Source organism: Arvicola amphibius, chromosome 7 (assembly GCF_903992535.2).
Source record: "Arvicola amphibius chromosome 7, mArvAmp1.2, whole genome shotgun sequence".
Taxonomy (NCBI): Eukaryota; Metazoa; Chordata; class Mammalia; order Rodentia; family Cricetidae; genus Arvicola; species Arvicola amphibius.
Window position 1 is genome coordinate 1,263,963 of NC_052053.1, and position 72,089 is coordinate 1,336,051.

The 72,089-nt window shown below is 39.6% G+C and overlaps 1 protein-coding gene across 1 annotated transcript; it reads left to right on the forward strand.

Moving 5' to 3' along the window:
- The first annotated feature begins 18,731 nt into the window (after window positions 1-18,731).
- LOC119819603 (fatty acid desaturase 2-like protein FADS2B) lies at window positions 18,732-52,734 on the forward strand. Its single transcript, XM_038337867.1, has 12 exons — window positions 18,732-19,052; window positions 29,834-29,944; window positions 35,003-35,200; window positions 35,485-35,586; window positions 41,513-41,638; window positions 44,532-44,592; window positions 47,081-47,157; window positions 47,334-47,431; window positions 48,477-48,573; window positions 50,306-50,385; window positions 51,770-51,895; window positions 52,686-52,734. Exons 1-12 carry the CDS (start codon window positions 18,732-18,734, stop codon window positions 52,732-52,734), a joined length of 1,446 nt encoding a protein of 481 aa, XP_038193795.1.
- Window positions 52,735-72,089: the final 19,355 nt, after the last annotated feature.

Here is a 72,089-nt window from a genome sequence, read left to right on the forward strand (position 1 = left end):
ACCCTATCATTGTAGACATGAGCACAGGTTAAAATTACTAGTGATGCTACTTTTTTTGAGACGTGGTCTCTTTATGTAGCCTTGGATGTCCTAGAACTGGCTATGTAGTCCAAGCCAGCTTTGATCTTACAGATATCCACCTGTCTCTGCCTCTCAAGAACTGGATTAAAAGTATATACCACCACACCCTGCAAAGCTTAAACATCTTCATTGGCTTTTATTCACTGTTCTGTAACTGAATAATAGTTCATTCTGTAAACTAGAGTGGGCGCTCTGATAAGTGAGCCAAGGAAACTAATTTAATAGTGGATTAAGGAGATCAGAAACTGTACAAAATTGGATTGTTCATCTCCAAGTTAAATTCTTTTAAAGTGTTACAGAGAGGTGACCACACAGACATAGTTTACAGCCTGTTGAAATCTTCATTACAGCAGGCTAGGACTTTACTCAAGTTTTTGGGTCCTACGTGTAACCCAAGCATTTAGACCAATGGACTTCAAAGGCACAAATCACATCCTAGTATCTAGCTCTGCGGCTGCAGGGGTACGGGGTACACAAGAATACAGTTTGACAGAAACTAAGATAAGCAGGTAGTTGACAAGGGTTTTACACAGTAAACTAAGATAAATTAGCTGGGGCATCTTGACCTTCAGTTGCTAGAATGGAGTTGGGCAATTTTCCATGATATTCTCCAAAGAGATCAAATTCTAGCTAAATCTGAAATGACCTCAGCAAGAATACAAGGCAGAAGGACCTCTGCACTGTCTTGCCTTGTCACAAAAGGGCAAAGTAGATGAGACAGCGTTTTCACACTGAGTAAAATAAGCCCTTTTTCGGGATTGACGAATATCCAGTCTCTCCCCTAACTTCTCAGAAAGACAGAGAAATAGTTCAGTTCTGGCTTGCTATCTGAAAATTTCAGCATGAATGCTTCCTCTTTGGTATGTTGGGCTTCTCACAGGATCATAATTATAAATCAATGGCCTCCTTTACGTTTTTCTGTAACACGTGTAAGGCATTGATTCTCAATTATGGATCTACGCACTTAAATGAACAACTGCAAATGCTCAGAAACAGTTTAAATGTTGTCATTTGGCTGTAGGTGAAGGCAGAAGTTTCTACTAAAGTCTATTGAGTAGGGACCATAGTATCTAGGAGCATATACTTGCTGTCCATGTCTAAGCAGAAAGGAATGATCTTATTCAAAAGATCAGTTGTGCTCAAGATGAGACACCCTGATGTAGGGAATAGCAATTACAACAAAGAAAATGGCAGTCACCTCACTAGGAGTAACTATTAAAACAAGCATGATAAGATTAGGCCCAAGACCACTTCAACAGAAATGAAAGTATTTAATCCCAGAATCTAATGTTGGGTGAATAGGAGGAGCTCAAAACTGAGTACAAGGTTGATTTCTAACATTGCCTTTTATTTAAAATAGCTTAAGACTTGAAAATAAGAAACCCATGTAATTGTCATCAAAACTCCCCTTACAATAATAAATATGAGAATAAACTTCTCATTACAATAACGCTATATAATCAGAGCAGAGGTTTCCAATTAAAACAAAGTCAGTATCAGTACTCATTAACTCAGGTGTTGACAACATTTGATTTCATCAGTATTGATACACACTGTCTTTCTCCATCATGAATCTGTTTTTGATGTACAGTTTTATGACGTTTTATCTTATCATAGAGTCAATTAATCACCATAATCACGAAACAGAATGGTTTCCAATCACAAAGTTTAAGTTTTTTTCCATGTTGACTTTATTCTCAGACATATTACTACTCCCCTGATAAATGTTAGGGGTTTGAACTTTAATTCGTACAAAGATATTCTCTCTTCCAGTGGTATAAACTCAGGACCTGGATTGTCTAGGTCAAGACCTGGATTGACTCTCATTAGTTAAAGACACTATCCAATATCTTGGTTGAAGAGATGGCTACATGAATATATTCCCATGCCAAAACTCTTTAAATTGGACTTGTTTTTCTATTATATTTATTAATCACAATTAATTATATTATATTTATTAACCACAAAGAAACTCTCATGTCTTCCTTACCAATTATGCCCTTCTCAGCCTCATAAGTGAGCGTTGATCTGTTTGTTCTGTTGTAATGCTGTCATTTCGGTAACGTTATATAATTGCATCACAGAGTAGAGAAACTTTTGATGATATTTTGTTTGTTTGTTTTCATTCAGCATAATGTACTTAAGAGTAATCCTAAACTTGACATAGTGTTGAGTGCCTGCAATCCAGAACTCAGAAAGTTGAGGCAGAAGGAAAGTGAGTTCCAGGTTGGGCTGGACATCAAAGTTGATATTTGTTACTTCCTAACAATAGACAGTATTCCTTATATGACTGTCCTCCCCTCCAATCACTTTCTTCATGGAAAATATCTGGGTGGTCTCCAGTTTAGGACTTTTATAAATAAGCTTCCTATAAGCTTTGGTGTAGAGATTTTTATAGGGACATAATTTTAATTTTTCCAGAACAAATATGTAGTATTGTATCTCTTGAGTCACTCTTGTGGTAAGTGCATACCTACACGTGTAAGAAATAGCCACATTCTTTTCCAGCGGGTCTATACCATTTTATGTGTGTAACAATAGTACTTGAGAGTGATCTTTAAAGTAGGAAGCACTAGTGAGCTAGAGAGAGGTCAGTGGTTAAGAATAAACCCTTTCTACCATGAGCTGCTTTTTGTTCAGCTACTTTATATAAACAACAAAATGAAACTAGGGTAAGGACTCTCTACTTTATTTTGAGAAAGTCTTTCACTAAACCTAGAACTCATCAGCTGGCTACACTGGCTAAGAACCGCTGTTTCTGACGCCCTCCATCCTGGGGCTGGAGTTACAGATGTGCACCCAAGCATCAGGATTTGGGGTTACTGCTGGGGAATCATTTTCAAGTCCTCCTGCTTACTCATGCACAAACACTTTGTGCACTGAACCGTCTGCTCAGGTCCCTGTTATTGGTTCCCTGAATCATCTTGACTAGTGTGCTATTGGAAATGCCACTCAGAAGTACCTTCCTGGATAACAAACATTGAAGCTTTCATGATTTATTTCATATAGCTAGTCTGGGCAACTTACAAGGTATCAACAGACATAAACCCACAAGTATCTCATGAGGACATACAATAAATGTGGAAGAGATATGGTAATAGAACAGAAAATTCTAGAAAGTATCATAGTGGCCATGAGTTAAGGCATCCTTTGTTTTGTTTTTTTAACTATTATACTTTATTAAAAGTATTAAAGATAGCATAATCTCTTGAATTTGCTAATAGGCATCAACAACTCCAACAGTCAGACCCACTGACTTAGCATTTCCTGTCCATGGCATTTTTCCTACAGAAAAAATATAAATATGTATTTACTTAAACTGATTCAATTGCTGACTTATGACTAATAGAAACAACATGTATATTTGTGAGAATATGAGTGTGTGGTATATGCATATGCATCGTGCACTCATCGAAGCCAGCGAATAGCAGGTGTCCAAATCTATCACTTTGCCTGATTACTTTTAGACAGTCTTTCACAGGAACCACACTGGCATCCAGCAAACACCATGAATCCCCCCGACTCTGACTCCCACACAGCATAAGGTGGTGCACATGTTCATCCCCCTGACAAATTAAAAAATATAATAGAAAAATAAGTCCAATTTAAAGACTTTTGGCATGGGAATATATTCATGTAGCCATCTCTTCAACCAAGATAATGGATAGTGTCTTTAACTAATGAGAATCAATCCAGGTCTTGACCTAGCCAATCCAGGTCCTGAGTTTATACCACTAGAAGAGAGAATATCTTTGTATGAATTAAAGTTCAAACCCCTAACATTCATCAGGGGAGTAGTAATATGTCTGAGAATAAAGTCAACATGGAAAAAACTTAAACTGAATGTTGAGAAAGACAATGACAGAGTCTGGCAGATACATTTTCATTCCTAAGATTATGATGACATGTGTAGTCCTAGACATTCCTATTTTATTAAAGCAATTAAAATATTTTTCTTCTTTAATTTTGCAAAAGTTTGAATTTCATTTCCCCCCAAAATTGCTATGTGGTTTATCTATCAACTCTTAGAGTCATTATTGTTGCATACAGCACTCAAAGGAGAAGCTGTTAAATAAGGAGGCAAAGAGGTCATTTTCAAACTCTTAAAGAAACAGAAACTTGAACTGAGTTTTGGAAGAATGAGAAAGTGAGATGACACACTAGAAAAAGGAGTTTCCCATGGGCATAGTATCAGAAGGTAGTACAGTGTGGACCAAATCATTTTATTCCCAGGCTAATAGGCTTAGAAATCTCACTTCAAACATTGAAAAGATCACTGAAATTTTTTTAAAATAAGTTTGTGTCCTGTTGAAATTTATTTTTATTTATTTATACTTTATTTTCTTACCCTTCAGATACAACAATTTCCAAACCCTCAACTGTTGCCTTGCTCTTTTATCTTAAATTTCCTCAGAATTTTCAGCCACTGTCCTAACTGAACACACTCTGTGAACACCAAATGTGGGCAAGAATGTCAGCTATCTCTAGGACTGTCCCCAGGAGTTGGTTCACAACCTCTGGCATCTGGGGAATTGAGAGCGTGGCATTTGCCTTGTCCTTCCCTCTGTGGCCGTCACTCTTGTTAGTGTTGATCATTCTTCAATAAGCAAGTGAAATGCAAAAGTCAAGTATGGCTAGATTTTAACCATTTTTAGCCCAGAGAATAAGTATATGCTACAGGTTGTGTGGCTTTTATTAGAAATATTTAGTGTAAAACTAGTTTGCGTTTTATGCACACCTTATAGGATTAGCCTTGTTGTAGATTCATGACTACCTCATATCATGTGAGGCCAAATATGGATTTTTTTACCATTTCTGGCACCATGCAAGAGCATAAAATGTTCCAGGTTTTGTGATGGGGGAGATATTATATTTTTAGATTAAGAATTATTGACCTGTAATCATTTCTCTGTTCTTGCGGCATTACTCTCCAGGTATGAAATTTCAAAGAATGAAATCTAGAGAAAAGTAAATCCTACTACTTATTTTTAATTGCCTGTGGATTGTGGCTTTCAGAAACTCTCTAGAAATGAAAACATTTCATCTCTTTTTAAAACGATGAGCTACAACAATTGCACACCACTGAAGCTTTAGGCTTGATATTTTATTGTTTTTTACCTAATCAACTCTTTGAAATGGACAACTTTTATGTCCCATTTTATCATTGTTAATTTTGTCATAAATAATTACTATATAAAATAAATTTCATTTATCTGATAATTATAAATTTTATAATACTTAGCTTTTCTTTACAGTTCTTGATTGGAATCCAAGGCCCTAGGCAAGGACTCTACCTCTCTACCACTAAATTAGATCTTACAAATTCTAAAAGTTAAAATAATTCAATAAATGCAAACCCTCTACTCTTAAACCATATGAATAATGACAGTGGATTTTTTTCTACACTCAAATATCCACCTAGAATCTACCAAAAGAGCCAGTTTACCCATGCAAATTAAATGTCCCTCACAAGCTACTACACATGAACACGCAAAGACAGAAACACTCATGCACATGAGTTCAGTGTGGCTTCTATATCCTGAAAAAAATGCATTTTCTCATTCATGTGAAGAAACCTGGGGGTAAAGGAGACTTTATTATTATTTTGAAGGCTCACAAAAAAATAAAATAAGGAGAAAGAAGAAATGAGAGAAAGGAAAAGATGAGACTGGGAAAAACACAGAGAGAAGGCAGATCAATACACCAGTTGTCGAGTGGACTCTGCCTCAACAAACCACGTTTTAATCATACTTACTTACAAATGATCTTATGTGGCCACAGAGGATGAGAGGAAACGCTTTATAAATACTTTCAAAGGTAACTTTCATTATGGAGGACGAATCACATCACACAAATCCCACCTAACTTGAGATTCTGAAACAGGGGCTTCTTATCATAAAGGAGAATAAGAGTGGGGGTGGAGGATAATGAGCACAGAGAGCTTGAATCATTCTCTGACTGGTTAAGCACAAGCATGGGTGTCCATAGGATTAAGCCTCCAACACTGCTCTCCTGTGTGAGATAAGGCAGTAGCTCTGATCACAACAGGAAAGGATGGTGTTTCCTCATTGGATTCCTGTCTCGGCAGTAGCAGGGCTCACCAATCCAATCACGGGATGAGAGGGGACTAGTTAAAGTGGTCCATCCTGAATGTCAGCCTCAAAACAATGAGGTTGTTTTAACCCTAGGCACTAGCAGATAATTGCAATGTTTTTTTTTTCACACAAATTTCGTTGGAATGATAAAGCAGGGCTTCAGAAAAATTGCCCAGGGAGAATGGGTGTGCCCTTTGTGCATTGGCTTATTCACAGACACAGGGTGTGCCCTGGTGAAAGGAAGCCATGTGGAAAGCAGATTGGCCAGTTATAATGATAGTTGCACTTACGTGGACAGGTCAGGCTTCAAAGTACTGAAAACACAGCTCTGAACAGGGAGGTGGGTAGATCGCGAGTCAACGGAGAGACTGAATCTTCTTATCCTGGGTCCAACTTTCTTTATGGTTCTGTGGTTAAGAAGAATGGTTACAATTTTCTCTGTTGGTGCATCCTATCGGAAAAAACTTTCACTGAGTCCAGGAAAATTGTGTACTTATTATAAAACTACCATAAGCACGTCACAGCCTTGCTTGTGCCCCCATTATCTCTTGTGGGCTTAAGTGATGGCATTATGGATGTCTTATGCTCTATAAGCGGGAGATGACCGAGCTTCAGAGACTGAACACGGCACCTATTCAAAGAGAAGTAGCGCGAAAAAAGCTGAGGACGATTTTACTAGTGCCAAGACCAGAGATTTTACAAGCTCAAAGATTGGCCTCTTGTGACATTCAATTTCGGTCTTATACTTAAAGGCAGCATTTGTTGGTAACTGGCTGTGCTATAGGATACTATGACTTCCATGTTCACCTCAAAGAATGATGATCTCATCTGCAGAGCACCACTGCAAGACTGTCTTGAGTTTCACCTCTTCGTTGCCTTAAGACATTTCGGAGCTACAGATAGTCGTATTGATGTGACATATGCCTAAAATACCAAAATAAAACAAAATAGATATATAAACAGGACTATCAGGGGAAACGACGAAGCCAGGAATAGGAAAATGAAACTGACAGGATAATGAAACCGTGATTATAGCCAAAATGCATTTTATACGTATGTCTGAAAATGCCACCATGAGGGGATGAGGGTGATGGATGGCTCAGCTGGTAAAGGACTTGCCATACAAGTACGTGGACCTGAGCTTAAGCCACAGAATCTACGAAAGAAAGTCGGGTGTGGCGGTACCCACACGTAATTACAGTTTTGAGCTGGGACAGGTAGCTACCCACTGCTTTCTTCCTGGCTATTCTAAAGTAGTGAGTGAGCTCAAAGTCAGTATGAGCATTGACTCAGAAAACAAGGTGAACTGGCCTGGGAATAATATCTGATTTTGTCCTTTGATCTATCTGGCCAACACACACACACACACACACACACACACGTGCACACACACACACACACACACACACACACACAAATAAGTGTTATATTATAATCTGTAATTTTTTTTGGTTTTTCGAGACAGGGTTTCTCTGTAGCTTTGGAGCCTGTCCTGGAGCTAGCTCTTGTAGACCAGGCTGGTCTCGAACTCACAGAGATCCGCCTGCCTCTGCCTCCCGAGTGCTAGGATTAAAGGCGTGCGCCACCACCGCCCGGCATAATCTGTAATTTTTTACAACTAATATGTGCTAGAGGAAAAAGAACAATGAGAGGGAGGCTGAAAAAGATTCATAGTGAAGCTGTTGAGGCTCAACACACCAACCCTGTCAGTGAGTAAAAGGAGACATCTGTCTGTCTTTGATTTATGATTTATACTTTATACTTTTCCCATCAATTTATTTACTAAACTCATGCATGTTTTTCTTTTGTCCTACCCATTTGACTGTCTGTCCTCCATTGGCTGTAAGAAATCAAATTACTATAAAGACCCAGTATCTGACAAGAGTGATTATTCTTTGAGTATATGCTGTCACAAGATACCGTGATAACTCAGAGGTAAATGCAGCCCACAGTTTGGGGGAAGAGGATGGCTCATACAGCCACTGTAGAAGGCAGCACTGGATGTTCCTCAAAGAGGAAAGACATCGAGCTACCCTATGATCGAGCAACTCTTTTTGCATCCAGGGGAAAAGGAATCAGTAGGTCAAAGAGACAGTTGCATTCTCATGTTCATTTGAACTCTACTTGAAGAGAGGGAGGAGCAATAATATGAGCAAAGGGGTCAAGACCATGATGGGGAAACCAACAGGAACTGACCTGAACTAGTGGGAGCTCACTGACTCTGGACTGACAGCTGGGGAACCTGCATAGGGCCAAACTCTGAATGTGGGTGACAGCTGTGTGTCTGTGGAGCCACTAACAGTGAGACCAGGATTTATTCCTCCTGCTTGTACTGGCTTTTTGGAACCCATTCTTTTGGGAGGGAAACCTTGTTCAGCCTTGGTTCTGCCTCAAAGTGAGGTGTTAGACTTTGGTGACTCCCCATGGGAAGCCTTATCCTCTTTTAGGAGTGGATGGGGTGTGGGGTGGGTAGAAGGTGGAAGGAGCAGGAGGAGGGAAAGGAGTGGGAACTGGGATATGTATGTAAAATGAGGAAAAATTGTTTTAAAAAATAAATTAATGAAGTTTTAAAAAAGAACTCTATTCACAATAGCACAGAAGTGGAGACAAACAAGATACACATTGAGATTAGTAGATAAGGAAAATGAGACTCATACTGTGTGTGCATCACAAACACACACACACACACACACACACACACACACAGAGAGAGAGAGAGAGAGAGAGAGAGAGAGAGAGAGAGAGAGAGAGAGAGAGAGAGAGAGAGAGAGAGAAACTGTTCTTTTGTTTCCTGGCTGCCCAGATCCGAATAATCACACAGAAACTATATTAATTACAACACTGTTTGGTCAATGTCCCAGGTTTATATCTAGCTAGCATTTACATCTTAAATTAACCCATTTCTAGTAAGCTGTATATCACCATGAGGCTGTGGTTCTGGCATTCTGGAGTCTTTCTCCTTTGGCAGCTACATGGAGTCCTTTGACTTAGCTTACTCTCTATATATATCACTTACAGCTTGACGTTATCTGCTAAACCATTGCCCCCAAACAGCCTTATTCATCAACCAATAAAAACAAAACATATACAGGAGGACATTCTACATCATCTCCCCTTTTCTATTTAAGTAAAGGAAGATTTTAACTTTAACATAGTGAAATTACTTATACAAAACAGGAAAAATTCAAGCAAGAATTAGATTTACAATAGTTAGTCTATTTGTATCTGGAAATTTTCACATCTAATTTATCTTTTATCATAACTAAGGAAAATGATAACTATAACTATTTGTCTTCAACTCTTTAAAGACCCCAAAAGAATATACTATTACCCAACATAACAGGAAGTGCATTGTAAGCAACTTCCAAAACTCTAGAATTGACAGAGACATTGCCTAGACAGTCACCCAAAGTTCTTCTGTAATGTTGGGGCATCAATCTTGATTTGGGCCTTGAGGCCCAAAGTATCCATCAGACTTTTCCATGAAGCAGGGAATTTGAAGATCTGTTCTGTCCTGTACTAGTAAAGTTCAGAAGTTGCTTTTCTCTGTGTCCTACAGAATATTTGGCAGTATCTTCTGTGAAGCAGGAACCCTGAAGAACTGTCCCATCTTTTGGAAAGTTTCTATCTCTATTTAAGACATTTTGTATATTGATACAATTTTAGGATATATTTATCATATTGTATTATATGTTTTCACCTCTGATCAAGATACTTGTACATTGTTTACATATTGAGGTCATTGTCCTCAATTGCTGCACTGTTGTTTAAAGATCATTTAATATTCTAACATGAAGTCTTAGTCTTTAAGTTACAAAGGTATTAAGTATTATAGGTCAATAGTCATTTGTGTTTGTCATACTTAGACTAATAAGATTCTTTAGATACATAAAGATTGTATTCTTCATAGATAGGTAATCTTCAACCACTTCAAAGAACTGTAGAACATGGCATCAAAATAACTTAGGTTTCTGTTGATGTGAGACATGATTGCTCGGGGCAGCACCATTCTATTCCTGAGAATGTTGAGCACCAAAGACACCCCACTTGTAGTTTTTTTTCTTCTTGGAAAAACTGGCCTTTGGGCAAGGAACTGCCCATACCTCATCCACTGACAAAATGCACGGTGTCTGGACTGGACAAGCAAGATTCAAGAAAAAGACTGCCAAACCTTGCCAAGATAGGGTTTATTTTTAAATATTGGGTATGAATTATGCCAATCCAAGACCAGTTGGCTGTTGGGGTCTGGTGCTAGCTCAGACCATAAATTACTTCTCTGGACTGGCCCCAACATAAAACTATCTCTCTCTAGACTGGCGTGGAGGCACAGGAATAAAAAAAATCAACTCACATGGCTTCATCAGGAGGGAGATTCTCAGAGATCCCTCATGAAACCCTGAATTCACATCCAGAAGAATTCCCCTCATTTATTCTCCAAACAACCAGATATATCAAAACATAAACTGAAGGGGAAATTCATTAGCATTCTGTTTTCTAGGTAACCAGGTAAATGGATTTTAGTCATGTCCACATGTACCTGTGTCTCCTCTGTCACATCTTCCTGGTCTGTATGCTGGCTCAGTAGCATAGGCTTGAATTAGCATCTCTATTCAGTCATCCTCCAAATTACAGAGAAGGAGCAAAACAACATCATGACACTTTGTTAGGTTAGCGAGAGCCTGTCTGGAAGGTTACAAAACTACTTCAGCTGTGGCCTATGGCTTTAGAGCCTGGCTGCCATACCATATAGAAATATGGGCCTACACTCCACTCTCTCTTATTAATTTTAATAAAACCTGTGCTTCTGCAACAGGACAGAAGATCACACCTGGCTGAGGCAAAGACCTCTTCATTTACCCAAATTTTTCCGTCTCTTGAGCAGGCATTCATATATGCAAGCTCCTATGTTAGGCATCTGGGGAGAAGAAGCTTCAAACCTGTCACTGGCTGCTGTTCTCTGTGAAGAAAAGAGATTAATGGACAGAGATAACTATGGGCTCTGTGTCTCAGAGCCATACTTTCTTATTAGGATAAATAATCATGTCTTATGAAGAATCATGCTCCTAAAGGCTATAGTCTCCTATTTAAAGGAGAGGAGGATCACCTGAGTTGAGAATGCTTCTTCAGCTAGTTTAGAGCACCTCTTAAATTTTTTACGTTGTATCAAAATCTAAAATTCTTAATATATGCCCAAACATATATAAGATAGGTCAAACCTTTCTCAATATCTATAAGCAGTTACAAACATTATCAGGTCAATACCATAATTCTCAGCATTATTGGTCAATATCAACTTTTATTGATATTAACAGGTCATAATCATAATTCTCAGCATTATTTGTCAATACCAACTTTTCTCAGTGTCTTTTATACAGTTAGAAATATCATCAGGTCAAGCCAGGCAGTGGTGGCACACGCCTTTGATCCCAGCACTCGGGAGGCAGGCGGATCTCTGAGTTCGAGGCCAGCCTGGTCTACAAGAGCTAGTTCCAGGACAGGCTCTAGAAACTACAGGGAAACCCTGTCTCGAAAAACAACAACAAAAAAAAAAAAAAAAAAAAAAAAACAAGAAATACCATCAGCTCAGTACCATGATTTTTACCAACTTTTCTGAACACCTTATATGCAGTTGCAAATATCAGGTCAATACAGTTAAGAAAACAATGACATTGCTGCTATCAAATTGCCAGTTCCAGTCTCTGAATAGCAGTTAAACCCTTAGTCTGCCCCCTTTTTCATTTTTTTCTCATTTTTTTATTCAAGATTTCCATCTCCTCCCCCTTCCCTCCCCTCCCTTCCACCCATACCCCCACTCCCTCCCTCTCCAAGACAAAGAGCCATCAGGGTTCCCTTCACTATGTTAAGTCCAAGGTCCTCCCAGCTCCCCCTAAGTCCAGGAAGGTGAGCAACCAAACTGACAAGGCTCACAGTGAGCCTGTCCATGCTGTAGAGTTCATGTTCATTGCCGTTGTCCTTGGTTTCTCAGTCCTCCTCCACCGTCAGCCACATTCAGAGAGTCTGGTTTGGTCGCCTGTTCCATCAGTCCCATTCCAACTGGACTTGGTGGTCTCCCGTTAGATCTGTCCCACCGTCTCAATGGGTAAACGCACTCCTCACGGTCCTGACTTCCTTGCTCATGATCTCCCTCCTTTTGCTCCTCATCAGGTCCTTATGAGCTCAGTCCGGTGCTCCTATGTGGAGCTCTGTCATTTTCTCCATCCAACGCCAGGTGGGAATGCAAACTTGTGCAACCGCTTTGGAAAGCAGTGTGGCGGTTTCTCAGGAAATTCGGGATCAACCTACCCCAGGACCCAGCAATCCCACTCTTGGGAATTTACCCAAGAGATGCCCAATCATATTACAAAAGCATTTGTTCAACTATGTTTATAGCAGCATTATTTGTAATAGCCAGAACCTGGAAACAACCTAGATGCCCTTCAGTGAAAGAATGGATGAAGAAAGTGTGGAATATATTAGAGTACTACTCGGCGGTAAAAAACAATGACATCTTGAATTTTGCATGCAAATGGATGGAAATAGAAAATACCATCCTGAGTCTGCCCCCTTTTTAAGTGAAGAGAGGTTTTAGTCATTCCTTATTTTGAGTCTTTCTTTCCCTAGGTGGAAAGCCTAGATCTTAGTTCTTAGGTTCAATATTTTAATCAAAATCAGTTCTGTGTCCCAAAGATTAAAACAGTCAGATGTTCAGTCTGCATTTTAGATACAAAGCAAACAGGATTCAAACTGCAGAAAATTGTAGTCATTGTAGTCACCCCAGGAGGGCCTCTGGGTCTGTGTGTGTCCCAAGTGTCTGGAAGCAGCTCAGCATCTGTCCCTCAGTGCAGCATGGCACTCTGCAGTGTAGAGTGGAGGCAGCAGGTCCTGTGATCAGGCACTCCTCTCTGTGGGGCAGGGAAGACTGGACCAAGGACTGCTCTCCAACTCCTTTCTCCAACTCCTCTATGGGGGCGTTTGCAGCTACGATGTCATCAGGTCTGCCACTTTTTTACTGTATAAACAGTCATCTCATCTAGCTTTATTTTCTTTTTGTGAAAAAAGCATTAACATATCCTCAACCCCAAATTAATATAGGTAGGGTCCTTTTATAATTCATTGTAAGGGCTTTTCCACCTTGCCTTAGCAAAGTAACATTGGTGTCACCATGCCAGATCTGTTTGCAGCAGATTTATTTGCAAATTTTATCCTCTTAAGTTGTTTTCAAAGAGTTATACCATGCTCCACAATTTCCTTTTATTATTAACCATATATGCAGTTCCTCCATTGGAGAGGGCTTAGCTGCACCAATTTTTAACTTTCTTTTAATTTTAACTTGTATCATAAAATTAAGAGAATTCTCTCCTTTACCAGCTGACTTTGGGCTCTGTGGGGTTAAATTTGCTCTCTAGACTTACTATGTCTCCTGCTTGCCTTTTCCCGCAGGTGGGTTAGATTTAGCTGGCTACTGCGAACATGTGGGGCCTCAATCTCAACGGTTACTTAGGTGATTTTTGGGCCAAAAGCCGTATTTCCTTTTTTTTTTTTTACCTGTTTAGCAAGCAATAAAAGTTGTAATTCTGCAAATATTACACTTATAGATTTTAAATATCTACCATTGTTTCTACTCCACTCTCTTTCCTTATCATATATATATATATATATATATATATCTTATATTTACAAATTTTTACTCCTGATTTAAATTTTGTCCTGCTTCTCTACATTTTTTAAAAATTTATTCTATATTTCTAAGCGTTAATTACTCAAATATCCACCTGTGGTAAATTTTTTCTCACGGGTTCCTCACATTCTCCTCCATACTTCTTCCATGTTTTTGGGGGTTCAAGGATCAGTCCCATGTTGGGCACCATTATGTTGGGTCCAGTGGCAGCCCAGACCATAAATTATCTCTCTGAACCAGACCCCAACATAAACTCTCTCTCTCTCCCTCTCTCTGGACCAGCGTGGAGGCACAGGAATAAAGACACAACTCACATGGCTTTATTGGGAGGGAGATTCTCTGTGATCCCTCATGAAACCCTGAGTTCACATCCTGAAGAATTCTTCTCATTTATTCTCCAAACAGCCAGATATATCAAAACATAAACTGAGAAGGAAAATCATCAGCAATCTGTTTCCTAGGTAACCAGGTGAATGGCTTTCAGTCACATCCACATCTACCTGTGTCTCCTCTGTCACGTCTTCCTGGTCTGTATGCTAGCTCAGTCACATAGGCTTGAATTAGCATCTCTATTTAGGCATCCTCCAAATTACAGAGAAGGAGCAAAAAAAACCTTTTGTTAGGGTAGCAGCAACCTGTCTGGAAGGTTATGTGACCACCTCAGATGTGGCCTATGACTTAAGAGCCTAGCTGTCACACCATGTATAAATATGGGCCTACACTAGCCAAATGGGTGAGACCTGAGTTCAGCAAGAGACCTGTTTCCCTAAATAAAGTGGAAGCAATTGAGAAAGACACCCAGAACCAGTCTTTGGCCTCCCCATGCACAGACAGACAGACAAGACAAACACACATGCATACACACATGACATGCATGTACATGCACTCACACACCTGTATATGTATGAACCTTCACACTCATTAACAGGTACATGTACACATACACATGCAAAAACCAACATTTCTAGCTTTGTCTTAACCACTGAATTTGAATTCACATGTTTAACTGTCACAAAGAAAAAGCTCTGAAACCTTATTACTAGTGTCTCATCTCGGTTTCTTTTCTAAAACTTTTTCTCTTGAATTATGTGTGTGTGCATGCATGAGTACTGTTGCCTACGGAGGATAGAGGCATTGGATCTCCTGAAGCTTGAACCATAAAATGTGGGTGCTAAGAGCTCAGATTGGGGTCCTCTGCCAGAATAGGGTGCTCTTAAGCACTGAGCAATGTCTGCATCCCCATCCTGTGAGGAAATTAAACTGGATGTGGTGAGACTCCTGTCATTCTACCACTTTGAAGTCTGATGCATTAAAATGTTGAGATCGTGACCAGCCAAGGCTTCATAAAGACTTCTACACCATCTTGAGGTACAGATTCAGAGCCCATCTCAAAATTGATTCATTAATTGACTAATTAAAATGAAGTATGGTGAAGTTAAAGAATTTTTTCAGATTTATTCCATTAGAAGTTCTTGATTTTGATCTGGGGTTGCCTATTTCTACAAAAAAAAAGTTGAAGTACAGGAAATGAAATTTTATTTCAATTTTTTTTTTCTTTTTTAAACAATTTTCAGTACAAAAAAATGAAGGTGTGGTTTACCTGTCAACTCTAGGATGGCAACAAGAAAATAAGTTCTTAGAGCATCTCCAATAAGTCATAGAATTTTCTTAAGGGCAGGGAACTTTTTATGATGTCTCTAAAGAGTTCTGAGCTCAGGGAGAGGATGTGCCTCATTTAGTAGAGTGATTATGTAAAACACTAAGGCCTTGGGCTCAATCCCCATCACGTGTGGCAGGAGACTGGCGCATGCGCAGTCCTGTAACTATAGCTCTCAGGAGGTAGCACTCTGATTACAAATTAAAGATTGTCCTTGGCTATTCAGGGAGTCTGAAGCCAGCCTGAGATACATGAGACCCTGTCTCCAAAAAAAAAAAAAAAAAAAAAAAATGTAAATAAAAGTAAAAAAAATGACTCCTGAGCTGGGAGGGGCACCGTTGTTCTGACGGTTGAACCCAAACGGCTCAGAGATACTGCCTGAGTCCTTTCATTACCTGGCATTGCTCAGTCTTGTCCTGTTGAGCGATGATGTCAGGGTCAGTTGATTTTCAAGATTAACACGACGCCACCCCACAGAAGCTGCTCAATATAGGCTTGATGAATGGATTTGTAAATAAACCGTGGACTCACCCTTCCCTGGCAACAGATGGCAGCTTTCTAAAAGCTCTTTGTAAGGTTAATGTCTTATGATCTTATCCTTGCGAGAAACTTTGGGTTATACCCATCTTTTTTGTAATCATAATCAGCCTGAGGATTACCTTTAAGATGAAGGTTATACTTAACTGTCCCCCTAAGGAAGAGTCAGAATATTGTGGAAAAAATCAAGAGCAGTAACTGAAAAGGGGCCAGCTCTCCACCCCTCTGGGTCAAGCCCCTCCAAGTTTCAAAAGGATTCAAGCACTCCAAATATCCCTATATACTGACAGACTTACATTCACTCTGAAAAAGAACAATTGTTCTAAGGATTCTTACTTGCAAAAAACCCAACATCAGTGTCTTCAGAAACTTTCAGTCAGTTGAGAAGGGTATGAAGGGTGGATATGAGGGTTGTGAATGTCTTTAGGTACCTTACTTTGTGGTTTGTCTGCATGGCATGATATGGTAAAAACAACGCTTTGTACAGCTCATGGAATGTGCCAACCTACTCCCCTGGAGAGCTGACCTGCCTCACCTAATGCCCTAAACTGACTGTTGTTCCACACTTCTCTAATACTAAACTTCTTGAGTTTTTCTGAATTTATACATATGATCTATGAAGGTCCACACAGGAACATTTGCTGTGTTTAGGATACCTCCACTCAGAAATCATGGAAACTATGAGAATTTATGGAAATGTTAGCTTAATGAAGTCATGAGAAATATGATTTTCCTTTCATTTATAGGTGGAAAACTAAAATGCAAAATGTAATTTAAGAAATGTCCCATAACTAGTAAATGGTGGAGATGAAATATGATTCTATTTAGTGTCCAAGCCTATGTGTTATTTTTTGGTTCCTTTAATTTTTTTAATTTCAAAATTATAAAAAAAAAGCCATCTGTTAATTTGTCAAAATTTGGAAAGTACCATAAAATTGTAAATCCTAATGGCACATAACTCTGCAACCCAAAAATAAAGGCCAATGCTTTGATCTACCTCCTTCCCATCACAAATTATCCAGTAAATACAACTTACTTAGTGTCTTTTTTTCTGTAGAAAATTTCTTTACTATGTTAAGTCCAAGGTCCTCCCAACTCCCCCTAAGTCCAGGAAGGTGAGCAACCAAGCTGACAAGGCTCACAGTGAGCCTGTCCATGCTGAAGAGTCCAAGCCCATCACCGTTGTCCTTGGTTTCTCAGTCCTTCTCCACCGTCAGCCACATTCAGAGAGTCTGGTTTGAGTGGGGGTATGGGTGGAAGGGAGGGGAGGGAAGAGGGAGGAGGAGAGGAGGAGGGGAGGAGATGGAAATCTTTAATAAAAAGATGAGAAAAAAAAAAGCCAACCGGCAGTACACAGACATTTTCCAAGTTCAAGAAGAAAAAAAAAAAGAAAAAAAAGAAAATTTCTTTAAAATACAATTTGTTGAATACCTTTCCTTTTGTATTAATAATACTACAGTCAGGAGTGCCTACCAACAAAAAATTCTGTGAAGTTTTATTTTAAAATATTAACATCTTATTCAACGTGTAAAACAGATGCATGCTTCTTCCTTAGAGCTAAGCATTGAGACCACTTCTAGCAGCTGCAAATATCAGTACAATAAACTCCTTTGGTAGCAATTTTGAATTGTGTTGAAGATTCAGTTCAGTTTCTCAAATGAGTGCCTTTGCTGTAGTTCTGTTCAGCCTGTTTTCTCAAGAGTCAGAAGCTTCCCACCGTGACATGGGAATCTCCTCTTCTGCTTTGTTTCCAAACCATTTCATTTTGCTGCTGCAAATCTAAAATTCATATGTGGGCAGAAGAGGAAAAGACAGGTGACATCTCACGGGGAGGCTATGACATAATGATGGGTTACCTGGACTGTCTGCCCTCTGTTTTCTAAGCTGGAAAATGGGGCACTAACAGGCCTCGCCGGACAAGCACAGATGAAAGGATTAAGCCATGGAACAGGTGACATGGACTCCATATCACCATGTGTCACTCATGCAGGCTTCAGAGGTGTTTGCAGATTCAGAAAAAAAAATTTAAAGAAGTGAAATCGAGTGGGGGAGTCATTTACATTGTTCACTTAGGTCCCCCACCTTTTGAAAAAGACACTTTATAAAAGGGGGGGGGAGTGGGTGGGATTTAAACATATTTGAAAGCCCTTGGGTGAGATGACAGCTGTCCAAAGATAATTCACCTAATCCAAGCAACAGCTATTCTAGCCATCCAGGAAATTCTGAAAGCTTTTGTTCACATGTTGAATTTACAAATCTAAAGGTCGTTGATTGGAGGTATTCCAGAGAACAGGTAAACCCAACCCACGATGATGTCACTAGAAAAATCAAAGACCAGATCTTAGCCCCTCCTCCTACTGTCTGTGGCCTCTAACCATCCAGACTGCGATTGGCTCGGGCTCTGTACTCTGGGATATTTAATGATGAAGAAGGATGCACTTACAGCCAGCAGGAGAGAGGTGACTAGGGAAATGTGAGCTAGCTGTCCTCGGTGCAGAAAAGATTCACTACAGACCGAAACAGAACCAGGCAGGGCAGGTGCTTGCTGTCAGACTCTGAAGAGACAATTTAGCCAGAAGGCTTTCTGTGTAGGCATCAGGATCGCAGAGGAATAAAAGGCGAGGCGAGGAGTCATTTTATGGCCCAATTATAGAACTAGGAAACTCTCAGGGATTCAGGGACGATGAAGTTGGAGGAGAAGCTTGAGCACACCGAGAGCCCTGTTAGACGGAGTCAGCCATGTCTACATGACACGCATCAGGCGAATGGGAAACCAAGAGCAAACGGGAAAGCGGAGGTCTATGAAAAGCAGGAAGCAAATGGCAAGGGCGACGGGCCCAGGAAATGTCTCAACCTGTACACCTGGCAGGAGATCCAGAGACACAATAAGGAGACCGACCAGTGGCTGGTGATTGATCGCAAGGTTTACAATGTGACTGACTGGGCAGGCAAGCATCCAGGTGGGCGTCGGGTCCTCAACCACTATGCTGGGGAAGATGCTACGGTAAGGACATCCTCATGACTCCTCTCTCTCTCTCTCTCTCTCTCTCTCTCTCTCTCTCTCTCTCTCTCTCTCTCTCTCTCTCTCTCTCTCCTTTCTTCCCTCTTTCTGTCTCTCTCCTGCTGCTAAATAGCTGAGATCTTGGCTCTCATCCCCAAATCACTGAAGTACGTGCCTGGGCTCCACAGTCACTATCTCCTCCCAAACCACTTTTTCAGGATTCCTACATATCTAACAAGAATCTAGAAGCAAAATGGAACTTCAGAGTCTAACTGTTGCTCAATATAGTATACATTCATATGTCGATGGTGGAGATTGTTATGTTTTTGCATTCTGAATTTTGCCCCCCCCCTCTCTCTCTCTCTCTCTCTCTCTCTCTCTCTCTCTCTCTCTCTCTCTCTCTCTCTCTTTGTGTGTGTATGTGTGTTCTTTTGCTTCTTTTTATTGATGTAGAATAACTGTCTTATAAATAGCAGGTTATAAATAGGTGAGTAAAAACTAAGGTGAAGGAATGTTGTTGACCTAAACAGGAGTTGACAGAAAGCAATTCATCTCATGGGCATCAGACATTGTTAATAAAAGTGAAAACCAAGAACTGCCCGGACTTGGAGAGTTTACAGTTCTCCTTTGCATAGCGTAGCTCGAGCAGTTTTACAAGAGTGACGCAATTCCCACCGAACCACCTTAGGTTCTCTTGCCAGGGGCGTGCGTGTTATTCCGTGTCACAGATGGTGTGCTTGATACGCAGAGGTAAAGCCATTTATACAGCAGGTACTGATAGTGACAATGCTAAGCTTCAAGTTGTTCTGTTTTACCTCAGAAGCCCTGCACATCTTCTTCCTTAAAAAAAATAAATAAACAAAAATTAGAGCTAGCAAATAGCTCAACAGGTAAAGACACTTGCCATCAAACCTGACACTGAGTTCGGCCTCAAGGAACTACCTGGTAGAAGGTGAGAATCAACACCTGAAGTTGTTTCCTGACCTCCACATGCATGAGTTTACACACACACATGCACATACACACACACACATGCACACACAGACACACACACACACATGCACACACATAATACATAAGTAATACTAATAAGAAAATATTTTAAATTTCATTCAATATTTGATAAAGAAGTCTGCCAGATTCTCTCAGTTCATTCAATGATCTTTTTTATCTGGGTGTGGTAGTACACACAGTCAATGGGCAGAAGCAAGCATGTCTCTCTGTGAGTTCAGGGTCAATAAGGCCTAAACAAAGAAGTCCAGGCCAGCCAAAGCTACATAAGATCCTATTTAAAAAAAAAAAAAAAACTTTTTATATATTCTGTGCATGATATGCACTTCTCCTCACTCTGGAAGTGTTATTTTTATTACAGTACAGATAAACACAGAGTTTGAGGCCCTAATAAGCTTAAGGTCAGCCAATCAGTATAAGGCAGAACAGGAATTTAACCTGAGACTTGATATTTTTTGCATTCATTCATTTCATACACGAGCAAAGAAGTTCTCTGACTGGTTTCTAGACATAGGACTGGACACAGGACCTGTATGCAGATGGGATGTTCTAGAAACAAGACTTAGTAGATACCCGATGGATTTGTAAAGTCACATTGTGATGCCATCAACATCCTTCCCGTAAGTCTCAGTTTCCCTGAGCTTCCATTCCTCTTTGCTGTCGAGTGCACTGTTGTCTGCCATCTTACGGCTTCATGTTCAGCCAGATGAATGGATGTCCAATCAAGCCCCGTCACATCTATGCTCATTCAGTTCTGATATGGTTTTTAAACCATGTTCCATCTTTCCTTGGGAGCAAAGGAGAGAGGGGCATGCTAGGTATCAGAAAAGCACACTCAGGCAGAGAGTTCTAGAGACAGGAGAGGGAAAGAAGCAAAGCAGGGAGGTATGAAGGAGAATCAGAAAAGGACAGCTAATGATTTCAAATGACAAGAAAATAAGAATAAATAAAATAGCCACGGTTCCTTAGCTAGTCCATCCCCTCATTCCTACAGCTCAGAAAAAGTAGATAACCCAGTTTGTTTGAAACAAGACTTCATGTGTCTCAAGCTGGCCTTGAACTCTTGACCTCCACCTCCCAAATGCTGAAATTATAGGCATACATCATCACGCTTGACCTGGATCAGGGTTTCCTAGGTTAACTCACAGAACTGACTCAAAGATGTGTTGGCAAGGACTTGGGGTTTCACCTATGTTGAAAATTGCTAACAATCTCACTCAGTTTTAAGTAGTCCAGGTGGTAGATCTGGAGTTTGGTAATAACTTGCAATTCTCCAGAAGACAGAAAATGATTGCTTTTGCTTCCAGCCCTGGACAGTAAGAAGGAAAGACTATATAACAGAAACCACGAGCCATGCCCAGACCACTTTAGTATTGGGACAGATCAAGAGAGAAAATCATATGCTTGATCAACCACATACTTTAGGGAAATGGATCCAAAGGTATTAAAATAAAAGGTTCTCCAAAGGAATGTCGCTCAAGAATGGTAGGAGAGACAAGAGAAGCAGGGCAATTCGAGTCATCCTGGCTACTCGGAAGATAAACGCATACACTGGGGTAGCTTGTATGAACTAATGGGGACTAATGAAATGCCAGAGTTTCATCTCTATGACCTACAAAACAGGAATAGCATTGCCCACCTGTTTGGTCTCTGGTAAATGGAGTGAATACATTCAGCCTGTCTTGTGTAATTGGAGACATTAACGCTCAACAAATTCTGGCATCCATATCCTCACAAGTGTGATTGTTGCTTTCAGTTAGTTTACTATCAGCATAGAAATTCTGATGATAGTTTGTGACTTTTAAATGGAAACATAACGTGGAGCCCAGGGGCCCAAAGCCAAATGCTCGCTTTACAGCTTAGATGGTATTGGTACAATATTGCCTGACCTGCAGCTGGGGACCACAGCATAATCTCTGCATTATAGGTACCAGACCCCTGGCCACACTCGCACAGACAGGAAAACCTCCTCTTATTTACACAGAAACTCATTTCTAGGCCTCCTGAAAGGTGGATAAAAAGAACCCAAGTCGTGGGTACAGTACCGTGGGGTCGTTAAACCACCACTCGTTCATTTTTTTCCAAAGCTTTGGTAGGAATGTGACCTAATCTTTAGAACTATAGGTTTCAGAATGGAATAGGCTCAGTAGGCATTGGGGATCCACACTAGTTAGGGAGGTCCTGGGGAGACTGTTTAAGTTCTCCAGGTCTCAGTTTCCTACACAAGGAGGTAATAATACCTTAATCTTGGTTTTATTATAAAAATTAATGGAGTCAAATAAAATGCCCCTTATGGTGCTCAGCAGAGATTAAATATTCAACAAGTGATGGCTTTTGTAGTTAATCATCACTTCATTCTTCCGAGATGGATTTTAATGCTCTCCACGATAGTTAAATAAACCTATAAAGCAAAATCGGCACATAAGCCTCTACCATTGCATGCGTAAGTTATCTGCTTGTTCACAAGCTATATAATTTTAAGCTTATGTTACAGGGCCAGTTAGCAGAGTTTGGGGCTCGAGGGTTTTCATCTATGTGAGTTTACTGAGGAAAGGTCAGTGACAGTAATATCAGCAGGAAGAACTGGTTATACAGATTCTCATTTAATTTCACCATGATAGGTTATTTTTGCAGTCTCTAGAACAAAGATTGCTAAGTGTTTTGATGACAAGATATATGTATGAATAAATATTTGTTCGCATATTTTTATACTAGAAGCTGATAAGTTCCAAGGGAATGAAGTGAAATCGTGATGGTAGATATACAGAGGTTGCAACATTTGAAATAAAGAAAGCAAGCACAGGTCGATCTGCTCATCTCTCAACATCACACCTTAGAAGAGGCAACGTCGGAGCTGGAGAGATGGCTCTTGCCATCCAAACACAAGGGCTTCAGTTTGGATCACCAGCACTCACTTAAAACACTGGGCACTGAAACAGGCATCTGTAGTCCCAGAACTGGAGAGAGAGAAACAGGCAGATTTCTGAACTTAGCCTCTGAGTAAATGAGCTCCAGGCCAGGGAGAGGCGCTATCCAGAAAGAGGCGCCATCCAGGGAGAGGCGCCATCTCCAAGGATAAGGTGGAGAGTAACTGAAGAAGAAGTAACCTGACCTCAGTCTCCAGCCTCCATATACACTTGCATACACATTCAGAAGTACACTTACACACACACACACACACACACACACACACACACACAATACATACAGTCAAGTCATTTCTCATATAAGAAAGAGATGACAGAAGCTTACAGGAAATATGGTAGAGCACTCTTCTACTATTTGGAGGGCTCTTACAGAGGAAAGGAATTACGTACAACTACAAAAGGAAGAACCCATGTGGTTTGGGATAAGCTGAGCTGACAGAGGCAAAGCTCAGGCGAAGGGAAGAGAGGGTGTGAGCAGACAGGTTGCATACATGTGACTAGTCATGAGTAAGTTACCCAAGTAGCATAGGCATCCACTTCCTCTGTTTAGCATAAGGCCGGCCAAAAGTGCACACGTGATTGTTGTCTGAGAAAGACAGACGGAAGAGAGTCTAGGTTCTAGGCGATGAAAATGGACCATGACCGCTAAGAAGAAGGGGTACATGAGGTCTCACGCTTCCTGAGTATCTCTAGGCAGTTAATGGTCCCAGGGGTAGACAGGGATATTTTCTTAGGTTGTGCAGTTATGGATAAGGAATTTAAGGAATCCATGCTGCTATAAAAAATCCCTCACTGAGGATCCTGTAAGCAACCCCAATGAAATTCATTAGGTCATCAAATGAAAGAGATAAAAGAGAGAGGGAGAGAGGACGGAAGGCGGGGGGCAACAGGAGTGGGAGGGGAACAAGGGATGAATGCAGTAAAATTGTATGTTTGTAATAACATATATGGAAAATATATGTAAATGAAAATGCCTAATTAAACCAATTAGTACGCATAATTAACATCTGCTAGTAAAAACATAATTAGAAAAACATGAAGAAAGAGAATGGACCATGTAAAGGTAAATGTTGTCACTCTGAAAGGTCAGCCTGGCAATGAAGTAAAGAACTAAGAAAATATAGTTAAAAGGAAGGAGGACAAGATGGAGTCCAGGGAATAAGCTGAAAGTCCATACGGGACATGGACAACAAGACTGGAAAGAGAAGATGAGTAGGAGGAACACTGAGGAGAGATAATTTAATAATTGAAGGGTAACCAAATAAGCAAGAAGGATGAGAGTCTAACTTGATGTGGGTACCTCACTAAGGCACCTAGCTGCCCATTATGGAGTGAGAACATCAGAAAAATACATAGGTCTAGGAAGTAGATGACGAACGAAAGGATGGAAGGAGAGCAAGGAAGGGAGGAGAAGGGGGAGGGAGACAGAGAGAAAGGACTGGAGTTCAGAAGAAAGCAGGGTGTAAAGGAAGACCTTCTGGTGGCAATGGGAATGCCTGTGGAGGCACAGCCACCTCAGCCTCCCAGGCTGCAGCTCTCTCCCAAGGCAAAGATGCATTCTCCCCAAAACTCAGTCTGTGTCCATCTCATCTTCCTCTCACGTATCAGGATCTCGTGTAACCACAGCCTTGAAGGACACCGGTCCTGAAAAGGAAGCAGAAGAGGGGAAGGAATTGCCTGAGGGAATGTAAGCTTGAGATTTGTTTTCTTTTTTGAGGATCTCGTGTACTCACTAGGTAGCCAACAATAAGCTCTTGTCTCTACTTCCCAAGTGCCTTGTTTTGCGACATTAAAACTCTCTTTGCTCGTGTTTTACGAGTTTATATTTGTCTCTTAATCCACAACTTTTGGGGAATTTCAGACCTTATCAATCAGGTCTTGGCCATTTGTTCCATGTTTGAGATCTGACACTAACTATATAAATAATAAAAGTAATGTATCGATATCTGATTGCGAAGAATAAGCTCAGAGACACGAGGTTAGGTCCTGTGTAGATTGCATAACACCCGACTAAACAATGAAATAATGAGCACACTGGGAGGAGTAGGTTATTTGTGTGTATTTACATAAAGACTGAGGCTTGAGTAGGAAGGGTCAGGTCAGCAAAGGCACTTGCCACCAAGTCTGATCCTGCAGGGAGAAAGCATTGACTTGCAAAATTTGTGCGGTAGCTTTCACACATGTGCCATCATGCACGTGTGAGTGTGCGCGCCCCCCCCACACACACACACCACCAACAACAAAACAATACTAATGACAAAATGATTAGTTAAAATTAAGTGCCGAACATGAAGAAGCCCACTCCTCTGCTGCCCTCATGTGAAGGGTTTTAGAAGGCAGGCCATCTCTGAGTGGTTGCAGTTCCCTGGACAACAGGTTTAGCAAATGGAGTCCTTGGTATATTTCAAGCCACCTTCCTATTTGACCTCGTGGCTTTGTGCAGATCACAATCTATACATCAGTATTTAAACTAAAAAAATATCAGAATTTTGTCTGAGGCTTTCTGATTTTACTGTTCTATTTCCGTGGGGAATTTTGTTGCTTTTCTAATAAAGCAGTAAGCAATCCGTCCTCAGGTAAGCGTAGCCATAGATCAGCATCTTTCAGAGTACTTGGAAACATAAAGCCATGTTCAATATTCACGTCTTGTTGATATGATTTTTGGAAATAATCAGTTCCAAGATGAGCTGCGATATTATGCAATTTATGGTGAACTTGAAGAGCAGAGTGTTGATTGAAGAGGGAGTAAAAGGAGGTACAGGGAAAATGGGAGCAGCCTATTATTCATACCTCAATCATCCCGACTCCTCACGCAGAACCGTTCTGCCTACCTGCTTCTCATCTTTCCCTTACTCATCGGGGTGTATTCATGACGTGTTTTATTCTAGGTACAGTGGTAGATGTTAGGACTGCATCCATCGATGCCTCGTACACAGTCTCAGTTTCAAAAACTCACTAAAGAAACGGCAAGTATAGTTTCTTTAAAACACAGGAAAAGCTGTGCAGTTAGTGAGACGGCTTCATAGGTAAAGCTGCTGCTGCTGCTGCTGCTGCTGCCAACTCTGATCTCATGAGTGTGATCCCTGTGATGAACCACACAGTACAAGGAGAGAACTGATTCCCTCAAGTTTCCTCTAACATCCATGTGGGTGCCCACACACACCGTGAATAAATGGATAAATATGAATGTTATTTACAAATGAGCCAACTGTGATGAGCTTGAAGGGATATTTGCAAGGGGTATGCAAAGGGGTGGCCATATCTAATATTGGTGTAAAATTGTAAGAAAAACCATTGTGTGGAGAAAAATGGAAGAAGGAAGTCAAAGGAAGAGTATAAAATCTAAACATTCAGAGCTCTAAAAGGGAAGAGAATCTTATTTGATGCAAGGCTCCAATAGAGAATATGATCTATGAAGGGTCAGCTTGAAGAGCCCGGATAGAATCAGAGGCAAAGTACTTCATGAGACTAATACCTGGGAGACTCTGTCGCCATCTGTCCAGAGATGCAGGCTGATTTTAGAACCATCGCGAGGTCATCTAGCAGCATGTCTCTCAGGAAAAGGATTATAGATGCTGAAGTCTGGGGTGGATCTTTAGGGTGTCATTGCTCTTTTTAGCCCCAAATTCGAACACTAACTCTGCTGCTCAATGTGGTATGTGGAGGAAAGAGTTCCATCCCATATTCCTAAAAAATTTGGTGTCTCCCTGTACGAGAAGTCTTAAACCTCACAGGAGTAAGTCCATAACTACGAACTGGCATGCTCCTTGTACATAGGATGCATTCCCCTTCTCCTTTCATGTCGCTCCACGTCCTTCAGCAAGAACATACTTGCCCAAGAATGTGGGGAACAGAACCTGTTTTTGTGGGCTTCCATATAAGGATTTTACAACTTAGTATATGTATTCTGTTAGAAAAGCTCTGAGTGTTTTAAGATTAAACAAACTCCTTTGTTGTATTTCCTCAGTAATCCAATGGGAAGGGCTCTGCAAACCAGCATGGCCACTGTTCTACAAAACTCTGTGGCTCCTCAGTACCTGTCCCCAGAGCACAAACTTCTGATTACCCCTTGGGTTCAAAAGGAACACAGTGCTGAGAAGAATCAGTTATCAACACAGTTCAAAACTGTGTTGGGTTACATCCTTATAATATGTGCTACATATTCTGAAATTATATTATTTCCTTTTGTACTCTGAAAACTGATCCACCAATATGCTTTCCCATTCTAACCTTCTCAGCAACAGCAGATGATGATTTAATCAGTATAAATCACCATAATATACAAAATTCACTCCCTTAACCACTGACTATTTCTTTGACGAGTTAATAAACCTAAGCTTTAGTATTTTCACAGAATGTGAAAATTTTAAAACATCAGCCAGGTGGTGGTGGCGCACGCCCTTAATCCCAGCACTCGGGAGGCAGAGGCATGTGGATCTCTGTGAGTTTGAGGCCAGCATGGTCTACAAGAGCTAGTTCCAGGAAAAACAAATTAAAGAGTCTTTGAAACAGTGTTGTCCAAAGGTTCTGTGAGAAGTGTGTACAGCAGAATAAAGTCCGAAAGGATTCTAGCATCCTATCTGTGGGCATTTTGGTGAAGTAAATCTACAAAGTTGATATTGTAACACTTCTGATACCATATTCATCATATACACACGTTCTCAGAAGTGGGCTTATGCAAAGTTCTATGACATTGTAGGTATAGGGTTCAATATATTCACTTGTATAATCAGAGTTGACTCCACAGTGGTTGTTAGAGTATGTCATAAAAGCTTCAGTTGCTACGTTAAAGAGAAGGTAGGTAGTGAGTTCTCACCACTAGTGGGACATATAATAAAGATGGTTAACAAGTTCTCTGTAAAGTGAGACCTGCCTGGAAAAATGGTCTTTGGTTAAGAGTAAGTGTTGCTTCTGTAGAACTCAGTTCCTAGCATCCATTTCCAGCAGCTTACAATAGCCTCTAACTCCAGCCCCTGCACAGCTGATACCCACTTGGGGCCTTTGCAGTCACTCACACCCTGTAGAGTCATATTTTTATATGGTATGGCAGCCAGGCTCTAAAGCCATAGTCAGTATCTGAAATGGTCACGTAACCTTCCAGACAGGAGGTCACTAACCTAACAAAAGGTCAGCATATGGTTTTACTCCTTTCTTTGTAATTTGGAGGATGCCTGATAGAGATGCTAATCAAGCCTATGTAACAGCTAGCATACAGAGAGCAGATAGGTAAATGCAGATGTGACTAAAAGCCATTCACCTGGTTACCTAGGAAAAAGAACGCTAATGATTCGACTCCACAGTTTATGTTTTGATATATAACGCTGTTCGTAGAATAAAGCAGGAGGAATTCTCCAGGATGTGAACTCAGGACTTCATGAGGGATCACTGAGAATCTCCCTCCAGATAAACCATGTGACTTGTGTCTTTATTCTTGTGCCTCCACGCCAGTCCAGAGAGAGATAGTTTATGTTGGAGTCTGGTCAAGAGAAGTAATTTATGGTCCGGGGTAAGCACCGGACCCAGACAACACCCATTTGCACATACCCAGACATATGTATATACATAACTGATAATGAGATAAATCTTCTTTTTAAATTACTATTTAAGTAGAGTGGGTGGTGGCACACGCCTTAAGCCAGACACTCAGAAGGCAGATGCAGGTGAATCTGCATGAGTTTGATGCCAATCTGGTCTACAGACTGTGTTCCAGGACAGCCAGGGCTACCCAGAAAAGGTGCTGTAGAGTTAATATATACCAATCAACATCCTAATTAATTCATTCAAGCTTCATAATAACTTAGGAATCAAGTGGCGGCGGTTACTAACGTTTAGGGAAGAAACTATAAAATATATGTAAGGCAAAAATGCATAAGGCCCAAGTTTCACAGACTGTAAACAGCAAAACCCGAACTGAGGAGTAGGAAGGTTGGCTCCAGGGTCTGCTGTGCAATAGTCACTGTTCCAGAGTGTTTGTATCCCCTTCATATATTCAAGGTACAACTTTGGTTATATTTCTTCAGTTTTAATCACTGCAAATTTAATGTCATAATAGTAAGAAACTGATCATCTCTATCATAACATTTCTTTACCCCCCCCCCTCCAAAAAATAACCCTATAAAACTACCTGGAAGGACTCTTTCACTTCCAAACATACATAGGCTATAGTTACTCCTCTGCTTCCGGCAGTGATGTGGAATTACTACTTAGAAACATTGTTTCTACGGAGTGATGAGAGTCCTTCAATGCAGAATACAGCTGGGAGGATATTACTTTAAACAGCCCAGGGCTCAAGGACTGTGCTCCCCCAATCGTTTGTGTCTTTGTTCTAAGGTGTTGCTATCAAATCTAATCTGCCGTTGTCTGGAATAACTAATTGAAGAGGCCTCATTCTTCTGAACCTTAGACAAGAGCCAAGAGGGAACCCTCAATAGAAAATGTAATTTGCGTAGAGAGCTTGTTTACTGCATGCCTTAGATAGTTTAAGAAACTTTCACATAAATCTTGATACTGGACTTTGAAGACTCACCCTGGCTAATTAACTTAAGCAACTCTTCCTTCCAGTGCTTGAAAAGAAGCAGTTGATGCAATCAATGTTCTAGGAATTGTCTGTCCCTAGACAAGCAGAGCCTGCCCTGGGTGGGTCACCAGCCTCATCCTCTTCTAGAAGGGTCTCAAGGATGATAAAGTTAATGAATCACCTTGAAGCATCCACGTGGGATTAAAAGCAAATGCTCTGTGGTCCAGTCTGTGCTGTTGCCAGTTTGGGCCCGAGATGGGCAAGGAAGGAGCAGATCTGAGGATAAACACTTCTTTTGGAAGCTTCTAACACACATCTCTGCTTTACAGGATGCATTCCGGGCCATGCACCTTCATCTCAGTACTGTGCGGCTGTACCTCCAGCCACTGCTCATTGGAGAACTTTCTCCTGAAGAACCCAGCCAGGAGAAAAACAAAAATGTAAGTACAACTGCAAGATCCACAGGCATATAACAACTGCAGATAAGGTATATTTCAAGGCCTAGTTACTATTTTCTGTGAGAATATGAATCCATAGTAAAGTATAATAGCTCCCTATTATTTTCAGGGTGTACAGCCTAAGACTTTCCCTGAAATAATGGGTGAGATGAGCAGGCTCTCCAAGCAGTATGAAGCTAGGAGAGTAGTTATGACTACCAGGATGTCTGCTAAGTAAGTGGACAGAAGGTAGTGGGTTCATGATGCAGTGCATGAAGGGGTAACTGAGGTTAAAGACAAGGTGGAGCAGATGTCAGGATGTTCCATCATTATGCTCAAAACAAGGTATAACTTGTAAACTCTGGAATTTTCTTTTTAATATATTTTGACCAAGGATAACTAAAAGTAAGCGAAACCACAGGAAAGAAAGGGGGCACTTTTTTTTCTTGTATCGAAGTTAGATTCATTTCTCATATGATATTACCTGGTTATAGTTTCCCCATTTCTCTACTCCTCCTGGTTCTGCTTGTCCTTACCTTTCCCATCAAAATACACTCCCTTTCTGTCTCTCATTTGAAAAGAACAGGTTTCTAAAAAGATAATGATAAAATATAAAAACTAAAATATGAGATAAAGTAAAAACCGCCACAAGGACCATTAGTTTGCACAAGACAAACTAACAGAAGGAAAAGAACCTAAGGGGAGGCACATAAATCAGAGACCTACTCATTTACACACTTGAAAGCCCCAGAAAAACATGAAACTGGAAGGCGTAATGTGTATGCAGAGTACCTGGGGCAGATCTGCACAGGATTTATGAATGCTGCGTTAGTCTCTGTGAGTTCATGTGAGCTTTGCTCAGACTGATTTAGAGGGCCTTGTTGGCTTGGCGTCCTCCATCTCCTCTGGCTCTTACACAGCTTCTGTCTCCTCTTCTGTGGGGTTCCCTGAGCTCTGAGGGAAGAAATATGATAGAAAAATCCCATTGAGGGCTGAGTGTTCCAAGGTCTCTCTCACTTTCTGTGTAATGTCTGGCTATAAGTTTCTGCATTTGTTCCCATATGAAAGCAGAAGGTTTTCTAGTGATGCCTGAATCAGAGTATAGCAGAATACCAATAGGAATCATTTTAACACGATGTTTCATGGTTGTGCTATTGTTTTATATCAGTATTATTTGGTTTCACCCTAGGTCTCTGGTTCTTGGTCAACCAACCCTGGTTGGGTTGAGTTACAACTCATGGATTCAGCCTTACTTCAAATCAGACATTGATTGGTTACTTCCCACAAACTTTGTGACATCCTTTCTTAGCATATCTTGCAGGCAGGGCAACACTGTAGATCAAAGGGTTTGTGGTTGGCTGGGTGTTTACATTTCTCTTTTGGTAGCATGCAGAGTACTTTCCTGTACTAAAGCGACTAGAGTGTAGAAGTGAAGGCACCAGCTCAGCTTTTCCATGTCCAGTGAGCTGTATAAGTGTTTTCTTCAGCAATGAGGCCTTGTTATCAGTTTGAAGACAGCAATCTATTGTCTCGGCAAGAGCCTGCATTATCTGGGAATTCCAATTGGACCCTGTTGGTCAAAAGCTCAATTACATGTAACCCAATCCTGACATTGGAAACTTCATTTGGTGACAGGAGATGATCATTTGGGGTTCCTTGTCCCCCATTATTTGACAATTTCATTTAAATAATCTTCATATATGGTAATCTTTTAAGAACTTTCTATTGTATTAGTTTTCTATGCTGCCCCTCAAATGTCCCTCTGTTCTAGCTGTCTTTCCCCATCTTCCCTCCCTCAACCCCATTTCCCCTCATCTTTTGATCCTTCCACTCCAGACTCTCACCATTCATCCATAATTATCTACTGTAGTTCCCTTTTCTAACAAGAGCTATATGTTCAATCTAATACCTTACTCTGTATTGTAGCTTTGATATCATTGACTGATATCCATATCTAAGTGAGTACATACCATTTTTATCTTCCTTGTTCAGGATTAAGTTCCTCAAGATAACTTTTTCAAGTTCTGTCCATTTGCTTTCAAATTTCATAATGTTATTTTTTAAGTAGCTGAGTAATACTCCATTGTGTAAATGCACCACATTTTTTTATCCACTCTTCTTTTGAGAGACATCTAGGATATTTCCAATGTCTGGATATTACGAATAGAGCAGCAATGAACATGGTTGACCAAGTGTCTCTGGAGTAGGAATGAAGCATCTTTGGGTATATGCCTGCAAGAGTACTATAGCTGGATCTTGAAACAGATGACCTCCATCTTTCTGAAGAACCACCACCCTGATTTCCATAGTAGATGTCCAAGTTTGCACTCCCACCAGCAATGGAGGAGTGAGTGTTCACCGTTACTCCACATCCCCTCCAGCATGAGCTATCACTTGTTTTATTGATCTCTAAATAAGTAGACTCTGCATATTTCAAATATTATATTTTTCCTTGGAATATTTTCTCCTTATTTTTATAATTTCAAAAACATATATAATGAAATATTATCATATTTATTACCATAGCAAAGCTATGGAATTTATAGTACTTAATCCTATACAAGATCTATGTCTCTAAGCATTAATTCATGCCAGGCAATTTAGACATGGTTTTATTTCTGTGGCTGCTTTTAATTATGTATTTGAAGCCTAACTAACCTCTGTTGCATGGGAACAAAGACTATCAGCTCATTTATTCTTGTGTCCTCCAAACTGCCTACACAGGATCAGACATGCAGCGAGACCTCTACAATTAGCTGTTGAATGAAAAATGTAAATAAATCTTAACCATGGCCCTTTTTATGCTTAGGGAAGTTATCATTCAGAAAGAAAAAAGTTGCTTTTTGAACACAGCTACTTTATCAAAGAACTGGGCCTCAAAACCACTTCTCTCTGGCCCAGTTTCCTAACTGTTCCCCAAGATGATTGTTTTTCTTTCTTTACTAGTTTGAGTGTTTTAAATACTGTCTTCTAGTGCTTCTACATGACTAGAACATTGCTGGGATGATTTTGCCTAAAACGTAAAAAGGATTTTACTTAACAAACAATTAGCTTGTTTGAAATTTATTTCTGTAGAAACTTAGATGTGTCCAGTATGTAACTGGAAATCATCTACACAGAGAACACGCCCCTACAGTACTATGAAGTTGACAGTAAAAAACCCAAAAGCACAGTTCTGTCTAGAAGACTGGACTCTGAGGCTCACCCTAACCTGCTCATCTCAAACCCTCAAACTTCTCTGTGTCTTATTTTTTAAAATAAGACACTACCACTACCTTTTTGAATTTGGGGGACTGTAATTGAAAAGCAAACATCTAAGATAATAAAATTACATTTAAAACATAGTAAATTCTCTGCAATAAAGATATTATCATTATCATGAACACAGTGGTGGTTCCAGAACTTACAAACCTCCATACATGTCTCCATGGCTTGTAGCAGGTGACGACCCTGTGTTTAAAAGTAATAGCAAAGGTTAATTGCTACTCCTAAAGAGTTTGCAAAAGGCAAAATAAATTCAGCTAACCTCTGAGAGATGAGAGATGGTTATTTTTTAAGCTGTTGTTCTTCTCCGAGAACTCAGGTTGATTGAATTTTGTTTGACGTCTGTGTAGCTACTGGAGCTACAACTGTAGAGAACTGGCAAAACTGAGTGTCAGAAGGTGTGGGCTTAAGTCCAACATCTGATGTTGGCCATATAATTATTTTGAGGGAATTGCTCTTCTGAATTTCAGTAATCTTTTATTCTGTATAATTTTACTGAAAAAGAAAAGGCCAGGAGAAACCCTAGAGACAAATTAATATCAAAAGTTAATTAAAACTGCATGTGGCCACCAGAATTCCAAATTGATGGTTGTTGGACTAAGCTTATGGGCATTTTGGGCTGACAATGGGTCCCTTAAAAGTTTAATTGATCACAAATACACCCATATGCATAAAAGAATGTGATATTCACAAACAGAGGATATGTTTAAACTAATATGGCCTAAATAAACTACCATAAGCTACTTCTGTAATTTCACAGTTTGGTGATTATGTAACCCAGGACCTAGGTTCTGTGATACTTCTTATTCATCCATGCATCTCCTGGAAGAAGAGACTTCTAGATATCTAGATGAAATACTTTTACCAGTAAAATGGATACATAGTGTATGTTGCTGAAAACAACAAACAGTTGGTCTCCTTTAGCTGAGGTTCACTTTTAATAGTTTCCGTGAGCAACCAAAGTTCCATAACATCCCATAAAAAATTCTAGAAAAAGCTAATGCATTCATCTTTAATTATTCTCAGTGGTACGACAAAATTTTTTCCATCCTCCTTTGTTCTTTCTAGGATATGAATCATCTCTTTATCCAGTATAGTCAAAGTGTGTAATCACATACCCATTTATCTTTTTACTCATCCTGGTTATGAGGTTGGACTCTCTTCGGTTTCAAACATACACTGATAATTTTGATGTGTTTTTTCTGTGGGTAAAGGAATCTACTGTGCAGGGTTTTACACATTTCAGAGTTCTTCAAAAACTCCTTCTTCCATCTCTCTCCCCTTTGCCTCTCCTCTGTCCCTCCGCACCTTCCAGGTCTTCCTCTTTCTCCTGCTATAAGGGAGAAAGAGTTTTTAATGCTAAGCTTTGTGACATGAGAAAGAGTTTTTAATGCTAAGCTTTGTGACATGACAGCGCCTTCCCTAGGGATGAATGTGTTGATTTCTAAGCTTCAGTTGGAGATGGTCATGCAGATCGGAACACTTGAGCACATACAGAAACTCAGGCCAACTCTGAACCTTTGTAAGAAAAATTAGGGGCATGATCTCACTCCACATCCTAAACCCCTAACTTCTCGGAAGTAGAAATCTATTATTGGAAAGTTGTCCCTGAAAATGAAGATTTAAGATGTGTATAAAATGTTAGACAAGCATCATTTTTCCTAATTTTAACTCTTTGCTTCGAAATGAATTACTTTGAATTTTCCATAAACTACTGTAAATGTTAACATGTTGTGTCCATTTATCTTCTCAGCCCCCTGAAGGAACTAATCCCAACCTTGAATATTTGTTTCACAGCCACAGTTGGTGAAAGACTTTCGGGAACTGCGCAAAACATTAGAGACCATGAATATGTTCAGTGCCAACCTGGGGTTCTTCTTTCTCCACCTTGCTCAGATCTTGTTTTTGGAAGTCTTGGCATGGCTAATACTATATCATTTTGGCAATGGCTGGACTGTTACAGTACTCATTTCTTTTCTCCTTACAGTTTCTCAGGTAAGCAGGTGTCCTAAGCTTGGGCAGCAGCCTCAGACAGACACTTGGGGTTTTTTCATCCTTTTGTTTTTCATTTGAAAACATCATATATGCACTCAACATATTTTGATCATATTCAGAGCTCATTATCCCCTCCTAGCCCACTCAGGACACCACTCATTGTATCTCCCTGCCAACATCATGCCCATCTTTTTAAATGTTATTTTTATCCCACTGAGTACAGTTAGCACTGCCCATATGCACAAGGGACTTTGCAACTTCTCTAACCTCCTTCTCTCTCATAGGCTCAAAGTTCATTTTTACAACATGACATAGGACACAATTCCATGTTTAAGAAGTCCAAGTGGAACCACCTGATGCACAAATTTATAATGTGTCACCTCAAGGTACAGGATGTGAGGGAGTGTGTTGGAGATTGGGAATGTAACCCCTAAGGCACAGGTTGTTCTGTCCTATATGTGTACTTGAAGCAGCAAAAAGCATTAAGTAAAAATATCTTTATAAGATAGGTTTTATAATCATTATACTTAATATAACATTGCAAAATACACAGAAAGATCAAATTTAAGAAGAATGTGTCCTCAGGAATGTTCACAGAAGAATATTTGTATCCTTAAAATCTTGATATGTTCTGGAAAATCATGAATGAAGATCTTCTTAGAAAGGATGTGAAGATTTTCCTTAGGGGAATTCATCAGATCTAATCAATCCTGAAAAGTTGAGTCTGAGTACATAAAGGAGAAATGCTATCCCAGAAGACATATAAAAACTAAGATGAAGAGTAGCTGAGGAAGGCTAGGTGATTCTATTGAAGAGGAGGCTGCTCGAGTTGATAATAAAAATGGGCATTATTCTCTGAGAATGAAATGTGTTATCCTACACAGCAATAAGCTTCTTGTGTGAGTGGGTGAAAGCACAGATGAATGGAGATGATAGAACTGCACTGTTATGGGTTTCCGTCTCTGGCAATGCTCAGTATGCCATCCCAAGACCAACAAGTGTGTCTCTGACCTTTTGTAACATCAGGAGATAAGTTAAATCTCAGCTTTTCTCTAACTGTCTACATTTTAAATCAAGTATTCTGACTCAGAAATATGTACTCCCCTCCCCCAAACAAACAAGCAAACAAACAAAAACCATCTCAAACAAATCCTTTCCTTCAATCCCTTCAAGATAGAACCTCCTAGGGAAAGTCCTCAGGCACTGAGTCAGCTTGCTTTTTATTCTTTAGCGCAGTCTCTTTATCTTCTTAAAGACATTCACTTGGTTTCTCAGCCTGGAAACAGGCAACTCTTACTCTTCAACGATATCCACCTGGTTTCCCAGCCTGGAAATAGGCAACTAATTAACAGAGCAAAGAGAACTGAAGAGGATGCTGGAGCCAAAATCCTGAAGAGCAGTGAGTAGCGCGCAGCCATGAATAACAAATGATAAGGAATGGTTGAATTTGAAGAAGATAAAGCCAAGTGCCAAGTGCAGAGCTCTCTCCCTTGAGTCTCATTTTTGAGTCTTACACATAAGACTCACAAGATTGATAGTACAGCACCCCTATTTTTCAGAGAAGATCAATCTTTAAGGGGGTTGACTATCTAAGCCAATGTGTGCAAGCTGGCTATTTAGAGAAATTAATACCACACTATTAAATAATACAGGCCAGAGTGGAGCTCCTCAATTTGAACTATCATTTGGAGGAAACTGAAGATCTTGGTAAACGTAGGTATGCCTAGACTACTAAAGATGATCTGATTTAATTTATTTTCAGCGAGGCCTGGGTGAAGCTCTTTGGAAGCTTTGTGAATAATTCTAACCTGGAGCCAGCACTGAGAACTACTATTTGAACAGCTCATCCTCTCATGGACTGGGTCACTTTGAACAAGTTATTTAATGATTTTGAACTTCAGTTTCTTTGTTGAAAAGAAAATGAAGACAGATGGATAAAAGCTTCAACCTGTGGGATTACTGCCGGTTATATGTGATATTTGGGTACCAAGTGTAACAGTGATTAGAAACAGTCATGGCAGCTGTTGATAATATAAGCAACAATATGTTCACAACAAGAATGAGGATCTAGAATCCATAAGAAAAATGTTTGATCATGACAGTACTAAGAAGTAGGCTATATATCCGACTGCCATTGGCTTACAGAAATCCTCTGTTCTCAGCCACTGTCTCTCTCATTCAGCTGATGGAGCCATGGTTAGACTAAGCAACAGACTTGAACTTGCATTCTCATTAGAGACTTGTCTGTCACTCAAAAAGCAATTGCCACATTACATGGCAAGATATTTTTTAATAAGAAAATTCCTAGAGTCATTTTCTTCTGCACCTATATCCACCTTTGATAAGTAGATATGTTTTCTGGATTCACTCTGAAATATCACAATATAAAAATATAGGCTTTGTTTTTTCTGTCACTATGAGATCCAGGTAGTAAAGCTGTGTGTGTTCCTTCCCCTAAGCTGAAGAGACAGAGGAATTAAAAGCCACTTGCCATCAAGGTAACTAGAAGTTGGTTTGGTACCAACCATGTGGAATTTTCCAGTGAGTTCTACTCTTACTGGCTCTTTTTAGAGCCATTGTTTTCCCACTAATCCCAATTTACACATAGGTCTTTCTGTGCTATGTCTCTAAAAAGCAGTTCTCATAGTTTGAAATGTATGTATCTTTGACGACTCCTGACTTGAATGAGAAAATGGGAAGTGGCTCTAAAAGCAGAGCCAGCGTACTTTGCCTTTTAGCAGGCAAAGCCAGTGATTCATGAACAAAATAAACATAGGCTTCAACATGTACGGAAGAGAAAATTGCTTGTGGGGCGCTGAAGTGGGCAGGAAGGAGATGACAAAGAAAATTATATGCAGGAACATCCCTGCCTCTTATGATCATTACAACTTTAAATTTCAACACTAGACCTAATATCATTTTCCCTATAACTCAGAAAAAGCATGGGTAGAATGATGTAGGTGTGTCTTCTATCTATCTGATGATTTCATTGGTTAATTAATAAAGAAAACTGCCTGGCTCCCGCATAGCTAGCTTATTATTCAGCATCTTTCCAGTGTGTGTGTGTGTGTGTGTGTGTGTGTGTGTGTCTGTGTGTGTGTGTGCGCGCGCACACACTCGCACGTGTACGCGCATGATGTTTATAGTACACAGATAGTCAAATATCCTTCCTGAAGATGAACCATGAAATGTGAAATGTCTACATACATTTTGCATTTTGTGTATTACAGATCCAACATTCTTAATTAAAAATTTAAATATGAAATGTTTCTAAATCTAAATATTTTTAATATCAAAATGATACCAAGAATGGAAAATTCCATACCATGGAACTTTGTTTCATGCCAAAAAAAAAATTCTTTAAAATGCTAAATAAATTTATCTCCAGGACAAGGTATATGGGAAACAAATGAGTTTTAGATTTAGATTTAATTCTCATCTTCATATCCTACACTGTATATGTACAAATATTCCAAAGCGTCTTTTTAAAATAAAATTAAAGATATTATTGACATCAGGTAACATTTTTTCAAGATCTCCCTATAGGAACATTTTACAAATAGTAAGAATCCTGTATCACTATAGAGATAATGGAGCAGACTATTCAAGGTTTAAGACCTGACCTGACATCTGTTACTATATTCTAAAGATATGGTGGAAAGGAAGAGGAAGAGCTGCATCCATTTCCTGGTTAAGGATATTTCCTAAGTCACACACCTAGTAGATGTCCAAACAAGAATTTAAATTCCAATTGACATCAGTCTAAAGCCTAGATTCCTTCTCCTGCACCGAATTAAGGCCATAATTTAAGAATAAGGAATGACCTAAGTAAGACTCACATAGAACTGTCTCGGGTAGCCAGGCACATGGCTGAAAGTCCTCTCCTGCTCATGAAGAACTCCCCTTTGTCTCTGGTAAAAATGTTTTCCAGACACGGGGTTCAGGTAGAACTGGTTGTTTAGTTCACACCCAACATTATGTTGGCCACTGTTCTAACCTCTAGGGCTTTTTGCTATTAAGATCTGTTCCCAGATCTACTGTGCATCAAAACCTGTCTCCCATGTTACCAGTTACCACAGGTAGTCATTGCCTAAAAGGGCAGTCAGCTGGTGGAAGTAGCCAAAATATCAGCTGTGGGAAGAGATAATTTTAAAAGACAATCATTTCTTATCACGCAGCATTTTGCTGTCAACAGTTCCCATTAGAATGTATATTGCTAGTGTGGGAACCTCTCATTTCACGTCTTTCTTAGTATCATAAGTGCCTGCCTAGCTCAGAATCTGATGTACTTTAAGATAATTAACCAATGAGTGAAGAAGTAAACGACTGTGTAGCTTGACAGGAATAGGACTGAGTGTAATACCACAGGCGAGTGATAAATACAACTTGGGATGAAAGTCTGAGTAACCATAAGGTCTCTGGGAAGTGACTCCCCAGGCAGTCAGGAAACAGATGTGAACTGGAATCAGAAATCCCACTTTAAAAGTGTTAGGAAGTGTTGGGGTGGGAGGGGAACACACATCCTTTTGTTTTGTTTGTGAGTAGGTAGATAATTGCGATGTCTCAGAGTAGAACTTCCAGAAAGAAGACGGAAAGGCAGGGCTAATGCTCACGGGCTTTCAAAGCTTACTCATCACCTTTGAGTGTAGTTTATAAACCACATTTCTCTGGTAGCAATAATACATAAGCTATATTAAAATGACATCGTAAGACCAAGGTGCCTGCTGCTAGATCATGTCCCCTGGGCATAACAACAAAAATGCATTCACAGACTCTCAAAAGTAAGATTACCTAAACAAAACTAGCATAATGACAACACCAACAGGCACACCAACATGGACGTGGGCAATACTACAAAGTCCTACCCATAGACCAAGAGCTAGAGGGGATCAGCAGCTGTGGAGAGAGGGAAAATCTGTTTCCTCTAGAGTCTAACTCCTCATAGACTGTCTACTCCCAAGAAGTCAGCACTTGACACATGTTCATATGAGTAAGACTAAACGGACTCAATGGCTGTATATGTAGGCATATGCATGTATAAATGTATATGGGTACATATATGTACATATGCATATGTAACAATAGCAATTATAGAAGAGGTCATGATTTTGGGTGGGAGTGTAGGGTACACAAAAGTAGTCGGAGGGGTGAGAATAATGTAGATAGACACAGTATCGTATGAATTCTCAAAATGAAAAACTTTAAAAAGGACATCCTTCTTCAATTTTATATAGCCATATTTAAACTGCCTATTTATATCTATAACATAATATCCAAAATATTATGACTTAAATCTGTGATCAACCTAAAATTTAGTGAAATATTTTGCATCTGTTTTGTATACTGGTTCTGCAAAATGAATCTTGAGACTCAGTTTATCTAGCCACAAATAGTAGCTTCTATATTAGACAGAGATGACCTACAATATGTAAACATGGATTATTCAGAGATGGGAAATATGGTAATAAAAATATTACTGCTGTTCATTCTTCTATAAACAGCACAAATAAGACACTGGGTCTCTCAAAAAGCCAGCACTGTTGCTTCAGCATCTCACATCTCTCTGAGCCGCCCATGGAACTAAATGTCATCACGCTGAGATGGAATTAATTGAGCTTCAAAGAAGATGAATGTTTTGCCAAAACCTACACATCAGCTTTTAAACAGCTAGTATATGAAAGAAGATTGAGAGACCTCAAATCTTTTGCTTTATCAAAACTCTCAAACTTAGAGTGAGAAAGAAAATCATGAGCAGAATAATCAAAGATGATTCTACTTTGGCACCAGCTAGAAAGTTTTTTTATTCTTGTTTGTTTTCATAGAAGAGCATTAAGCTGGGACTTGCAATGATCTGAGCAGAAGCCTCCAAGGAGAGAGAACACAGATTCTTGACTCTTTGAATATTCATTAAAGTTAGATTCCTAGGGTCACTCCCCCCCACCCAAAGCTAATTAGAAATCTTAACTGTGAGGTTCCTTTATATGTAAAATAGGAATACAACTCTCTGCTCCATCTACCCTTAGAATCATTTTTTAGATTTGGCTCCTATAAAAGAAGGCTAGAAAACCATTTCATTTGCGTACATTACGTTTCCCTTCTCAAGAGATCTTCTTAGCCTGCAGTCATGTTCTTGAATTAGAAAAGTATTTCTTCCTAGCTCTGAGCATCTTTGCCTAATCATCCTGTGGCCCAGCATCGGGGTCAGCTAGAGAAACCAATCTCTTATTTTTACTTTGAAGATTCAGAACACTCCAACAAAGAGAGGTGCCTGGGGAGAAAATTCTATGTTAATGAATTCTCTCTTCTCCTCAGGGCCTTTCAGCTGACTGGTGGAATTATCGACACTTCCAGCATCATGTGAAACCAAACATCTACCCCAAGGATCCAGACATTGATGTGGGCCCACTTTTCCTGATTGGAGATACTCAGCCTGTCAAGGTATATTTACCAACCATCAGTCTTAGGAAAATGTTCCTGGAAGTGATCCTTCTCAGGGAAAGGTCAATTTCGATTGTTCTAACTTCACAGAGGATCTCAGAGCCTCTCTCCCTTTTAAGGTCCAGATAAAGACCCGAATAGCAAAGTCTAGAGTTATAAGTATAAAAAAATTTTGAGAGTCCTGAATTTGTGACCATAAACGTCACTCGATCCAGACTCCCACAACAGAAGATATAATAGCCTGCATCACCCTGCTTGAGCAATTCCAGTAACAGGTTCACTTCTAGTCCTTATCACTACCTCTGAGGCAACATAAACCATTTTCAGGGAGTAGAATCAGATGACAAGGACCAACATTAGTTTTCAAAGCAAGGATATGAAGAGAGGTCACTGAGAGAAAATAAACTCAGTGCACTTGGTTAGCACTAGACTGCAAACATCTAAACAACTGGTTGAGTCAACTCATTCTAGTCTAGTAAAAGAGACGCTATTTTTAGTTAACATTCATTTTGGTATGTTTGATTTATTTGAACCATATTGCCCAATGACTTATATGACAGCTGTAGATCTAACTCATAATTTTGACTTTTAAATAGAAACTGGAGTGTTAATATGCTGAATTTTTCAGTCATTGGTTTTTTTTTAAAGTCTCAATTTGAGTCTGTTATCTAAATGACTATTCAAATTACTGAGTTTTATAGGAAAAGAGTGTTTCTCTTTTTTTCATTTCTTTTTCTTTTTTTGTTTCCAGTTTATTTATTTTTTATTAAAAATTGCCATCTCATCCCCTCCTCCTCCCCCTTCCCTCCCCTCCCCTCCACCCATATCCCCACTCCCTCCCTCTCCAGGCCAAAGAGCTATCAGGGTTCTCTACACTATGTTGAGTCCAAGGTCCTCCGAGAAGCCAAGGACAATGGCGATGGGCTTGGTCTCTACAACATGGACGGGCTCTGTGTGAGCCTTGTCAGTTTGGTTGCTCACCTTCCTGGACCTGGAGGGAGTTGGGAGGACCTTGGACTCAACATAGTGTAAAGAGTGTTTCTTAAGCAAAGGAGGCATCTTGACTGAAGTTTACCCCTTATCTAGGAGAATGATCACTCCTGAGAATCACATACTTTCACACAGATATCTATCTTCTAGAAGAACTTAAGAGTGTTAGAATTTGATTTCATCTTTGTTGTTTGTTGCCTGAACCTGTTTAACACAGAATGCAAAGACAGTGTAACTTTTAGAAAATTGTTTTTTCCATCTTTGAGGAACTTATCTTCTTCCCCAAATAAGGGAGGACGTAAAGGTTCTTGCTTATGTATGTGCCAAAGATGTTACCTACTATTACAAACAACTTGCTTTTGACAATGGCTCTATAAACTGTTTGATTCCCCTAGTGCTTGTGGACTTCCATGCTCCACACTAGAATGGTGATGTGTTTGTGTCTCTAAAATACCTCCCTGGAGCACAGTAGGTTTATCTCTAGGTAAGGAAGTAACTTGACTCCCTCCAAATCACCTTCCAGAGAGCTGTGCTTAGCATAAATGCTGCCACTTCACAAATATAGAAACCATCTCTATAGATTCTGAAAGCTGCCTGTGGGCCCACTCACAGGTCTAGACGCTACAACCTAAAGCATGAACTGCACTTATTCCACCTCTGAAGCTCAATAGTTTATTTCCACAGAGTGATGTCTGAGTTACGAGTTTTTCCTATCATATATCCTTCCTGAAAGCCTTGCAAACCCTGACCCATTATTCAAACAGGACTTTCTTAGCCCACTTTGACTGTCCAGAAAGACTTAACGTCTTTCTTCAGGGTGGTCCTCAACTGTCTAGGTTTATCAAGTCCCAGGCATATTCTATCTCACCCCTTTCCAGTGTTCTCACTACTTAGGTATTTGGAAACTTGGGAACAACCACAAATAGATATGAAGTATTGCATCACCATAATATTTCTTTGTATTTGTTGTAATAAAAGCAGGTGCTAGATGCATTACCTATATAAAGGAAGATATCTATACATAGAAGGGCAAGGGACAACTAAGTAAAATGAGTCCAACACGTCCTCTAATGTTGTGACTTACTTATCAGAGGGAAACAAAAAGTGTGTATGAATTAACATTCACTCATTTAATCCCTTAATGAATGTCAGCTAGATACTATAGATATACAATCATTAATCCTATGCCTCAAAGTGATTGCTACCATTGCATCCTGAGCATGGATCAAGATTGATCAAGAAACCCAGGAAATGAATCATATTCTAATTTCTGAGTGGAATTATATAGTTGCACATGATGAGAAACTGTATTATATACACTATCGTGATGTTTCAGTATAGTAAGTTAATTGAAACTCATGATAAGAATATAAAAGAGATGAGAGAAATGGGAGGGAGCCTGTATATCCCTTTTATCACAAAACCCCTTACTGAGCTTCCATTAGATGGGGACAGTAGAGACAGAGACAGAAGTTCAGGCCAAAGTCTAAGCACCACAGTTAACGAGAGTGTAAAAACTCCACAGAAATGTTTATTTTGAAGTTAACATTGTGTGTGAAGAGAATGAATTTCAAAATGTTTTAAATAACATAAAAAATATTAAACTTTTATTTAGTGGAGAATTATTTTAAAATGATAGTAAACTCTGAGCAAGAGTTACCCGTAGTTAAAGCGACTATTTACTTCCAAGCCTGCTCTGGTTCTTCTAGTGTCTCAAGTTTGATAGGCAGTGAGTCCTGAATTTATACCTCCCCCGTCTCTCGTCCTTCCCCCCATCTCTGTCTCTCTCTTCCTCTCTGTGTCTGCCTTCCCTCCCCCCCCCCTCTCACACACACACACACACACACACACACACACATGTGCGCGCACTAGAGAATAATGACTTTTTCTTTTGCCCTTGTAGTATGGCAAGAAGAAAATCAAATACATTGACTATGAGAAGCAGCACCTGTACTTCTACATGGGTGAGTCTCCTGCAGCCACTTTCCTTGTCAGCAAGCCACGCTGAAGGCATGATTGGAACTGTCTCACAGAAACCAACCCGTATCTGATTTGTTCATGAGAAAATAAACAGATCTTATTTCAGACTCACTGGTGGGAAAGTATGAAATGAAAATAGAAAGTAAACAGGCATTTCTAGCAGGTGCCTCAACATACTAGGTATTTGGCAAGAAATAAAAGATATACTTAAAGACCCTTGTATGAGAAAAATCTAACAACATTGAAATAAAAGAAAAATAACCTTTTGTAGCGAAAAAAAAAAAGAGGTAGAAAACAACACTGAAAAAATTGTGGTGTGGTACCAGGAAAAGTAGACCCCCAAGATAAAGAGCATCGAGAAACTTTCTACGTGGAAGAAACCGTGTAGCTGCTGAGATCAGCAAGCAGCTGTAACATATGCACATAAATCAGACACTTAGATGATAGGCAAGTGGGTAGATAGATAGATAGATAGATAAATTGATAGATAGATGTAGGTAGGTAGGTAGGTAGGTAGGTAGATAGGTAGAAAGGTAGGTAGACAGACAGACAGATGACAGAGAAAGAAAGAGATCTTACACTACAATGCAAAACCCATTTAGTCTACTAATTCTGATAGCAATATTAATATTCTTATTAAACAAAATCAAACTCCTGTGATTATGAACAAGTTTTCAAGTAACTCGAAAGGCCATCAATCTAAAACATACTTGCACATCTAGAAACACACTAACATCAGGGAAGGAAGCAAACACCACCTGAATACCACAGGTTGTCTACTGAGGATATGTTCTCTCAGGGGACATTTGAACAAGGTCTAGAGACATTCTTGCTTCTCGGTATGGAAGGGGGATAATTTCAAAAATCCTATAATGCACAGGAAAAGTCTATCATAATAAATGATTGCCGAGCCATATAATTCAATACTTCTGAGACCGAGAAACCCTCACAGTGGCCTATTTGCCCACGTAGGGAACTAGTGGTCACTTGTAACATGCCTATGGAAGATGGCCACTAGATGAACTAGTCAAGTAGGGCTACCCATGCTACATCTCTCTTCCATACTGGGATTTGGTGTCTCCACCCTATACCCATCATTGCACCATTTTTATGCCAAATTCCAAATCGTAGCTGACACTTGCCTAAGTGGATATGTAGTTTCACACACACACACACACACAAAAAAACATTTATTCTCTGAACTTTGCTATGTACTATGTTTTCAAATTGCATTTCTGTGACTGTTAAATATCCCCTTAGCTTATGAACAATGAGTATAGAGTATACACTCACTCCAGGATGCCTATGCCACAAACCCTCCACGGTTTCTTGGTGCTGCTTCTCTTGAAAGGCCAGCAGAGCCTCTTATGTATAAATAAGTCATACTCCAGTTGTCACAGAGAAACATGGCCACGAACTTGTTAAAGATGACTAGGAAAATTTTATTCAGACTAATGCAAAAGGAGAGAGGAGCTTCAGTACAAGTTGAGCTAAACTCTGCAGAAGCAAATGGCAAGGAGGGAAACTTCCAAATACTAAAGAAATGTAGATACTGACCTCCTAGTGGAAAGGAATGTGATAAAGTTAGACCATCTCTGCAACTGGCGTTCACTGGTGCTGGGCTTTGTTCCCACTGGAAAAGAGGCTTTGTTTATAATATTTCAAGAGGAAGGCCCCCTGGTTCTGGAGTTCCAGCAAATAAATCTCAAAGGAAGAGAGAAATGATTTGCAGTAAGACATAGTCTAAATAATTCTCCATGGAAAATGATGCCAGGTTCCTCTTATCAGGGGGGATGGAACAAAGTAAATTGTTCTGGCAGCATTTGGTTTTCCCAAGAGGCTAAGTGTCCTGGCTTTGAGCTGCTACAATGAGTATGCGTGAAATTGATTGTGCTGACAATTGGCAATCCTCATTGATCAAGCTTGAGATCTAGTTGAGAATGAAGCTCAAAGGAAGCTAGCTAAAGTTTGACCAGGGAGAAGGTATTGGACCAAAGTCTAAGAGTCTCTCAAGGATCGTTTTGTGCTCTTGGAAGCCTTACTGATGTGATGAGAAAATCAGGTAGATAGCTCTCTGTCTAGAAAATGAGTACACGGTCTTCATTCCTGTCATACTAAAGTATTGTGACAGAATCAATCTCTGAGGACTTAGAGGGCCTAAAAGACTCCAGAACCTAAGAAAACATTGAAAGATCACAGCAGAAGAATGGGGAAGTGTCTATCAGAATGACTCTTACCTACACAATTTCATTAGCTACTTCAGGAAACTTACACTTGGAATTGTTGGCCAAATTATTCCCCCCATCCCTGACGTGTGAAAGCCCAGTGGAATCCAGAATGTGGTTCTGGGTATCAACCCTTCTCAAAGCCAACACTCTAGAAAGGGCATGTAGAATAGACAAATACCTACTTACTTGTACCAGGGTTCACATTGCTCATTTATCCATCAGATTTCTTTTGGATCTCTTTCAGTTGCTCTTCCCTTCCTCATGCCTGTCTACTTCAATCTCCAATCCATGCAAGTGATGTACCTTCGAAAGTACTGGGCGGTGAGTTACTCATCCCATCTTTGAAACCTAGACCAGATAGAAAATGAGTTGAAAGTGCCGTGTGTTCTCCAGGTGTAGCTTTACTCAAATAACAGGACACCTGACTGAGAAAGTATCCAAAGAACGGGATCTGAAACCATGTTTAAGACATCTCACCGGAATGCTTATCTCTGCAGGACATTGCTTGGGTCAGCAGCTTTTACATTCGGTATTTCATCACATTTGGCCCTTTCTATGGAATTTTTGGAACGGTGTTGCTCATATATTTGGTCAAGTAAGAATTTTTTTTTATTTCTCTAACCTTGTTTTTTTAACAGAAAGATTGTAATTAGTAAAATATGATAACAGCATGGCCCACTGCCATGAGAAGTTTGAAAGCAAGCTGAAAGGTAGTAGTTTAAAGGATTGAACAACACAAGCTCCCTCTAAGAATTTGTCCCGGTTGAATCTCCCCTTCTTCCTTAGATTCCCAACTAAGCCATGCCAGTTGTTTTTGAGGGCATTGTAGCTTAAGTGGTTTGACACCATAAACTCTGTCAAGAATCATCATTAAGCAAGAAAAATTTTAACCTCTATCATGACGAGAAATTTTTTTCCTAACCAAAAGGGCTTCAAACCACTATTTTGCATACATAGTCCTTCCCAAACTTCTAATTTGTTTCTTTCTCATTCAGCTGCATTGTTACACCAAACGCCTACTAGTTATAAGAATAATGAGAGCAACTGTGCATCAGACAGCCGGTTAAAGGCTTGACAGTCATCGCTTTGTTTGATGTAATCCCCACACAGTCTTACGATATAGATAGTATCATTTTTCTTTCTTTCTGCTCAGGGAACCAAAGCTTGGAGAGATTAAATCACTTGCCTCAGGTAACAGAACAAGTAAGGGCCAAGAAAGGTGCCAAGACAGAACTTGAACCCAGCTCTATCTGATGGCAAATTGTCAATTGCTTTACAAATGCCCTTAGAGAACCTGGTAATTTTCTTTTCTTGTGCTGGGAATTGAACTAGGCTTCAGGCATGCCAGGCAAGCACTCAGCCGCTGGTATATTTCATCCTTGCACCAAAGCTAGAGTAGACTGCTTACATGTAGTGCTCCTGTGAGTTAGGAAGCGGAACAAAGCATACTGTCAAATACTTATGTGTCAACACTAGTGAGAATTGGCTTTCAACGAGGAAATGGACAGGCGCTAGAACCTTAGAACCTCATTCATTGTCTCCAGTGTTTAGCCAGTTCAGCCAGAGGCCATGCAAGCTCAGTGATTTCAAACTAAAACACACCAAAGGAGTCACCACGACCACTTTGTATTCCTCCAAAGGTTTATTGAGAGCCCCTGGATTGCCTATGTTACCCAAATGAGTCACATACCAATGAAAATGAGCAAGGATGAGAACCAAGACTGGCTCAGCACTCAGGTAATGATGGCATTCCCAAGGGACAATCCTTCTAGCCAGACAGACTTAGAATCTGCTTGCCATAAATAGTAATGACACCTTGCCTTCATAAAGCACTTCCCTGAAGACAGGCACTGTATGATGGTTTGCATTTAACTACACAAGGAGGACATAATGATGATTCTCACCTTACAAAATGATAAAGCTGACTTGTAAAAAGGGTTGGTAACTTGTATGTGGGCACACAACCAATAAGTGATTGCAGCAGCTTTTAAACCTAAGCAGTTTAATTATAGAATCTTGCCTGCAAAGTACAAGCCAGTCACCTATAATCCAGCAGCCAAATCTGACCCACTGATTGGTTGTACATATAAAGTTTGACTGAGGCATTATCGTGTTCAGTTTTTTATATATTATCCATGGCCACTTCCTTGCTATAACAAAATTACTGATGATAAAATTAAGAAATTTAGTATTGAAACTCTAAACCACCCCTTTATTCAATACAACATGACTAGGCCTGAAACTATATACACACAAACAATAATGCATATATTTGTACATACATGGACATATATATGTAACAACAGTAATAAAAGGAAAAAGCTATAACTTTGAAAATAGAGTGGGCCATGGAAGTAGTTGGGGGAGGGTATTTGGGAAAGACTGTAAAAGGAAAAGGAAGGGAGAAAGTGCTATAATTCTATTTTGGTTAAAAAAAAGGGAGGGTGTTAAAAAATATAAAGATAAGATTAATTACCTGGGAATTCATAGAAAATGTGTGTTGACTTCCTATTTTAGTCACTCATATAACAAAGCCTTTCAAGTGAATATAAGACCCAAAATTCTAGGATGAGTTGTACACCAGGAGGGACCCTAGAAATGATGATTTCACTATATGGACCACACATTTCAGAGAGGGAGCATGGCGTGCTCACCACACATGCAGCTAATGCTTAGCCAAGTGATGGCCCACCCAAAGCACTCCTGCCTCCAAACTCGTGGTCCTTTCTACTGGCTGTTACAGTAATGGGGAATTTGGTCATTATCTCGCTTATTTCCAGGCTCACACACAAACTCAGAGAACCTCACCGCTTACAGTCGAAGGCTGGTTCTTGGGTGTTTAGCCAGAGAACTACTTCTGTGTCTTCTAGTTTTTACTCATTTCTTTAGTCATTAGTTAGACTAGATGCTTTCCACATACATGTTAGATTTACATACCCGTTTATATCAATTGTTTCCCAGAACCCTTGACCTTTTGTTTATGTGAGTATTAATACTTTTTTGATAATATATTGTAAAGTAGGGCTTTTAAAAACATTCCCATGTTGTAAATATGTTCCTACTTGATACTGAACCCTGTAATTTTATTGTAGACTTTATTATTTTATTATTTTGTCTCACTCAGAATACCTCAAGTCCTAACTATATATTTTCCACAACATTTCTAAAATAAACAAACAACAACAATAACAATAACAACAACAAAAAATTCATCTCAATTGCTTACCCTTCTGTGTCTAAGGAGTGGCTGTGACATTTTCTCCTTCAATTCTATATATTCCTTCTTAGCAAAATATTTTAGTGTGTTTTAAATGGCAAACTTCATGAAGGGTGGGACTTTGTTGTGTATCACTCATAGTTACTAAAAATAAACAAATAATAACCCTGGGTTAATAGATGATTCCATGAAATAAGTAGCATTTTTAACACCTGAGCTCACTTACAGCTAATGAAAGCTCTTTCTTTGCAGATTGTAGCCACCTGTAATATTGAACAGTCCTTTTTCAATGATTGGTTCACTGGGCACCTGAACTTCCAAATTGAACATCAGTAAGTGATGCATATGATCCATTATGGAGCAAGGGCTGACCCAATACAGCAGAGTCAGCAACCGTTCAGTGAAGAGCCTCAGAGAATTAAGAAGTTTAACGAAGGTTCTCTAGAGACTGCTGCCCATCAGTGCCAGTGGTTGGGTTTGGAATGAAAGAAGGGGAAATCTAAAGGTTGTGGAAAGCTAAGTGGAATTACAGAAATGGACCAGTAGCTTTGCTTCCATATATTATGAGTACTGAGAACTGGTGACGTCTATAGGTCAGGGAGGAGGGAGGTGTGTGGATGGATGAGTGCATGTGCCTATGCATATTTTATTTGCTAGTAAACCTAAGAAAAAAATATAGCACCAAGTAACCACGTTTTATTGAAATTTAAGTATATTGATGTAGCTATCATTAAATAATCATCAATGAAATCCAGTCACTTTTGCAATTCCCAGGTGAATCTGAAGATACTTTCCCAATCAATCAGTTAAGTGGAGATGCAATAAAGAAATGGAAAGTGATAATACTTGTGTAGCTGATCTTCCCCAGAATATGCAGCAAGACTCTTTTCTCGTGATTCCTTCTGTGAAACTGCCTCTAGGAGTCAGAGAAAGAAACTCTTATGCTCTTAATGCTGTTTTCTCATTCTTTATTCTTAGTCAATCCTTGAATACTCTAGAAAAAGGAGACCCACAATCCATGTATTATTAAAAAAAAAAAAAAGCGTTCAGATCCAGGAAGATTACCTGCCTAATTATGGCCAAACCTTAGATAAAAGTCTTATCTTCTTGCCACAAATTCCAATCTGAGAACTTTATTTTGCATTCTTTTTTCCCCAATTTTAAAACAATCTTATTTTACATAACAATCCCAGTTTCCTCTCCCTCCCCTTCTCCCACTTTCCCCACCTTTCTTCCAACCCACCCCCATCCACTCCTCAGAGAAGGACAAAGTATGTAACATCACTTGAGGCAGAACCAACTTACTTTTAAATATCACAGCTAGACCTAAACGAATGAATACTTGATTGTTCAACAAATAGGTTTTACATAGGAAGAATAGAAGAGAGTCAAGAATGGGAAAGACGTAATCTCTTGCTCTCCTAGGTAATTCAAAATGCTAGCTAATCCATATTCTCATTTGACCTGACCAAACTAAGCGTATTAAATGGAGTTAATATTTATTCTCTTAGCACTTCCCAAATACTTGCCATCCGCATGGCTTACTGAGATGTTGAAAGATAAGAGTTTGGGGAGTAGGCAATCTGGCTTGCTAGAAAACTTGTGTAAGGTCAAGGTTGGGTCTGCATTATTGGTGAGATTTTATTTAGAAATAAGTAAAACTTCTTTGTGTTTCTCTTCAGGTGTAAGTTTCACATCTCCTGTTTGTTTTCTTAGCCTCTTCCCAACAATGCCACGCCATAATTATCACAAAGTGGCACCTTTGGTAAAGTCACTGTGTGCCAAGCATGGATTGCAGTATATAAATAAGCCCATATTGAAGGCATTTGGAGATATTGTCAGGTAATAACATAATTTATCTTTGCTCATAGCTCTAATTTCCCTTTCTCCCAAGCCCCCAAACTTTTCAGAAACTGTTGAATCTTTCATCCAACAACCATTCATTCATTAAGAGACATCAGTATTGACAATAATAATGACATATAAATATCTACTATTTAGCTACTAGACTCCAGGTATTTCTTAATAGAAATACCCCAGTGTCCTACATAGTTCAAATTTCTTGAAATGATGGTCATGTAGGATTTGTCTTTGTATTCCCTATCAGTTACCTATTACTTTGTAAGGCTCATTGCAATTTTCCCCTTACGTCAGCCTTCACTGGTCTCAAGACTAAATAAATCTATCCTTATCACAGTTTTTGTCATAGCCCTGATTAAAGAGCTTGCTGAGTAAACAATTATTTAATGCTTATCTTTCAAATAAGAATGTATATGGATAGGATTTGTTTCTGTCTCTTTTGATATTACCTATGAACATCATAGACATATATCTATTATAAAATAAATAGGTAGGTGAATATGGTATACATTGATATTTAAGTATATGGTATAGAAAATAATAAAATAAAAACAAAACTCAAACTTCACTGGAAGAAAGCCAAACTTATCTGCTGAAAGGAATTCACTGCATCTGATGCCCTTCTCTGATGAACAGACAAGTGACACATATCAAATGCAGCTAGAAACTACATTTTCTTAAAACAAGCAAAGCATCCAAAAAAAAAAAATCTTTCATGGGAAATTCCTTCTCATCGAGTTTTATTTTCTGACTATTTTGTTTACTCCTCTAGGTCCTTAAAGAAATCTGCTGCACTCTGGATGGAAGCTTACTATGAATGATGGAGAGCTGTGCGCTTATTAGTATCTCTAGAAGGGGGTGGTGGCCGTGCAGAGCTTTTCTCTGATTAACTGAGAATTAAATGGCAATGTTGGCACAGCTGAGTGTGCCAGGAATGTGAATCCCAAAGCACATGTAAAATCTGAAGGTCTCCTCTATCACTGAAAAGAGGAAGAAACACAGGTGATTTAATGGTAGCTCACCATTTCTACTTTTTCAGTAAGATTTTGGACTTTGTTCCAATAGACCTAGTGAGACTGTTTCCACATGGAGTATAAGACGATGTGAACATAAATGGAACTGAGAAAAGTAATAAAGATCTCTGGCAAAGTCCACTGGAAATCAGTGTAATGGTTCTTAGAAGAGATTTTTTTTTATTTAAGACATTCTTTCTGAAATACAAATTTTTGCTTACTTCCTTTCAAATAAGTGGACTTCTTTAAAAATTTGTCATAATTAACATTAAAATATCTTCATATGTTCATCTTCACCTTGGATTGTCTGTATTGTGGCTAACGTGTGTGTAGTTATCATGTGTTTCTATGTGGAGAAATTAGAGTTTCTCTAAAGTCTCCTTAAAGAATTAACAAACTCCAATCCCAATAACAGCTGATAAAGAATGTCTGTTTAAAGGTGCTTCTGTTTGACTAAAGAATATAGTGTTCCTTGAATATAGGACTAGGTTTCTTACTCCCCACCCAACAAAACAAAAGTCCCCAAATAGGAATCACTTACTGGATCACTTGGGTGAAGAGAAGAACTATGGGCTATATTAAGCCATTTTCTCAAGCAGCAAATTCAGCCTACTCATAACCATTTTCTCTCTCATGAGTGAATTTCACAAGTGACCACTGTTTCTATTCTTTCTGTTCAGTCTTGGTTTCAGCCCATATTTCTAGGAACTTGCCCTCCTTTTACAGATTTTCTAACTCGTTGATAATTGTTTGTAGTGATCTCTTAGGATCTTCTGTCTGTCTGTCGGTACTAAAAGGCACACACTAATGAATGGACGTTTTCCGACCACACTGGTTTCTTTTGTTAAACTATTCATAAAGGATATAATAAAACTTGACTTTACTTGTAGAGAGAAAACATGTCAGGACAAGGCTTTCTTCTATAGCTCTAAGCAAACCAGTGTTGCTGGCTGATCTGTTGTCTGAAGTTTTCGGTAGGCTTTTGTGTCATTCACTCTCCCAAAGGTCTTAAAAGTACTCCAGACTTGTTTGCATCCTGACTGAATTCCCTGCAAAAACCAGCACATTCAATTCCTCACTGTTTCTGCAGGTTCACAAACACACATGCCAAAGGTAAAAAAATAGGAATCAACTCTCTGGAGAAGAGAATTATGATTATGAAATGGTCATGATGTCCAATGGAAAATTTGAGCAAGAAGATGAGAAGAATTCAGAATTCTGTTGATTCAGTGATTCTTCCTAGTGTTAGTAGAGCCAAGGGTAATTTCTCCTGCCTAGACTCAGACATGCATGTGGGGTGAAACTGCAATTTGGTGGGTATCCCTAGGTGTACCTTGTTCAGTTCCTAGATGCTCTCAAGCACTGCTTTTTCTTGGGTATTTTTGGGAGGGGGGAAGGGAGTCCTTAGAAAAAGCAAAGAGCTTTTGCTGTCCAAACCTAATTTCCTCAAAGGAATTCCCAGTCAGGATGAAAACGTGGCTACCCTTGAAATTCTGCAAACATTGTATTACTGTGAATTTTTAAAGAAATGTTAAGAAATGTAGTGAGACTATATTGGGGGAATGAAAATTAATTAAATAAATAAGAAATAGATCTAGTCAGCGAGTCCTGGGCTTTTCCTTCTTGGAAGGTTTGGGTTACCACCCTACTCTGATATCTTTACTCCTTATTAATCTTTCATATTTCCTATTCTACATGATTCAGTTTTGTTAATTTGTGTTGTTCTAAGAATTTATGTACATCTTATAAGTTACACAGCTTGTTGGTGTGAAACTTTTGTAGTGTTCCAATATGATACTCTATATTCCTGAGCATTGCCAAAAAAAAAAAAATACACTAAGCCATATGCTGTATCGCAATTCATAAGAGTAGTTAGGAAAGAAACCTAGGGAATTATAGAAACAAAATTCAGGATAGGGGATGTTGTGAAAAAGATGTGACAGTGTGAAGGGAGATGGATGACAGCTCAGCTCTGTAAAATGTGAGGGGATAGAACAAGTCAGACACTGTGATCAAGAGAAAAGACCCTGTGGACGAAAGTAGATGAAGACTTGAAAAAGTAACAGGATCAAAGGACAGAGAGGTTCAGAGTGGAGGAGCTGATTATCTTTATTACAAGTTCATTGGGAATCCCCTAAAAAGTAGGCCTATAATATAGCTCTCAAGGTCATTTCATTTAAAGACTCCAGAGCCAGGATAGTTAAGCCACTTTTACTTTTTGATCCACACATCCAATCCCTGGAGTAAAGTGACCTTCAGAACCAGTTCTCCCATTCTGTGATCATTCATCAGAGGAGTTGCAAAAACAGCATGTTTTGGCTCTCTACCTCTATGCAACAATTAAACGAGAAAAATAAACATGGCCAACACTTCACCCAACACAAACACCAAACATCATCAGTGGGAAATAAAATTATTTGGTTGGGAATTCAGAAAGATGATAATTTTATTGATTGGCAACAACAAGACAAATTAAAATTACTCCGTAGCTAGAGTACCATTAACATTTTTCATGATGCAAGGTTTTTCTGATTTCAAAAATATGTTAATGTAATCCCTTCCAATCAGATAGAAATAAACTTTATTGAGTATTTATTGAGTATTTATTGAGTAAACTTTATTGAGTATGAGCCATCAGTAAGATGGCTCAGTGGGCAAAGGTACTTGCTGCTAACACTGACACTCTGAATTCAGTCTCTGAGTCTTGCACGGTCAAGAGAACTCCAGCAAGCTGTTCCCTAATGCCACACATTGCTGGCACACATGTGTGCATGGACACACACAAGGAAATGAGCTAATAAATATTTAAAAAATAAAATGGTGCTATATCTTTTATATTCTCATTTCATTTAGTGTGTTATCTTTGAGATTAATTCACACTATTGTTTATTGCATGATTCTCTGCTCTGTTGAAGCTGGATAACATTCTTTGTACATATGTTCCTAATTTTAATTCATTAATCTACTGATGAATATTCAGGTTAATTACACCTCTTAACTATAATGAATATTTCTGCAGTGAAGATGAAAAACAAATATCTTTTGATATCCTAAATTTAATTATTTTAGACACTCACAAACTCCACAAACTTCTTACTGATGGTTCAAGGTATTGGGTAATGAGCTATAATATTTAATGGGCATTGTTCCGTTTATTACCACAGCCTTATATGGCAGATGCTAATGTTAAATTCCTTATAAAAATGAAAAATGTGACACCTAAAGATAATGAATATTTTGTATGAATTCACAAATTGGTGGAGTAGGTTTCAGACGTAGGAATGTATGACTCCACGCTCCATATCCATTCATTCCTATGCCAAAAAAAACCCAATGAAGAGGAGCTCAGTGAGGCGTTCAAAGATATGAGCATCTTTAGAATATTTCTGACAGCTTTCTGCAAGCTGATGGCATGCACAGAATACCACTTAGCCCTCTGCATCAGTGTGCTTCACCAGAACGCAGACCTACACAGGAAGCATGAAAGGAGCGTTGCAGTAGGTACCAGGAACAGCACAGGGAAGGTCCATCTTGGCTGACTTCCACACATAAGCTTTTAAATATCAGGATAGTTTCCCACGGAGAGACTCAAGCTGGGTCTTAACCTTTCAGAATGACGGATCCTGCATTAAATATAGAATAGCAGAATGAGAGACTGATCTAAGAATTTGTAATAACATGAATCAACCCAGCTAAAATCCATACTCCCCACGTATGGAGGCTTATGTTGGGGATAAACCCACTAAACCTCTCAGGGTTCAGAAAGTTTTACTATAGCTGGCAAAAACTTACTGATTCGGTCTGAGAAATAAATTAACTCACTTAAGTTCTTTTTATTGTTGTCTCATTATTCTTTCTATGCCTCTTCCAACACTCGATGTTTCTTGTTGTTCTCTCTCTGTTCTACCCATCCCACACGGTTTCCAGTTTATATACAGACAGCTAACAAGCATGCGTTTCACAGAACCACAGAAACCTGTGCATCTGACAAGGAGGCGCCTTGCCTCTCAAAGGGGGCGTGGCTGTGAAGCTCACCTGCAGATACCTGGTGGATTAGTTAAGAATCAGGAAAAACTCTAAGAAGTTTCTGTGTACTAACCACATTTTTTTAAGTGTAACTAGAAGTTTGTGAATAATAATTGTAGAAAAACACAACAGGGCTGTTGCGCTCTGAACACTTTTGCATCATTCACCAGTGATTGGGACACGGCATTGGTAACCATAGCAATTTGTTGGCTTAGGAGGAAGGTAAGGTGCTCGATTTGCATCAGTATCTAGCTGTCTGGGTTAAAAGGAATCTAAAGGCATAAACAGTTACTTTCCCGGGCTATGACCTTATGTTAATTGAGACCAAGGTGAAGAATAAATACAGAATATTAGTAGCTTGTTAGGTTTGCGCAAAAGTCCAGTAGACTACACCTTCCTGAGTGTGCTGCTAGAGAATTCAGGGGCCACCCAGATGTACTCTCTCTGGTCAGTTCCTCCTGCCTAGGGCTCCTTTCTTTGTGGAAGTCCTGTCAAAAGGATAGCTGGCAGGGGAAGAGCTAGTGTTATGTAGATTTGACCATGAGAACAAAGATTTGGGTGAGTGAATGCTTTCACATCAGGCCTTCAAGGTGTGACAAAAGTACACAGTTGCCCATACAGGTAGAATTTTTTTTAACAAATGATTTATGTACTGCTGGAATATTTGGGGAATGGATCCCATTTTGAAGGGAAGACGTCATGGCTTCACAAGGTTTTCACAGAATTGACAGTGACTGTCCAAAAACAAGCATTCCTGCAGCTCTGAAGTGCAGGTTCTCCACCAGATAACATTCCTATGGGTTTGACATTGGTCTGTCAGCTCCGCTTCTGCTGTATCGTCTTGTGGGCTCACCGTACCCATGATGTTTGGATGGCTTTCCCACATAGCCTAGCTCCTCGTTATTTTTGCTTAAAATAATTAAGCAATGACAATTTGACTAGTTTTTTGGCTAGGTAAATGAATTAGCTCCAGGAATTTGCATTCTAATCCTAAGCCATTAGTTTTATACTCTACAGTGAAATTATCAAGATCACTTACTTTAGTCTCCATGTCTGTAAATTATGCATGGTGCACAATATTATGTGCCTATGTGCACTACTAGCATGACTGTAATAATAATCAAAAGTCAGGCAAGCTGGGCGGTGGTGGTGCACGCCTTTAATCCCAGCACTCAGGAGGCAGAGGCAGGCGGATCTCTGTGAGTTCGAGGCCAGCCTGGTCTACAAAAGCTAGTTCCAGGACAGGCTCCAAAGCTACAAGGAAACCCTGTCTCGAAAAACCAAAAAAAAAAAAAAAACAGTCAGGCAAGTGGAATGGTTGCTTAGTGGAAACACCCTTAGATTCATATTGTAATTATTATAATAAGGGGTTTCCCTGTAGTACAACTACCAATATTGAAAGAGGACCTAAGTACACAGACCGACAGGATAGAAAGCCACTGACTCATCTTTACAAGGATGAGGATACTTTCTTTAAATGAGAGGATTATGAGTCACAAATAAGAACATGAATTTTCCAGTTGCAACAAGTATCAATTATGAACCACCTACAGTTTCTGACTGTACTCAGTTCCCTGGAACTCAAATGCAGATCTTAGTTTGAAAGGATAGAAGAAATCAATGTTCTAGCCACCCAACTCCTGGTTAACAATATAAGTGCCCAGTTGTTATTTTAACAAATCTTACCAAACATAAGAATACTGTTTGTTGATTAACATACAATAAAGATTTGTCTTAAATGCCTCCATTATAGCCAACTACTCTCTGCATTCAATTTTAGGAGTGCAGAAATTACAGAATCTTGGATTTAAATTCTGTTGAAAGTGTGAATATGCTTGGGTATTTTTTTCTTTCCCAGGGTTGCTTATGAAAGCTTGGAACCAGAAAAAAAATTGAATTTTCCAGTGAACATTCCTGTAGCTATCAAATGATTTCAAGATCAATATTTTAGCAAACTTATTTCATCCTGTATCTCTCTACCTAACCACATCTCAATCTACCTACTAACACATTCTATTTTATGCATTTCAAAGTAATTTCAAGGGGTTACTTAAAAAAAATAAGCTTCAAGTAATTCAAATGGAATGGTATATTTTCTCATTTTTAGTAAAAAAAAAAGTATAAAAACGTGTTGCAGTTTTATTTCTAAAGAATTATAATGTAGTTACCTTATCTGCAAGACCAATTAACTCAATGCAGAACAAACTTTCACACAGATTTACATATGTGTGTGTGTTTTTTAGTTTGTGTGTGCTTATATATCTTTCATGTATTTTAATTATTCTCTTTCATTGAATGACATTTCTTGAACACTTGCATGGTCAGGTATTGACTTGGATAAAAAAGAAAGCAGCAGGAAACTCTACAAATTCTGGGAGCCATTAATCAACATGTTAGTGGAAGAAAATCAAAATAATCAAATATAAAGAAAACAAAGAACAATGTCAAGATGTTCATAATCAGGATGCCGGTCAGGCCTGGTGGTGAAAGTCTTTAATCCTAGAACTTGAAAGGAGAGGAAGGTGGGTCTCTAAGAGTTAGAGACCAACATGGTCTGCATAGTAAATTCCAAGCAGTTAAAGGCTGCATAGTAAGACCTTGTCGCAAAAGATCCATCATCACCATCATCTCCACCATCATCAGGAGAGTAGATAGCGAAGGAGGAAAACACCAGGTGAGTCTGACATCATCATCTAAGTGCCCGAGATAGAAACAAGCTCCAGTTCAAAGGATTAAATAGTCTAAAAATAGATTAAAAAGTCTAAAGTCTTTCCCAGAAAACATAAGAACCTGTTTTCTTTGGATGATACCTTGCTCAGCCATGCAATTGTCAACCACATAGGACTAATTTGGTCCTAAGCTTGTTCCTTTCCAGTCCAGCTGGAGTTGGCAAGCTGCCATTAGCTCAGGTAGACTGTTTGAGTGTGTGTACCCATCATGGTCTTGACCTCTTTGCTCATATTCTCATTTCTCCTGATCTTCAACTTGATTTTGGGAGCTCAGTCCAGTGCTCCAAAGCGGGTCTCTACCTCTGTTTCCATCAGTTGCTGGATGAAGGTTCTATGGTAATAGTTAAGACATTCATCAGTCTGAATACAGGACAAGTCAAGATCAGGACCCCTCTCCTCCTTACCTGGGGTCATCCTTGTAGATTCCTGGGAACTTCTCTAGAGCCAGGTTTCTTGAAAACCCTATAATGGCTCCCTCAATCAAGATATCTCTTTCCTTAAGAGCAAAGATTTTCTTAAGAAGAAACAACTAGCAGCCAGAATGGAACTCGCCTATAATACAACAGAATAGGAGGACAGATATAGATAAAGAGTTGCTACTCCTGCAGAATGGGCTGGCAGACATAGTGGTACACACCTGTATTCCCACACAGTAGGGGTGGCAGACATAATTGATACATATCTGCAATCCTATAGAATGTGAGTGGGTCTAATTTTCTGTATCTCTAATCCTGTTCAATGTCCTCAAAACACAGTTTATTTATAGCAACGCAATACCCTGTTGAAAATTAAATTTCAGCTCTAAGTTTTTAGATGCTCTGAGTTTGAGCATTTCAATGTGGCTTACAAAACCTCCTAATTAAGGCCATCAACATGGCTGCAAAATGTCCAAACACAGGGAAGAAATAATAAATAATCTTTCTTCTCATTACAAAACTTTTTAAAAAAAATTCCTGGTAATTGCTTCCCAGAATTAAACCCTATGTATCGAAACAAAAAATTTTGAGTAGATGGAATTTCTTTTTTTAAATTTTCTTATTTAATTGTTTTATTGAGCTTTATATTTTAAAACCTTACTTTGGATCAGAAGAGGGATTTTGGTTCCTTTCTGTTTAAGATAAACCTAATCAATAAATAACACCAAAAGAATTGTTATTTAATATGTGGTTTTCTGTTGAAGACCTGGGCTATGCATAGTGCGAGAGATAAGAATATGAATCTTCCCTATACTTTATAAAGAGTTGTATATGAAGGTGTTTAATAATCTGCCTGGATGTGAATCCCTTCATACTTATACTAATCCATCCTTCTAACTCATTTGGTGACAATAAGCTTACGACTTCATCTCCAGGGATGCCCTCTTTTATGTTTAGATGATGGATAGATGATTGATTACTTTGACTTCTTAAAATATGCTGTTTTTGAAATTATAAGCATGATGCCTGGCTATTGTGTTTGCTTCCTAAGTTCTCCTTGCCCCTGTCATCATCACCTTTCAAGTCTATTCTTTATCTGCCTGGGCTATTCCACACAGTTGCAAGAATGTAGTCATCTAACGTGTAACCTTTACACCCACTATAATATACATAACACAGTCTACAATGTGCTTTCCCAACTCAGGTGTTGAAGGTTTACTCTCAGTTCAGTAGTGTTGGGAGGTATAACCTTTGAGTATATCCTTTCAAATAATGAGACTGCCATGGATGGACTGATGTCATGATATAAGGGGCTGCGGGAGTGAGATCTCTGCCTTCCACTCTCTCCCTCTGAAAAATATAGTGTTCAAGGTGGCATCTTAAAAACAAAGGCTAGGCTGGGCAGTGGTGGCACACACCTTTAGTGCCACACTCAGGAGGCAGAGTCAGGTGGATCTCTGTGAGTTCAAGGCCAGCCTGGTCTACAGAGCAAGTTCCAGGACAGTCAAAGCTACCCACAGAGAAACCCTGTCATGTAAAGCAAAAAACAAACCAACAAAACAAAGGCTAGGGCTCTCGTCAGACACTAAGCTTTTTTGAGCCTTAAGCTTTCAAACTTCAAAAACGAATACAATTTCTGATCTTTGTCAGTTACCAATTTCTATTTGTTCTCTCGTCAAAAGACAGAATATAATATTCACTGCCTTTCATTTCATAACTTCCATTCTGTTTTGTTTTCTTCATAATATCTAGTGCCATTTGAACTGGTTGTGACATCATCTCACTGGAGAATAAAGTTTAACTCAGAAGCCCAAAGAGTGCTTGGAGAGTGGATGGGTGGGTGGATGGGTAGATAGGTGGATGGATGGATGGATGGATGGATGGATGGATGGATGGATGGATGGGTGGGTGGGTGGATGGATGGATGGATGGGTGGATGGATGGATGGGTGGGTGGGTGGATGGGTGGGTGGGTGGGTGGGGTGGATGGATGGATGGATGGCTGGATGGATGGATGGGTGGATGGGTGGATGGATGGATGGGTGGATGGATGGATGGGTGGATGGATGGGTGGGTGGGTGGATGGGTGAGTGGGTGGATGGGTGGATGGGTGGGTGGGTGGGTGGATGGGTGGATGGATGGATGGCTGGATGGATGGGTGGATGGGTGGATGGGTGGGTGGATGGATGGGTGGTTGGGTAGATGGGTGGATGGGTGGGTGGGTGGATGGATGGGTGGATGGATGGATGGGTGGGTGGATGGGTGGATGGATGGGTGGATGGATGAATTCTCATGTGTTTTGTGAATAAATGAGAATAAGAGTGGAAAATGAGCATCAATTCCTTGACATGTTTTTTGACCAAATTTCTTGCTGTTCTGTATCTAGCACCAAAACTGACCTATTGATCATTGCATGCTCAATGCTAACTTGTCTTAGATTTGCTCTCCTTTGAAGCCATCGTCCAAATCTCATAGCAATCCACAGAGGTGATTTGGCCCAGGCCAGGCTGAGGTGGTTGTGAGCGAAGACTTCAGACATATCTAAGATTATGCTAGTTAAAGCCATGTTCTGATGCTTAGCTTCAAAGGAACTATCAAAAAACTGAAGAGAACCTATATGGTGACCAAGGCACACTCTGAATACACAAAGTATAGGCATGTAATCATTCTGCTGTTGATAGGGCAACTGACAATTGTATTGAGAAAACTAATACAGGATTTTAAAAAGATATAAAATTAAGATCAACCTTGTGAATGTCAAAAGAAATGGCAGCTAAAGTCAAGTCACTATAAACTGGAAGGAAGAGTCAGTATGGTTTTATATAATAATCTCTGGTACCATGACTTTTTAAATTTTTTATTTAAGTATGCATGTAGTACGTGCATCCATGAGCAGGTGTGTGTGTGTGTGTGTGTGTGTGTGTGTGTGTGTGTACATGGAGAGGGACAACATTCAGTAATTTCTTAGGCTCCATCCACCTTGTTTTGGGGGACAAGGTCTCTCATTGGCCTAGATCTTACCAAATAGGCTAGGCTTTCTGGTCGTTGAACCCAAATCAAATCAAATCTCTATTTCTTTTTTCCTATCTGTCTCTCTGTCTCTCTGTCTCTGTCTCTGTCTCTCTCTCTCTCTCTGTCTCTGTCTTTCTCTTTATGTGTCTGTCCTTTCTCTCTCATCTCTGTGTGTGTGTGCATATGTCTGTGTCTATGTGTATGTGTCATTGTGCTTGTTTCTCTCATTCTCAGACTCAAGCTCAAGACCCCAAGTATGTGAATCAAAGCAGCACCATTGAGCTTTATCCTCAATTCTACAACCTGTTAGCTGTTAGATCGAGGGCAGCACCAGGATTAAGTGAAAGTCTTCATAAGTAGCTGTTGAATGATTGAATTGATAATTATCTTCCCACTTTGTGTAACAAAATCTCTTAACCAGGCAGGAACTATGACAATAGAAAAGTCTAATAAAATTTTATCACTAAATACATCTCAGATACATGTCTAGTTAACTGCTTAAATACTTAGGAAGCAATTACAAGCTCAGGGAATGACCTATCAATAGATATTTTAGGAATTGAGAGCTAAATCCCAGTGTTAGCTAACATAAAGAAGATGAATAAAGAGTACAGGAGTCAGGAGTCCAAGTCAGTTTCACATTCTCTGTATAACAGGATGGTATAGCAGGCAACGAGTAGGCATTGGAGGTAAAAAGAATCAACACACCTTATTTATGCTGCCATATACAAGTTTATATACTGTCAGAAACTGTCAGAAACGGAATAGTCTTGAGACCACATATGCCTCCCTGTTGCTCGAAGCATTAGAATTAATGTAAGACACCTGTTCACGTCTGCAGGCCGCTGTCTGTAGCTTAACTAACCTCATCCTTGTGGATTCCACTTTAAGGAATGAGGAGACAAAATGGATAGGATCTTAGCTTTGGCAGCAGGCTACTCTGTTCTGCTGAGAGATGCTCCCAGCAAATGTCTACTGGGGAATTCCAGCAAAGGCCAGTTAGATCCATTTGTCTCCTTGGATCTCTGTAAGAAGCTGTTTACCATTTTCAGTTTTTACCAAGTCCTTTAAAATCCTTTTGTGACGTGCTTTGTTATATTTTAACTGCACTGAGAACTGAGGTTAGGGTTTTATTTGCTTGCTTGCTCACTTGCTTTGTAAAATCATATCTGGTTTTACTGCATTTTATTGTAAACCCTTCTTTGCGTCTTTTCCATCACAGTTAAACAGCGCTATAGCTCACATGAATAACTACAATAAGAATCTAGGAGTCAAAGTTTACCTCACTTCCTTAAAACAGTCTGAATGTCATCAGTATAAACTCTGTCTTCTTGGAGTGATAGAGCACTGTGATCTCTAATCCCTCAGACTGTGCAAGTTCTAGCTTACATATTCTTCAGGCACATGATAGGAAACTCTTGTAAGTGATCTCAGCTTCCATGCTTCCTCCTACATCTCTACTCCAGTCAACAACAGCTTCCCTAAGAGTAGCGGATCTGGTGTCACACACACACCCCTTATCCTACAACAGTTCTTTGTCATACTTAGAACAACATGCAGCCTTCACAGGAAAGCCCTTGCTTCGGTTCCTGATGCCACATACATGATCAGCTTGTCTTCTTGTCCTCAGAAAACACGAGCCAAACTCGGTCCATTTTATACTTTATTTCATGTTGTCTTCCCGCTGGTTGTGTTTGCTCTTCTCTACGGCCTCCCCTTGATCACTGCTCTTTCACAGTACATTATTGTTATTAAAGAACTTGTTCCTCCCAGAAGCTATGCAACCCAGTGTCCTGGCTAACAGTAATCATTAACTTGCACAGCCTAGAATCATCTAGCAGAAGAAGCCTCGATTGAGGAATTGCTTTGATCGAGTTGGTCTATGGGGTTGTCTATGAGACATTGTCATGATGTAGGAAGCCCTAGGCCACTGCTGACACTCTCATTCCTCCAGCAGGTGCTTCTGAGTTGCCTTGGGAGAGGGTTGAAGGGAGGGAAGAGGCGGGGAGGAGAGCATAGAAAAATGTAGAGCTCAATATAAATCAATAAAAAAAAGAAAACAGCCAGAACTGGTGGCTCAAGTCTATAATTTCAGCTACTCCAGAGGCTAAGGTGAGGAGAATGGAAGTTCAAGGCTACCCTGTGCTACAGAGCAAGTTCAAAGCTAACCTGGGCAACTGAGTGAGACCATAACGTAAAACCAGATACACTGAACCTGTTGAAGAGAAAATGGGGAATGGAGTTGAACTCACTGACACAGAAGAAGACTTCATGAACAGAATACCAATAATGCAGGCACTAAGATCAACAATTAATAAATGGGACCTCATGAAACTAAAAAGCTTCTGTAAGCCAAAGGACACCATCATTTGGACAAAGCAACAGCCTATAGAATGAGATAAAATGGATGGAAATAGAAAACACTATTCTGAGTGAGGTAACCCAGACCCAAAAAGATGAACATGGGATGTACTCACTCATAATCGGTTTCTAGCCATAATTAAAGGACATCGAGCCTATAATTCGGGATCCTTGAGAAGATAATAAGAAGGTGAACCCAAGGAAAAACATATAGTAATCCTCCTGGATATTGGAAGTAGACACGATCGCCGGGCAAAAATTGGGAACTTGAGGGTGGGGAGAGACGGGGCCAAGGGAAGATGGGGAGAGAAAAGCGTGAAGGGGAGAATGGGGGGAGCTCGGAGGAATGGGATGCTTGGGATACAGGAAGGGTGGATATGGGAGCAGGGAAGCATATATCTTAATTTAGGGAGCCATCTGAGGGTTGTCAAGAGACTTGACTCTAGAGGGGTTCCCGGGTTTCCAGGGAGACGCCCCCAGCTAGTTCCTTGGACAGCTGAGGAGAGGGAGCCCAAAAAGGCCAGTTCCTATAGCCATACTGACGACCTGGCTTATAGATGAAGAAAATGACTGAGCCCCACATTGTAGCACCGGACTGAGCTCCCAAGGTCCTGATGAGGAGCAGAAGGAGAGAGAACATGAGGGAGAAAGTCAGGACCGTGAGGGGTGCTTTCACCCATGGAGACGGTGGGACAGAACTAATGGGAGATCACCAACTCCAGTTGGAATGGGACTGATGGATCATGCGACCAAACCCGTCTCTCTGAATGTGGCCAACAGCGGGGGCTGACTGAGAAGCAAAGGACAATGGCGCTGGGCTCTGATTCTTCTGCATGGACGGGCTCTGTGGGAGCCTTCTCAGCTTGATTGATCACCTTCCTGGACCTGGGGGGAGTTGGGAGGACCTTGGTCTTAACATAGAGTAGGGAACCCTGATGGCTCCTTGGCCTGGAGAGGGAGGGAGGGGGGTATGGGTGGAGGGGAGGGGAGGGAAGGGGGAGGAGAAGGGGAGGAGATGGAAATTTTTAAATATAAAAAATAAACCATATAAAAAATTTTACAACTAAAAATCTGATCTAATAAGGGGTGATATCGAAAATAAATAAAGAACTAAAAAAAAAACTAGAACCCGCCCTCCAAAAAAATCCAATAAAAATGTATATAGTTCTAAAAAGAGAACCCTCAATAGAGGAAACCCAAATGACTAGACAGCTGAGAAATACTTTTCAAAATGCACTGACTCTGTCCTAGACTGACAGCTGGGGAACCTGCATGGACAAAACTAGGCCCTCTGAGTGTGGGTGACAGTTGTGTGGCTTGAAAAGTCTGTGGGGCCACCAGCAGTGGGTCCAGGATTTATCCCCAGTGCTTTAACTGGCTTTTTAGAGCCTATTCTCTCTGGAAGGATACCTTACTCAGCCTATATATAGTGGGAAGAGCCATGTTCCTGCCTCAAAGCAATCAAAGTGATGTGCTAGATTGACTCCTGCTGGGAGGCCTTACCCACTCTGAGGAGCTGATGGTGGGGGTGGGGTAGGAAAGGGTAGGGGGAGCAAAAGGAAGGGAGGGAGGGAGAATTAAGATTTTTTTTGTAAAATAAAGATTGTTTTAAAAACAGAAATAAAATTTAATCAACTTTACAGTAGTGGATAAACATCAAAAAAGGAAATGTTCAACAATCTTAGCCATCAGTGAACTGCAAGTCAAAACAACTTTGAAATTCCATTTTAAAACCGTCAGAATGGCTAATATTAGTAACACAAGTGACAGCTCATATTGCCAAGGATGTGGAATAAGGAGAGCACTCATCTATTACTGGTGAGAGTTCAAACTTGTACAACCACTTTGGAAATCAATATGGTGGTTTCTTAGAAAGTTGGGAATCAGTCTACCTCAAGGTCGAGCTATAGCATGAAGTATTTAACATGGGATCACTTAGTTAATGTTCTCTATCAGAGACACTGAAGATATCTGCATTATTTTTCATTTAAATAATTGTTTTTTCATGCTTTTAACTGAATTGGAATTATACTGCTTCCCCCCCACACAGCCCTTCCCATTTGTCCTTCCACGAACCCTTCCATGTTCCCCCCTCTCAAGCTGATAGCCTCTTTTTTCTCTGGTTATTATTGTTACAAACATATGCACAATGCAGATACAAACAATACTTTTGACATAGTGATTCACATATAAGAAAGCATTACAAATCAATTCTTTCAAACTGGTGCCCTAAAAGGTCTCCAGATCTCAGATATCTTATCTGTAAAATGCAGATACTAACAGTTCTTATGATACAATATAGTTTATATATTAAAGCATGTATATGTATGTGTATGTATGTGCACAAATATATGTAAATACAACTGGCTGAGTCTGGTTTTGCTGCTTATGTGTATATGGTTTCAGGGCTGACCAGTCTGCATTGGGCAACCAATAAGGAGCCTCATCCTTGGGGAAGGTCAATTCTCCTTCTCCTAGCAGCCATGGGTTGCTTGTGGTACTTTGTCTACAGTTATCAAATTTAACTCTTGCTTTGCTTGCGAAGTCCCTAAATTCTAGCTTTGATAGGTGCTATCTGTGTGAACATGGGCAAGTTACTTCAAGCCCGAGTCTCAGATCCCTTATCTGTAAAATGCAGATATGAACAACACTTATGACACAGAGTGCTTTACATATTAAAGGAAGCACTAAAGTCACTTCTCATAACTGAGCCTTCAAATGTCTCTGAGTCTCAGATCTCTAATCTGTAAAATGCAGATACTGACAGCTCTTAAGACACAGTATTACTTATTTATATATTGAACAAACCAGTACACATAAATCTTTTAGATTACAAGTTTCTGAAATGTTAAACTCTCAGTAAACTTTATCATTATTGCTATTGGTGTTGGCTTTCAGTTCACAGCAGTTATTATCAAAAAGTAAAAATTAGATTGTATTTCTCTTTCACAAATCATGTTTTTTTATTCTCATTTATTTGATGAAGATTCTGGTTACAGACCATAAAACTCCACAGGCAGCTGAGTGGTGGTGCACTCCTTTAATCCCAGTACTCAGAAGGCAGAGGCAGGTGGATCTTTATGAGTTCAAGGCCAGCCTGGTCTACAAAAGCTAGTTCCATGATAGGTACAAAAAAAAAGGAAGAGAAAAGAAAGAAAGGAAGAAACAAAGGGAGGAGGGAGGGAGGGAGGGAGGGAGGGAGGGAGGGAGGGAAAGAAATTCCACAGGGGCACACAGTTACACAAAACTACACTTGCCTTTAAAGTGCATAAAATATCCCATGCAAACAAATCGTTCACTTAGTAATCATCACATAGGGATCGTGGATAGCTATGCCCATACTCTATGGGAACTAAATGGAAAGACAATGAAGAGTGGGCATGTACATTCCCCACAATCACAAATCAATAGACAAGTACTGATCACTCAGAAGGTGAGTGGTGAGGTGAGGAAGGAAAGGGGAGCAGGAAGGAGATTTCAGAGTGCAATGCAGGAAATGCTTTGGTTTGAGGAGAAGCAACAGTGCAATCAGTAGTGGGAAAATTGTGAAAGTTCCTGCCTACGGAGACATCTAGTCTTGTGTCGAAAGACCTTGGGAGTGATGAAAAGAAATGAGTCAGCAGAGACATCACTAACCACATTTGAGAGTCTATATTTGTAAAAAGTGAGCCTGGTACGGAAGAGATTGACTGAGAAGTAGAAATAAGAAAGATGTGAGCCTGGTCGTAGTGGCTCACACCTTTAAACCCAGCACTCGGGAGGCAGAGGTAGGCAGATCTCTGTGAGTTAGGGGCCAACTTGGTCTACAGAGAGGGTTCCAGAACAGTCAGGAAGGGGCAGTTACACAGAGAAACCGTATCTTGAAGAAAAAAGAAGACATGAACTGAAGCAATGGCTAAAGGATGAAAAGTAGGAAAACCATGAAACATGGATTCCAAAATTACTTCAGGAAGTCCAATAACTAAAGCCAGTAAGAAAGAACCAACAAACTCAACTGCAGAACTAAGGACACTTAGATTGAATGCAAAGCCTTGAAACTGGGGATATCAACGTGTCTGATAGACTTATGTCTATCATTCTTAATCATCCTGAATTTGAAAACATGCTCAGCTATTTATAAATCAACACTATATATCAATATGTAATATCTTAGATTGTGAGAAATTGTGTCCTAAAACCTGCTCTTGAAACTGATTTTTCATGTAATGTCATTTATAAAGCATCTTATATTCCTCAGGAGGAAGTCTTTATAGATATTATTTGAAAATTTAAGAAACATATCTAAAATTTTAAAAGTATTCCTTCAAACATTTTAATAGAAAATTGTCTAATGCTATATATATCAATATTAATATTAAAATGTTCCTAAATCTGGCACATGCCTTTAATCCCAGCACTCGGGAGGCAGAGGCAGGCAAATCTCTGTGAGTTCGAGGCCAGCCTGATCTACAAGAGCTAGTTCCAGGACAGGCTCTAAAAAAGCTGCAGAGAAACCCTGTCTCGAAAAACCAAAAAAAAAAAAAAAAAGTTCCTAAATCATCTACAATGAAGTCTACTGTGAACTTGGTTCTAATTTTTGCACAAATCTACACATAAATACATATATCACTTTAATATTACCTTATGGTTCAAGTAGTATTTCCTACCCAATACATCTCACATGTCTGACATTCTCAGCACTTCAGAGCAATTTGTCAGAAATTACCCTCATTATTTCCTGCCCAAGAAAGAACTCATTAAAGTATTTTTAATATTATATATAAAATACTTACAGAAATAGATGACTAAAATCAACTGCATTTATAAAGAGCACATAAATAATGTTTGCTTACAATAATGAGAGCTACAGAAACTCAGTGAGAGGCAAATGACAGGATTTTGAAGAAGGAAAAGCAAATAAAAAATCATAAAATTATAATCATAGAAAGAAGTATTTTTATAAAGGGCAAGTGGAAATATGTTTTTGCCTACAGCTGAATTAAAAGAACATAGAATTTTTTAGGTTGAAATGAAAGAAGAAAGAAATGCAGTTTTTAAAATAAATATCAATATTCAATGTGATGTTACAAAGCACTTTCCCACACAGTCACACTGGGGACAAAATGCCCTTCCATTTAGGTTAGATTCTGATTTCTCTTCACCGATTATATAGGCATCTATTTTTCTCAACAACAATATCTTTATAAATATAGATCCTTGAACAATATGAAGAGGTGCTGTACTTGATTGATAACAAGAGATAATAATTGTTGTTAAAGACTAGGTAGCATGAGAAAGAAGCGTCCCTTCTGGAAATAAAGTAACATTAAATAAAAAGCTTTATACAGAACATTTAAATTGATTAGTCAGAAATAACTATCTAGGGGCACGAGAAGCCTGGAGAGGTTCAGCAGTTAACGACATTGGCTCTTAAGGACGGGAGTTCGGGTCCAAGCTCCTCCATTACAAGCTGGGAGTCCCACATCACCTATAATTCCAGCTGCAATGTATCTGATGCCCCATTCTGACTTCTACTCACTCCCAGGTGCCTGTACCTTCACACGCACATATGTGCGTACATTCACACAAACACGTGAACAAATACATTTAAAATGACAAACTGCTAAATAAAGACGAACCGAGGGAGTGGAAGGGGATAAGACAGATTAATAGGAAACAAGTATAATCAAAATATGTTCATGTAAATTTATCATAATGAAACCCTTTTTATGATTAATATGTGTTAATTTTTAAAATCACTAATTATTATTGTTTATCCAATTCCAGTTCAGCCCTGGAGACCTCAAATTGTCAAGAGAGTATAAATCCCTTAGGCCCCAGGTATAAACTCATTGATGAGCAAGAAACACAGAGGCTTTGGTTGGCAATCACCTCAACCAAGTGCAGAGAGAAAATCTGCAAGCAACTCAGTGTAAGTAAAACAGAGCAAATGTCATTTTTCCATATCAGTTGTAATCACTGCAGTGTGGACAGGAAGCAGAGGAACCAAAGGCTCAGAGATGGAGTCCCAGAATGTCTCACCTAAGGCCCAGAGGCTAGGTTTTCAGATGGCTGAGGACTTCCTGGGAAAGAAAATGAACAAATAATTGAAAGGGTCATCTAATCATTGGCTGGCATGCGTTACCACAGCTGCTTGGATGAGCTCAACTCAATGTTGGTTGCTCTGCTGAGACATTTGCATAAATTTGCTTGTTTGATATGCGCATTACGGCACCGCAGACTCTAGGCCTCTCTACGAACTCTGTTTCCAGGCTTTAGATACTTACAGATTCACAGGAAATTATAAAGATAATGCAGCAAATCCCACCTACACCTTTGGATGATTCTCCCTCCACTGTTGCATCTTGTATAATAACCCTAGGCATTAAGACCACAGTTTTGTTATTGGTAGTGTCCCTGTGATTCGACGGTATTTTCTCCTGTCTTTAGATAGATTCCAGGAGCTGCCACATTAGTCAAGGTAGAAAATACCCATCAGAAATCTCAGTCCATGTAAACTTCTCTCATCTTTGCCCTCCTAAACACACCACCCCAACCATCACTAGTTCTAATTCAAGTCATTCCCTAGTCCCTTCTTTATCTTAAAAATTTTGCCATCTTGATAAGATTGTACCCCAAAT

What these genes read in the sequence shown, in the direction of transcription:
- LOC119819603 (XM_038337867.1), top strand. Translation starts at nt 18,732, where the DNA reads ATGAAGTTGGAGGAGAAGCTTGAGCACACCGAGAGCCCTGTTAGACGG. An exon ending in TTCTCCTTACAGTTTCTCAG is followed by an intron (nt 35,201 to 35,484) that starts GTAAGCAGGTGT and finishes TCTCTCTCATAG; the next exon opens with GCTCAAAGTTCATTTTTACA. An exon ending in TTGCTCATATATTTGGTCAA is followed by an intron (nt 47,432 to 48,476) that starts GTAAGAATTTTT and finishes ATTCCTCCAAAG; the next exon opens with GTTTATTGAGAGCCCCTGGA.